Raw genomic sequence first — 72,089 nt, 5'->3', positions numbered from 1 at the left:
CTGGAAAACATACTAATGCATCCATGCCAAATGGCTAGAGATAAATTGCTCACAGAAAATGGTGTAGTCTTGTGTGCTGATTAATCTTTCTTTTGATTTATGATTATAAAATGATGATTTAAAAAGTATACTATAAAATTTTTAAAATTATTTAGTTTTATCCACTAAAACTACTGCAAGTTTTAACATACTTTTTAATTTTTATGAGATATAATTGACATAAGTTTAAATTGTACAACATGTCTATCTTGCAAGAGGATTACCAGCATAGTCTTAGTTATCACCTTTATCATGTCATATAATTAGGATTTCTTTTTTGTGGTGGGAAATTTAAGATCGACTCTCAGCACCTGGAAGTTTACAGCACATTATTGTTGTCTATAATCATTATGCTGTGCATTAGCTCTCCAAAACTTACTTATCCACTGGTTGCAAGTTTGTACCCTTAAATGACATTTCCCCAATTCCCCCAAACCCCAACCCCTGGTAACCACCATTCTACTGTCTATAGTGTTTTAGATTTTCTAGATTCCACATGTAAGTGATATTGTACAGTATTTGTCTTCCCTTTTCTAACTTACCACACTTAGCATAATGCATTTGAGGTCCATCCGGAGTGTTGCAAACACTGGATTGTCTTCTTTTCTCATGGCCAAATAATATTCCATTGTACATGTATGCATAACATCTTTTATTTTTTTTAACTTTTACTTGAAGTTTGGTTGTTATATTAGTTTCAGATGTACAACATAGTGATTCAGCAATTATATACTTTGATATGCCCACCATAAGTATACTTATCATTTGTCATTGAACAAAATTATTGATTATATTTCCTATGCTGTGCTTTTCATCCCTGTGACATTTATTCTATAACTAGAAGATTGCACCATTTAATCGTCTTCACCTCTTTGCCCATTCCTCTGTCCCCCTCTCTGCTGACAACCAACACTTTGTTCTCTGTAGTTATGATTCTGTATTTGTTTTTTAGATTCCATATATAAGTGAAATCATAGGATATTTGTCTTTGTTTCATGTATTTCACTTAGCATAGTACTCTCTAGGTCCATCCATGTTGTCTTAAATAGCAGGATTTCGTTCTTTTTATGACTAAATAATATTCCATCGTGTACATATACATCTTTATCTACTCATTTATTTGATGGACACTTAAGTGGTTTCCAAATCTTACTTGTAAATAATGCTACAGTGAACATAAGGGTGTATATCTTTTTTTTTTAAAAGTATTTCTGTTTTCTTTGGTTAAATACCTAGTATTTAATGGGATGACTGGATCATATTTATATCTATTCTTAACTTTTGAGGAAGTGCCACATTGTTTTCCAGAGTAGCTGTACAACTTTACATTCCCTTTGATAGTGCACTAGAACTCCCTTTTCTGTACATCCTCAGCATACTTGTTATTTCTTTTTGGTACTAGGCATACTGACTGTGTGAGGTGATATCTCTTGTAGTTTTGATTTGCATTTTTCTGATGATTAGTGATGTTGAGCATCTTTTTATGTGTCTGTTGACCATCTGTATGTCTTCTTTGGAAAAATATACTTTCAGGTCCTCTGCCCCTTTTTAATTGGATTATGAGGTTTTTTGACATTGAATTGTATGAGTACTTTGTATATTTTGATATTAACCTCTTACCAGATATATCATTTGTAAATATCTTCTCCCATTCAGTAGGTTGACTTTTCATTTTGTTGATGGTTTCCTTTGTTGTTAGAAACTTTTTATTTTGGTGTGCTCCCAACAGTTTATTTTTGCTTTTGTTCCCTTGCCTGAGGAGACATATCTAAAAAAATGTTACTAAGGCCAATGTCAAAAAAAAGAAAAACAAAAAAACCCAAAAAAACCTGCCTAAGTTTTCTTCTAGAATTTTTATGGTTTTATGTTTCACATTTAGGGCTTTAATCTATTTTGACTTTATCTTTGTATATGGTATAAGAAAGAGGTGGATTTTTGTTCTTTTGCATGTAGCTGTCCAGTGTTCCCACTGTAATTTATTGAAGAGACCGTCTTTTTCCCATAGTATGTTCTTGCTTCCTTTGTTGTAGATTAATTGACTATATAAGCTGGATTTATTTCTTGGCTTTCTATTCTGCTCTATTGATCTAGATCTCTATATTTGTGCCAGTGTCATACTGTTTTGATTACTATAGCTCTGTAATACAGCTTGAAATCTGGAAATGTGATACCTCCAGCTTTGTTGATCTTTCTTGAGATTGCTTTGGCTTTTGGGGTCTTTAGTGGTTCAATATAAATTTTAAGATTTTTTTTTATCAATTTATGTGAAAAATACTATTGGTATTTTAATAGGGATTGCAGTCAATCTGCAGATTGCTTTGGATAGTATGGACATTTTAACAATACTGCTTTTTTTTTTTTAAGATTTAATTTATTTGAGAGAGAGAGAGTGAGTGACCACGAGTGGGGGGAGGGGCAGAGAGAGAAATAGACTCTGTGCTGAGCAAGGAGCATGATGCATAGCTTGATCCCAGGACCCTGAGATCATGACCTGAATCAAAGTTAGATGCTTAACCAACTGAGCCACCCAGGTGCTCCAACAATACTGATTTCTCTAATCCATGAGCATGGTATATATTTAGATTTATTTGTGTTGTCTTAAATTTGTTTCAACAATGTCTTATACTTTCCAGAATACAGGTTTTTCAGTTCCTTGAATAAATCTATTCCTAGGTATTTTATTCTCTTTGAAGTGATAGTAAATGGAGTCGTTTTCCTAATTTTTATTTCTGCTAGTTCATTGTTAGTGTATAGAAGCATAACAGGTTTCTGTATATAAATTTTGTATTCTGGAGCTGTATTGAATTTATTTTAATAGTTTTTTGGTGGACTCTTCAGGATTTTCTATATATGGTATCTTGTCATCTGCAACTAGTTCAAGTTTTACTTCTTCATTACCAATTTGGATGACTTTTTTTTAAAAAATTGTCTTATTGCTATAGCTAGGACTTCCACTATTATGTTGAATATAAGTGGTGTGGGTGGACATCCTCATCTTGTTCCTGATCTTCGATGAAAACTTTGTTTCACCACTGAGTATGTTAGCTGTGGTTTTTTTTTTATATAGGACATTTATTATGTTGAGATCTGTTTCCTCTAAACCCATTTTGTTGAGAGTTTTATCATGAATGGACACTGAATTTGTCAAATGCTTTTTGGTATCTATTAATATGATTATATCATTTTTATTCATTTTGTTAATATGGCATATCACATTGATTTGTGGATATTGAACCATTCCTGCATCCCTGGAATAAATCCCACTTGATTCGGGTGAATGATCCTTTCAATGTACTGTTGAATTTGGTTTGCTAATACTTTGTTGAGGATTTTTGCATTTATGTTCAGCTGGGATGTTGGCCTGTAATATTTTTTTGTGTATAATGTCTTAGCTTTTGGTATCAGAGTAATGTTGGCCTGGTAGGATGAATTTGGAAGCATTCTTTCTTCTATTGTTTTTTAGAATAGTTTGAGAAAAAGGTAATAGCTCTTCTTTAAATGTTTGGTAGAATTAAATTATGAAACCATCTGGTCCTGACTTTGGTTTGTTGGGAGTTTTTTGAGTACCAATTCAAGTTCATTACCAGTAATCAGTCTGTTCAGATTTCTCTTCCATCAATCTTGGAAGATTATATATTTGTAGCAATTTATCCCTTTTTCCTAGTCTAATTTGTTTGCATATAATTTTGCATAGCAGTGTCTTGCAGTCCTTTGCATATCTGTTGTGTCAATTATAACTTCTTTCTCATTTCTGAATTTATTTATGTGCCCTCTCTTCTTTTCTTGATGAGTCTAGCTAAGGGTTTATCAGTTTTGTTTATCTTTTCAAATAACCAGCTTTTGGTTTCACTGATCTTTTCTATTTTTTCTCTGTTTCTTTCTGCTCTGGTACTAATTATTTTCTTCCTTCTACTCAGGTTTTGCTTCTTCCTCTTTTTCTAGTTCATTTAGGTGAATGTTTAGATTGCTTTTTGAGGTGGAGCTGTATTGTTATACAAGTGTAGTTTAAGAGCATTTCTCTCTCAGAATAGCTTTAGCTGCATCCCAAAGATTTTTGATCATTCTGTTTCCTTTTTCATTTATCTTCATTCGATTTTCTCTTTGATTTCTTCATTGACTCATCGATTGCTTAGTAGCATGTTGTTTAGTCTCTATGTGTTCATGGTTTTTTTTTTCCATTTTTTTTCTTGTAATCTCTTCTATTACACTGTATCAGAAAAAAATGCTTGAGGTGACTTCAACTGTAATTTTTTTTTAAAGATTCTGAGAGAGAGAGAGAGCAAGAGCAAGTGGAGGGAGGGAGAGGGACAAGCAGACTCTGCATTGGGCACAGAGGCTGATGAAGGGCTCGATCTTGGGACCCTGAGATCAAAACTGGAGCTGAAACCAAGAATTGGACACTTAACAAACTGAGCCACTCAGGTGCCCCTCAATCTTTTTAATTTTACTGAGACTTGTTTTGTGGCCTAACATGTAACCTGTTTTGGCCAATGTTCCATGTGAACTTTAAAGAATGTGTATTTTGCTGTATTTTCATGGAATGTTCTGTATTTATCTGTTAAGTCAGTCTGGTCTCAGGGGTTGTTCACAGCCACTCCTTCCTTGATGATTTTGTCTGCTTGATCTATCCATTGATGTAAGTGGTGCGTTAAAGTCACCTGTCACTATTGAATTATTGTAAATTGCTTCAATTATGCCTTTTAATATATACTTTATATATTTAGGTGCTCCTACATTGGGTGCATTACCTTTTGACTCCTCCACTGAATGTTTTATGTATATGATGCCACATTTTTCAACTTTCTATTTTGTGTGTTTCAGCTAATTTTTGAAGATATAATTGATTTAACTACTTTTTTCTTTTAACCTTCAAACTAGCTTTATAAGTGATTATTCTCCTATCTTTCCTTTATATTTGCTTTTACCAGTGAAACTTTGTACTCTCATAATTTCCTTCCTTTCACTTAGGGCTTTTCTGCTTAAAAAACTCCTTTTAATATTTCATGTAAGACTAGTTTAGTGGTGATAAACACCTTAAATTTTGTTTGGGCAACTCATCTCCTCTTCAATTCTGAATGATGACCTTGCTGTGTAGAATATTCTTAGTTGGGAGTTTTTTCCTTTCACAGGTTGAATATATCATGCCAGTCTCTTCTGGTCTCCAAAGTTTCTACTGAAAAATCAGCTGATAGCCTTATGGGGTTTCCCTTGTGCATAACTACTTCCTTTTCTCTTGCTCCTTTCTAAGATTCTCTATCTTTAATTCTTGACATTTTAGTTATTCTGTATCTTGATGTGGACCTCCTTGGGTTCATATTTTTGGGAGGTATCTCTGCTTCCTAAACCTGGACGTCTGTTTCCTTTCACAGATTAGGGAATTTTTCAGCTATTATTTTGTCAAATAAGCTTTCTGCCCTTTTCTATTTCTCTCTTCTCCTTTTGGGACCTGTATAAAGTGAATGTTAGTACACTAGATGTCCCATCGGTCCCTTAACCTATCCTCATTTTAAAAACTTCTTTTTTTCTAATATATATATATATATATATATATATAATGTTCAGCTTGGGTGCTTTTCATTACCTACCTTGTCTTCCAGATTATTTACCCATTTTTCATCTTCTAATCTGCTGTTGTTATCCTCTAGTGTATTTTTCATTTTAGTTATTGTATTTTTCAGCTCTGATTCATTCTTTTTAAAAATTTGTTTCTCTTTGTTGAAATTCTGATTTCATCCAATCTTTTCTCAAATCCAGTGCACATCTTTATGACCATTACTTTGAAATCTTTACCAGGTAGATTGTTGTCTCCATTTTGTTTAGCTCTTTTTCTGAAATTTTATTTTACTGTTTCATTGGAATATATTCCTTTATCTCTTCACTTTGTGTGGCTCTCTGTTTGTTTTTGTGTATTAGGTCAGATAGGTCTCTTTGTCTTGAAAGAGAGACCTCATGTAGAAAGCATCCTGTGGAGACTAGTAGTGCAAGGACTCCAGTCACCAGAACCAGGCTGTCCAGATGTTTGAACTGTATGATTTGCATGCACCGTCCTTTTGTAACTGGACTGAAGCTGTTGTAGGCATGCTGGTGGGTAGTTGTCACTTTGGGGGGATGCCAGTTCCAACCAAGGGTGCCTTCTAGGTGTGGTGGGGCTGGAGGTATTGAGGGGTGACTGTTGGGGCAGGCAGCTTGGTTTTGTTGGGTCTTCAGGGGAAAGCTGGGGCAGGGAAGTGGTGCTAACAAGGTAGATGGAGAGTGTCAGAACTGGCTCCTGTAAGCATCAGGTCAGCTAGGCTGAAGGAGGGCAAAAAATATAAAGGTGCCTGCCAGTACTTCTATTCCCACAGACAGCTCCTACATGTCTCTTCCCATCTGGCATTTCCCCTAAAATTAAAATCTCCTTCACATATAACACAGGTCCTTTTCAAATGGCTCTTTCTGTGTGGCTTGGTTTTCTATAGCTCTCCAGCTTTTCTGGAGTTAAGCTCTACTGATTTTCAAAGCCTGACATAGGATTGTTTTCCTGGTGCAAGTTGCCAGAACCAGGAGAGCCCAATGTGGGGCTTGATCTCTTCGCTCCTTTGGGAAGAACTTTATGCCTACATATCCCTCCTGCTTATGGGCTGTTGTGCCAGGAATTGGGTTCCAGACCACATCTCTGCCCCTCCTACCCTTCTTTATTTGGCTTCACCTTTATGTCTTTAATAATGGAAGATTCATTCTGCATAACTTCAGGTCATTTTCGAAATGAGCTATGACTATAGTTTCCTTGTTGTGTCTGTGGGAGGTGACTAAGGATCCTCCCTCCTACTTTGCCTTCTTCATAGAACTCTTACAATGTCTTCTTTATCCATTCATGGGTTGATGAACACACATTGTTTTCTTATATTGGCTTTTGTGAATAATGCTGCAATGAATATGTAAGTTCATGTATCTCTTAGATACTCTGTTTTCATATCTTTGGGATATTTACACACATGTGGAATCATTGGAACATATGGTAGTTGTATTTTTAATTTCTGAGAAATTTCCATACTGTTTTCCACAATGGCTGAACCAATTTACAATCCCACCAACAGAGTACAGGGGTTCCTTTTCTCCATATCCTCACCTACACTTATCTCCTAATTAATTCATAGCAGCCATTCTAGCAGTCATAAGGTGATGTCTCACGGCTTTGATTTGCATTTCCCTGAAGGTTAGTAATGTTGAGCACCTTTTCACGTAACTTTTGGCCTTTTGGATGACTTCTTCGGAAAAATAGCTATTTAGTTCCTCTGCCCATGTTTTTATTGGATTTTTTTGTTACTGAGTTGTATGACTTGATTAGATATTTTCGATATTAGTCCCTATCTGATAAATGGCTTGAAAATATTTTTATCCCATCCTATAGATTGCCCTTTCATTTTCTTGGTACTTTCTTTTGCTATGCAGAAGCTTTTCAGTTTGTTAGAGTGCCATTCGTTGATTTTTGCTTGTGTATCACATGCTTTTGGTGTCATATCTGAAAAACCATTTCCAAAACCATTGTCAAAGAGCTTCTTTCCTATGTTTTCTTCTAGAAGGTTTATAGTAGGAGCTCATATGTTGAAGTATTTAATCCACTTGGAATTAATTTTTGTGAATGGTGTGTGAGAGGGATCCAATTTCATTTTTCTGCATAGATTGCCCAACACCATTTGCTGGTTATCTTGTTCCTGTACAGTATTCTTGGCTCTCTTGTCAAATATTAGTTGACTATAAATTTGGGAGTTTATTTCTGTGATCTCTATTGTGTTCCATTGCAGCGAATCTTTTTTTTTTTTTTAATGCCAGTACCATACTATTTCAATTACAATAGCTTTGCAGTGCAACTGGAAATCAGGAATGTGCTGATTTTACCTAATGTTGTTCTTTCTCAGGATTACTTTGGTTATTTAGTTTTGTCTGTTTTGTGCTTTCATAAAAATAGTAGGTTTGTTTTTTCTACGTCTGTGAAAAGCACCAATAGAATTTTGCAAGGGATGTGTTGAATCTGTAGATGACTTTGGGTAGTTTAGCCATTTTCACAAAATCGTGATCCATAAACATTGTATATCTTTCCATGTGTTTGTGTCTTCTTATATTTCTTTTATGAATGTTTTTGTAGTTTTTGTTCTTTAGATCTTTTACTTTCTTAAATATATTCCAGGTGTGTTATTGATTTTTGTGCTATTCTGAATGAGATAGTTTATCTCTTTACAGTTTTATTAGTGTATAGAAATGCAGCTGATTTCTGCATGTTGATTTTATATCCTGCAACTCCACTGAATTTTTTGGTTAGTTTGAACAGTTTTTTGCTTGAGTCAATAAAGTTTTCTCTATATAAAAGCATATCATGTGCAAATAACTATTTTATGTCTTTGTTTCCAATTTGAATGCCTTTTACTTCTTTGGTTTGCCTAATTGCTCTAGCTAGGACTTGTAGTACTATGTTGAATAAAAGCAGTGGGAGTGGGCATCCTTATCTTTCCTCTCAGAGCAGGAACAAGACATCAGTTTTTACTGTTAAGTATAATGCTAACTGTTGGTCTGTGCTTTATTATGTTGAGATATGTTCTTTCTACACCTATTTTCCTCAGGGTTTCTATCATAAAAGTTGCTTGCTTTAATTAAAACATAATGGCAGCCCCATATTTTGTAGTTAAGAAAGATTCTAATAAGAATAATTAAAAAAAAGAGGTGCATTTTGTCAAATGCTTTTTCTGTATCACCTGAGAGAATCATAAGATTTTTCTCCATTTTTATTGAGATATAATTGATATGTACCACTCAATTATATTGAGATATAATTGATATGTATATTGAGATATAATTGATAAGCTTAGGGTGTACATCATAATGATGAACTTAAATATATAATGAAGATATTAACACAACTAGTTTAGTTAACATCCATTATATATACATAATACTATTTTCCATTATGATAACATTTAACATTTACACTATTAACAGTAAACATATATATACACACACGCATACATACATATATATCATATAGCACTGTTAACTGTAGTCATCAAATTTTATATTACATCCTCAGTTATGTAAAGTAATATTTATGTAAATCAATATTTATCTTAAAAGTGGAAGTTTGTGCCTTTTGAACACATTCATCAAATTATTCCTACTCCTGAGCCCCACAACTGACAAACACAAATCTAATCTCTTTTTCTGTTTTGTTTTTAGGTACAAATATAAGTGAGATTATATAGTGTTTTTTTGTCTGTGCCTTATTTCACTTTGCATAAGGCCCTCAAGGTCCATTCATGTTTTTATAAGTTGCACACTTTTTTTGTTTTTGTTTTGTTTTGTTTTATGCCTGGAAGATATTCCAGTGTGTGTGTGTGTGTGTGTGTGTGTGTGTGTGTGTGGTTTATAAATATTTTCTCCCATTCTGTAGGTTGTATTTTCATTTTGTTGATAGATTCTTTTGCTGTGCACAAGCCTTTTAGTTTGATGTCACTTCACTTATTTATGTAGTTGCTTGTGCTTTAGGTGTCACATCTGAAAAAATCATCGCCAAGACCCATGTCAAAGAACTTTTTCCTAGGTTTTCTTTGAGCTGTTTTATAGTTTTAGACCTTATATTTAAGTTTTTAATTCATTTTGTGAATGGTATATGATAGTATCATTCTTTAACATGTGAATATCCAGTTTCCCAGCACCATTTATTGATGAGACTGCCTTTTCTCCATGGAGTATTCTTGACTCTTTTTCATACACTAGTTGACCATATATGTTTGGGCTTATTTCTGGGCTCTTGATTCTGTTATATTGACTTATATGTCTGTTTTTATGCTCATAATATATTTTGATTATTATACCTTGATAATAGAGTTTGAAGTCAAGAAGTACAAGGGCTCTTTCTGTGTTCTTTCTGAGGATTGCTTTGGCTATTTGGGGTTGTGTTTCCATATACATTTTAGGATGTTGTTTATACTTCCGTAAAAAATGCTTTTTGAATCCGGGTAGGATTGAATTGAAAGAATAGATGAGAGTAGTATTGACATTTTAACAATATTAATTCTTAAATTCCATTAATGTGGGATGTCTTTACATTTATTTGGGTCTCCACATTTTCTTTCATAAATGTCTTAAGGTTTTCAAAGTAAAGATCTTCCTTCTTGGTTAAGTTTATTCCTAAGAAGTTTATTATTTTTGATACTATCATAAATGGGATCCTTTTCTTCATTTGAAAATATATAAAGAACTTATGTATCTAAACACAACCCCATCTCTTTATTCATTCATCTATGGGTGGACACTTGGGTCACTTCCATAACCTGGGTATTGTAAATGTTGCAGTTAATATAGGGGCCTATATCTTTTTGCATTAGTGTGTTTCTTTTCTTTGGGTAAATACTCAGTATTGGAGTTATTGAATCATATAGTATTTCTATTTGTAATTTTTTGAGGAACTACCCACTATTTTCCACAGAGGTTCACCAATTTACATTTCCACCAAGGTTCGATTTTCTCCACATCTTTGCCAACACTTGTTCTTTTTGATGCTAGCTATTCTTAGAATTGTTAAGTGATATCTCATTGTGGTTTTGATTTTCATTTCCCTGATGATTAGTGATGTTCAGCATCTTTACATGTGTCTGTATACCATCTTTATGACTTCTTTGGAAAATCTCTCTGTTCAGATTATCTGGCCATTTGTAAATCAGATTTTTTTTTTTTCTTTTGGTGTTGAGTTCTATAAGTTCTTTATATAATTTGAATTAATTCTTTATCAAATATGTCATTTTTCAATATATTTTTCCGTTCACTAGGTTGCTTTTTTATTTTCTGGAAGGCATTTTTTTTTTTTTTTGTGCAAAAGCTTTTCATTTTGGTGTAGTCCCAACAGTTTATTTTTGCTACTATTGCCCTTGACTGAGAAGACATATCTAGAAAAATTTTGCTAAGATCAATGTCATAAACATAACTGCCTATCTTCTAGGAATTTTATGGTTTCAAGTCATATTTTTAGGCTTTTAATCCATTTTGAGTTTGTGGATTGTGTGAGACAGTGGTCCAGTTTTATACCTCTGCATGTAGCTGTTCAGTGTTCGCAACAGTATTTACTGAAGAGATTGTCTGTTTCCCCACTGCATGTTCCTGCCACCTCTGTCAAAGATCAATTGGCTATATAAATGTGACTTTATTTCTGGGCTCACTATCCCATTCCAATGATCTTTCTGACTATTTTGTGCCAGTAGCACAGGGATTGTGGTACCTCCAGCAGCTTTATTGTTCTTTCTCAAGATTTCTTTGGCTATTCTAGGTCTTTTGTGGTTCCTTACAAATTTTAGGTTTGTTTGTTCTAGTTGTATGAAAAATGTTATTGGTATTTTCTTAAGTATTACATTGATATGAACCTTTAACAATATTAATTTTTCCAATCCATGAACATGGAGTGTCCTTCCATTTGTGTCATCTTCATTTGCTCTTAACAATGTTTCACAGTTTTCACAATACAGGTCTTTCACCTCCTTGGTTAAGTTTATTCCTAAGTATTTTCTTCTTTTTGGTGCCTTTGTAAATGGAATTGTTTCCTTAATTTCTCTTTCTGGTATTTCATTATTAGTGAAACACAACTGCTTTCTGTGTATTACTTTTTATCCTAAAATTTTATTGAACTCATTTATTCTAGTATCTTTGGTACAGTCTTTACAGTTTTCTACATATAGTATCATATCATCTGCAAACAACAGTTTCCCTTCCTCCTTACCAGTTTGGATGCTTTTCCTTTTTCTTGTCTGATTTCTGGCTAGGACTTCCAGTATTATGCTGAGTATTAGTGATGAGAGTAGACCTCTTGCCTTATTCCTCAACTTAGAGGAAAAGCTCTTGGGTTTTCACTGAGTATGAGGTCAGCTGTAGATTTTTCATATATGGCTTTTGTTATGTTTAGGTGTTTCCTTTTAATGCACTTTGTTGAGAGTATTTATCATGAAAAGATGTTGAATTTTGTTCAATGATTTTTCTGTATCTTTTGAGGTAATCATATGATTTGGGTCCTCATTTTCTTGATGAGGTATATCACATTGATTTGTGAATATTAAACCATCCTTGCATCTCTGGAGTAAATCCTACTTGGTCATGGTGAATGATGCTTTCAATGTGTTGTTGGATGTGGTTTGCTAATATCTTGTTAAAAATTCTGCATCTAGGGCACCTAGGTAGCTCATTTGGTTAAGCGTCTGCCTTCAGCTCAGGTCATGATCCTGGAGTCCCCGGATGGAGCCCTGCATCAGGCTCCCTGCTCAGTGGGGAGTTTTTTTTCTCCCTCTGCCCCTCACCCCAATCTTGTGCGCTCCCTCTCTCAAATAAGTAAATAAAATCTTAAAAAAATTTTTTTTTGCATCTATATTCATCAGGAATGTTGGCCTGTACTTTTCTTTCTTGGTGATGTCTGTATGTTTTTTTTTTTTTTTTTTCACATCAGGCAATAGTGGTCTTATAGAATGTGTTTGGAAGCTTTCCTTCATCTTCTAGTTTTTGGAATAGTTTGACAATAGACACTAACTCTTCTATAAATGTTTGGCAGAATTGACCTGTGAATCCATATGGGACTGGGCTTCTGTTTCTTGAGAGCTTTTTGATTACCATTTCAATTTTGTTACTAGTAATTGTTCTGTTCAGATTATCTGTTTCTTCCTGAGTCAGTTTGGAAGATTGTATGTTTCTCTTAATTTATCCATTTCTTCTACTTTGTTCACTTTGTTGGCATATAGTTTTGTAGTCATCTTTTAGAATCCTTTGTAGTTCTGTGGTGTCAGTTGTTGATTCTTTTTCTTTTCTGACTTTGTGTCTTCTTTTGTGTCTTCTTTTTTTCTCAAATAGTCTGGGCTTTGTGTTTTTATCATTAAGTATTGCCCTCCTCTATCTTTGTTACAGTCTTTTCTCTTTCTTCCATTTGTACTGAATATTTTTTTCATCCTTTCACTCAGAATTTTTATGTGTCAGACATCTTGTGGGCAATAAATAAAAGGGTTGCATTTTATCAATTATGCCACCTTTTATCTTTTGATTGGAGCCTTTAGACCATTTACATTTAAAGTAATAATTGAGGGGCTCCTGGGTGGTTAGGTAGGTTAGGCACCAACTCTAGGTTTTGGTTCAGGTCGTGATCTCCGGGGTCATGCCAGTGAGCCCTGCCTGGGGTTCTGTGCTCTGTGGGGAGTCTGCTTGAAGATTTTCTCCCTTTTCCCCCTCCCCTTACTCACTCTCTCTCAAATAAATCTTAAAAAAAAAATAGTTCATAGGTATTTATTGCCATTTGTTAGGTGTTTTCCAGTTGTTTGATAGTTCTTCTGTTTCTTTCTTGACCTCTTTGTGATTGATGACTTTCTGTAGTGCTACATGTGGTGTGTGTGTGTGTGTGTGTTAGGTTTTTAGGTGGTGGTTACTATAAGATTCATATAGAGCAGCATAAGTCTATTGCAGTCTATATTAAGTTGAAGGTCACCTAAGTTCAAACACTTTCTGAAAGAAATTTTTTCCTCCCTAGTCCTTCCCATTTTATGCAGTTGTAATAGTTTCTTTTTTTATCCTTAATTTTTTTGTGTTTAATCACGGGGTGTTTTTTTTTTTTTTCCTACTTAAAAAAGTCCCTTTAACATGTCGTGTAAGACTGGTTTACTGGTGATGAACTTCTTTAATTTTTGTCTGCCTGAGGAAACTCATCATCTCTTCTTCAGTTCTGAATAATAACCTTTTCCAAGTTGAGTATGCTCGGTATAGGCGTTTTTCTTTCAGCTTTTTGCATATATCAAGCCATTCCCTTCTGGCCTGCAAAGTTAAAAAAAAAATCAGCTAATAGCCCTTTGGTGTTAGCTTTCTAAGTAACTTTTTGCCTCTCTTTATGTTTAACTTTTGACGTTTTAAATATTAGGTGTCATGGTGTGGTCCTTAAGTTTATCTGTGTGGAGCTCTCTGTGATTCCTGAAACTAGGCTTTTCTTTCCCAGGTTAGGGAAATTTTCTGCCCCTTTCTATCTTTCTTTTTTTTTTTTTTCAAATAATTTTTATTTTGTTATATTAGTCACCATACAGTACATCCCCAGTCTCTGATGCAATGCTCCATGATTCACTATTTGCATACAACACCCAGTGCACCATGAAATATGTGCCCTCCTTACTACCCATCACCAGCCTATCCCAATCCCCCACCCCCTTCCCCTCTGAAGCCCTCAGTTGGTTTCCCAGAGTCCATAGTCTCTCATGGTTTATTCCCCCTTCTGTTTACTCCCTTCATTCTTCCCTTCCTTCTCCTACCAATCTTCCTATTTCTTATGTTCCATAAATGAGTGAAACCATATAATAATTGTCTTTCTCTGCTTGACTTATTTCACTTAGCCATAATCTCCTCCAGTCCCATCCATGTTGCTGCAAATGTTGTGTGATCATTCTTTCTGATGGCTGAGTAATATTCCATTGTATAAAACTGCAAAGGTTTGTTCACTTGATGTTGTCCAAGAGATCCTCAGGCTATCCACACTTAAAAAAAATTTTTTTTTCTTTCTGATGTTCAACAACTTGGGTGATGTTTATACCCTGACTTACAGATTGATCTGTTCTTAAGCATACCCCCACATCTGTTGATTCCCTTCAATGTATTTTTCATTTCAGTTGCTTTTCTTCAATTTTGATTGGTTACTTTTTATATTTTCTATTTCTTGATTTAACTTCTCACTGAGTTCTCCCATCCTTTGCTCCATTCTGGTGAGCATGTTTATGATCATTACCTTATACTTTCTCTAATACCTGTTGTTTATCATACTTTCATTTGGTTCTTTCTTTGAGGTTTTTCTTGTTTTCATTTGAAACATACTTTTCTTTCTTCCCAATTTGCTTATCTTCCTGTTTGTTACTATATTAGGTAGAACACATACTTTTCCTAATGTTGAAGGAACAGTTTTGTGTCTGGTTATTTCCTGTGTTGATTGTAACTGGCTGGAGCTGTGCCTCATAAGGGCTGGGGGTCCCCCTGCTTTCCATACTGCAGCTGCTTCAGTGAATGACTGGAGCCGAAGTGGGTGTGGGCCTGAAGAGTCCCAGGGCTCTTCACACAGAGGGCACCCTGGCAGTGCAGTTGAAGCTGAAGTAGGTACAGACCAGTATGTCCCACTCTTCTCAGCCCAAGAGGAATATAAGTGTGGTGACTGGAGCCAAGGTGGTCCATACAGAGGGTCTTTGGCGAGGCTGTAGCCAAAATATAGCCAAATCAGGCATGGCCCAGGAGGTCCAAGCCTAGCAAGCTATCTTGAGCTGAAGTGGTACAGGTCTGGGAATCTTCTGTGTCACCCTGGTGCAATAACTGAAGCTGCAGTGAGCAGTGACCAGGTGTACCCTTGCGTTAGCTGTCCTGGGGCCACTTTGGTTGGACAGCTGGGCGTGTGTGGTCTAGGGGCCTAGGGGTCACTGAGGTGGTAGGCCAACTAGGGTACCTGCTTGCACTGCACTCCCCTCTATGATATCAGGGTGAAGGGTAAATGTAAATCATGCTGCTCAGCAACTCCTCCATTCCAGAAAGAGTGCCAGTGGCTCTCTTGCCATTTGTCAAGGTTCTAGGGCTAGTTCCTATATTCTCGTTTTTTTTTTTTTAAACCAGGGCTTTTCCCCTGTACCCCAGGGCATCCAGGCTGAGATGGGATAGGGGCCCAGTTTTGGCTGAGGCAACACACTGTGTTACCTGAAACCCCACTCTGGGCTGCACTGTCAAGGTCAGGGGTTGGGGAGTCTAAACCACTGCACTCACCAGCCACTCTGACCCAGAGAGACTTCTAGTAGCTCTCCTGCCATTTGGTGGAGTTTAGGGCTGGATCTTATATACATGACTTGCTCTTCTAAAATGGGGCTTTTTTTTTTTTTTTTCCCGTCCTTCAGGGCAGATTAATCTCACTTTGCCTTAGTACTCTTCTTCCCACTGTAGTTCATAGTGTTGGGTGTTGGTGGTTTCCCTTTATTACTCTGTCTCTATCTCTCTTGCAGTTCTCTATGTGGTCTTTTGTTCTGAAGAAGCTGTTCAGTAAGCCTTCAGTTCTTTAGGAGGAATTTCTCTATAAATAGGTATAGATTTGGTGTGTCTGTGGAGATGAGTTCATGGTCTTCCTATGTCATTGTGTTGGACCAGAGCTATCAGGTACATTCCATCTATGCCTAGTTTGTTAAGAGTTTTATTATGAATGGTTGTTTGTCAAATGCTTTTCCTGAATCTGTTGAAATGATGTGAAGGTTTTTTTCCTTTCAGTCTATTACTGTGTGTATGACATTGTTTTGCATACGTTGAAAAATCCTTGCAATCAGGATATCCTGCAATCCAGGATAATTCTCACTTGCTCATGGTGTATGATCATTTGTTTAAAAGATTTTTTATTTATTTGAGAGAGAGAGAGAGAGCACATACAAGCAAGAAAGGAGCAGCAGAGGGAGAGGGAGAAGCAGACTCCCAGCTGAGCAGGGAGTGTGATGTGGGGTTTGATCCCAGGACTCTGGGATCATGACCTGAGCCGAAGGGAGCCGCTTAACTGACTGAGCTATCCAGGAGCCCCTGTATATGATCTTTTTATGTATTTTTCTAAATTTTTAATTTTTTAAAATTTATTTATTTTTAAATATTTATTTATTTGACAGAGAGAGCGAGAGAGGGAACACAAGCAGGGGGAATGGGAGAGGGAGAAGTAGGCTTCCTGCTGAGCAGGGAGCCTGATGTGGGGCTCGATCCCAGGACACTGGGATCATGGCCTGAGCGGAAGGCAGACGCTTAATGACTGAGCCACCCAGGCGCCCCATGATCTTTTTAATGGGCTGTTGAATTTGGTTTGCTAGTACTTTACTGAGAGGTTTTACATCTCTATTTATTAGGGATTTTAACCTTCAGTTTTATTTTTGTTACTGTGGTAAGTCTTCTGGCTTTGGTATCAGGGTAATGCTGGCCTTGTAAAATAAGCTGGAAAGTTTTCCCTTTCCTTTTTTTGGGAAGAGTTTGAGATGAATTGGTGTTAATGTCTCCTTAAATGTTTGATAAAATTCGCCAGTAAAATGATCTGGTCCTGGGTTTCTCTTTGTTGGGAGATTTCTGATTACTGATTTAATCTCCTTACTACTAATGGTTCTCTTCAGATTTTTAAATTGCTTCCCAATTCTGATTTATTAAATTGTATTGTTTCTGATATTTTTCCATTTCTTCTTGGTTGTCCAGTATGTTGGCATATAGTTGCTCATATTAGCCTCTCACTGATATTTTATAAATCTGTGGTTTCAGTTATAATGTCTCATTTTTCATATATAATTTTGTTGATTTGGGTCTTTTTTCCTTAGTCTAGTTGAAGATTTGTCAATTTTGATAGTTTGCAAAGAACCAACTCTTAGTTTTTAAAAATCCTTTTTTTTTCCTGTTCTGTCATTTATTTTTGCTCTAATCTTTATTATTTCCCTTCATCTGCTAACTTTGGACTTAGTTTCTTTTCTTAGTTCCTTTAGGTGGAAAGTTAGGATTTTTTTTTTTTTATTAATGTTGGGTTTTGTTGCTATGAATTTCCCTTTTAAATCTGCATTTGCTGCATCCTTTAAGTTTAGTTTGTTGTGTTTCCATTTTTGTTTGTCTGTAGATACTTGCATTTCTTGTTTAATTTCTTCTTTGATCCATGGGTTGTTCAGGAGAGTGTTGTTTACACTTACACTCCCATATATTCAAGATCTAACTTCATATATGTTGTTTAATTCCCATATATTCAAGAATTACACTCCCATATATTCAAGATCTAACTTCATATATGTTGTTTAATTCCCATATATTCAAGAATTTTACTACTTTCTTGTTATTGATGTCTAGTTCATATCACTGTGATCAGAGAATATACTTGGTATGATTTTAATCTTGTTGAATTTGCCGAGATTTGTTGCCTAACATATAGTGTATTCTAGAAAATGTTCCATATTTTACCCTTGAAAAGAATGTGTATTCTGCTGCTGTCTGATAAAACATTCTTTTTATGTCTATTAGATCTCTTTGATTTACAGTGCTGTTCAAATTCATTTTTTCCTTATTGATTTTTCTGTCTGGATGATCTCACCATTGTTGAGAGTGGGGTATTGAAATCTCCACCTGTTACTGTATTGCTTTTATAATTGTTCCTTTTGGCTTTCTTTTTGCCCTTTATAAGTGCTTTAATGTTAGGTGCATTAATATTTACAATTATCTTCTTGATGGATTGACCTTTTTATTATATAATGACCATTATCTCTTTATCCCTTTCTAAAGTTTATTTTTCAGACCTAAGTATGGCTAGCCACAGTGTTTTATATTTTTGTTTACTATTTGGTTGAAATCTCTTTTCCCATCCATTTGCTCTCAGCCTGCGTGTCTCTTGTAGGTAACTAGCAGGTCATAGAATTAGGGTTTTTATCCATTCCACCATTGATTACATGTCTTCTGATTAGAGAATTTAAAGCAATTTTAAATAAGGACTACGGTCATTTTGTGTGTTGTTTTCTGGCTATTTTGTAGATCCCTTGTTATTTCTTTTCTTGTTCTTGTTTTTTGTGTGTTTATTTCTGTTGGTATAAGTATACTTTGACTCTTTTACCATGACCTATTGTAGCTACCATGAGGATTACATAAAATATTATAAAATTATAGCACCCTATATTAAACAGATATCTTCAATCGAATCCTTAAGCTTTAAACACATACTTCTCATGTTTTAGTTATTGGTTATTTGGTTACAGTGTACACGTTTTGTGGAACTAACAACAAATCATTGTAGTTATGGTTGCTTTTACTATGTTGGTTAATTTTTAAATCAGAGTTGTAAGTGAAATATGAACCAGCATTACCATATTACAAAATCTAACTTCAATTTTATATTTACCACTACCAGTAAGTTTTGACCTACCTTATGTTTTTATGGTGTTACTGTGTTGATTAGCATCCTATTACTTCTATACAAAGTACTCTCTTTCACATTTTGTAAGATAGGACTGGTAGTGATGAACACCCTCAGCTTTTGTTTCTAAGGCAAGTCTTCATCTTTCCTTCATTTTGGAAGGACAACTTTGGCAGGTATAATATTCTTTGAGTATTTTAGATATATTATCCCATTCTATCCAGACCTGGAGTTTCTGTTGAGAAATCTGCTAGTAGTCTTATGGAAATTCTCTTCCATGCAATTGCTACTTTTTCTCTTGCTGCTTTCAATTTTGTTTTGTATTTGATTTTTGATATAATAATTATAATGTCTTAGTGTAGTCCTATTTGAGTTTGACTAGTTGAGGTTTTTTAAGCTTCATATGCCTGATTTCCATTTCTCTCCCCAAAAACTTGGGCGAAGTTTTTAGGTAGTGCTGTTTTTAATATATTTTCTATCCCTTTGTCTCTTTTCCTTCTGAAATTCTTATAATGCAGATATTGTTTGTGTCCCATCAATTCCACAGGCTTTCTTCACTCTTTTTCATTCTTCTTCTGGCTGTATGATTTCATATGTTCTGTCTTTTAGGTCCTTGATTCATTCTTATGTATGATCAAGTCTGCTTTTGAAGCCCGCTATTGAATTCTTCAGTTCAGTCTTTGTGTGTGTTTGTGTTTGAAGGTTTCTATGTCTTAATGAACTGATTTTGATTTTGTTCATGCATTGTTTCCCTAATATTGTTTAGTTGTCTGTATGTGTGCTCTTGTACTTTACCAAACTTCTCAGAGTATTATTCTGAATTCTTTATCTGACTGTTCATAGATCTCTCTTTCTTGAGGGTCATTTATTAGAGTTTTATTAATTTCCTTTGGTGGTATAACATTTACCTTATTTTCTTCATCCTTTATTCCTTACATTGGTATCTGCATATTTGAGTAAGTGCTCTCGTCTTCCAGACTTTTCAGGCTTGCTTTGGCAGAGACTGTTCTTTACCAGTGAGCTCAGTTTGGATTAATGGATGTGTCTTCTGGTAATGTCCTTGGGCAGGTGGGGTTTGTATAGGTTGTATTTTGAGGTGAGGCCACTGCCTGAGGTCTGAAGTAGTGGCTGGGTGGGGTGGGGGAGCTGCTGGTTGAGAATAGTTGGATAGGGTTGCTAACTTCATTTCTTGCCCAGGCAAAGTTGTAGGATGGTATCCTGAGTTCTCTAACCAGGTTTCCTAGAGGTCCAGGACTGGGTACCTGACTCAACAGTCCTAGTGAGATAGTAGGAAGGGGCCTAAGGCCTGAACAGCTTATCGTTTAGGGACCTAAATCAGGCAAGAGTGTGCACTGAATTCTCTGGCCACATGAGGCCTCAGGTTTTGCTCTGCAAATGGGGAAAACTATGGACTGTGCTCTCTGTTCAAGTACCACAGTGAGCAGTGCTGTTGAATGGGCTATACAGTTTCCTGTGTGCCTTGTTTAGGTTTCCTTGCTGGACAGGCTGAAGCTTATATTCAGCAATGGATGGGGCTAAAAACTAGTTTCTCAACTGGGAAACAACAAACGAACTAGCTCCAAGGTCACTAAGGCTCTTTGTTGTCTTCACTCAAGCTGACTTTGCCCCAAGTTCCTTGGCTGAAAAGGGCCACTGGCTTTGCTCTGCAGACTATCAGCTTTGCTTACCAGCATCTTTTTAAAAATTGCTTGGTTATAGAGCTTTCCAGATGTCCTCACCAGCGTTTCTGATTGGACAAGGCTGAGAGCCTCATTTTGCAGTAGGTAGTGTTATGGCTCCGCTTCCCTGCCTGGGCAGGATGGGAGAGCCAGCTCCAAGCACTTCTAGATTTTCCAACTCAGGCTTTCTGGTTGGGACAGGCAGGAAGCTACACTTAGCAATGAATGGGGCTATGATTTAGGCATAGGTTTTTATGTGTGTTCTATTTTTTAATATATGCATTTTAATATATGCATTTATCATAATAAACTTAATACCATAATAAACTTTTTTTTAATTTTAATGTTTTATTATATTATGTTAGTCACCATACAGTACATCCCCGGTTTCTGATGTAAAGTTCGATGATTCATTAAGTGCGTATAACACCCAGTGCACCATGCAATACATGCCCTCCTTACTACCCATCACCAGTCTATCCCATTCCCCCACCCCCCTCCCCTCTGAAGCCCTCAGTTTGTTTCTCAGAGTCCATAATAAACTTCTAATTACTTTTGCAACATCACATAGTTTTAGTACGCTGTGCTTTTACTTTTTCATTGGTTCCAATATTTTGGGATAACTCTTTTTTGACCCAGTGGTTGTTCAGGACTTTGCTGGAAAATCTACAAATATGTGAAAATTGAACAAACTTTTTCGTTGTTGTTTCTGTCTAGTTTCACAGCACTGTGGTTGAAGAAAGATTCTGGGTATGATTTCAGTGTTCTTAAATTTGCAAAGACATGTTTGTTGTCCTATCATAGGGTCTATCCTGGAGAAGATACTCAGTGTACTTCGGAAGGAATGTATATTCTTCTATTGGGTGGAATGTTCTATAAATGATTTTAGGTCCATTTACTCTAATCTATGGTACCCGTCCAATGTTTCCTTGTTGATTTTCTGTCTGGGTGATATATCCATTAGTGAAAGTATTGAACTTCCTATTATTTTATTGGTATCCATTTCTTTTTAGATATGTTGGTATTTGTTTACTATTTTTAGGTACTGTGATTTTGGTAGATAATTTTATGGTCATTCCATCTTCTCAATAAACTGACTTCATTGTTTATTACTTTTTTGGGGTTAAGGTCTATTTTGCCTTATGTAAGTATAGATATCCTCAGTTTCTTTTGGTTTGTACTTGGACAGAATATCTTTTTTCCATTTCTTCTTTATGAGTCTATGTGTCCTAAAGGTGAATGGGTCTCTTACAGGCAGCATAGAGTTGTGTCTTATTTATTTCATTTTACAAAACCCATCCAGACACTTCTGTACCTTTTGTTGGTACATTTATCCATTTATATTTTACATTTACAGTTGTTATTGCTATGTAAATATTCGCTAATTCTACATTACAGTTTTATGTTTGTATTTCTATTCTTTTACTCTCTGTTTCTGCCTAGTGTTTGTTCATTGTGAAGTGTTCATTTCCCCTAGTAGTATGGTCTGTTTACCCTTTTTGTTCCTACCCTAGATTTTTGCTCTGTGGTTACCATGAGGCTTGCAGAAGACATCTCCTAGGTAAAACAGTCCATTTAAAGCTGATAACACCTTAACTTTAATTTTTTACAGAAGTTTCACCTTTTACTCCGTACCTTATATACATTTGATGTCATTATTTACTTTTTCAAGTATTAGTTAAAAAGTAACTGTAATTACTTTAACTCTTTTTCATTGACTTTTATATTACAGAGTTTTCTAAATCTTACTATATATTTACGTTTAGCAGTGTGTTGTATACTCTTCCATGTTTTCATGTCCCTGATTAATTTATTATCCTTTCAGCTAGAACAACTCCTTTGAGCCCTTGTTATACATCTAGTGATGACCTCCCTCAGATTGTGTTTCTCTGGAAAAGTCTATTTTTTCATATTTTTTTCTGCATAGAATATACTTGGTTAGCATGTATTCCCCCCTAGAATGTGTCATTTCTTTTTCTTCTGACCTATGGAGTGTCTGTCGAGATCTCCACTGATAGCCCAATGGGGGCTCCTCTGTACACTATATTTTCCCTGGCTGCTTTTAGAATTCTTTCTCTATCCCCGATAATGTCTATGTCATTATATTGTGTTTTTGAGAAAGACTTTTTGTATTGAGGTAACAGGGTGATCTATTAGCTTTGTGAACCTCGATGTCCAAGTCTTTCATCAGATTTGTGATGTTCTCAGCTACTATTTCTTTAAACTTTGTGTCCCCTTTTCCCCTCTCCTCCTTCTGGAACTTCAGGTATTCTAATATTTGTACATTTGATGGTGCCCTATAGATCACTAGGCATTCTTCACTGTTTCATTATTTTTCTTTCTTTGTTCTTCTCTGGGTTATTTCAAAGTTCCTATTCTGATTACTAATTCTGTCTTTTATTCTCTGCTATAGGCATTCTCTATTATATTTTTCATCTTGTTTATTAAATTCTTTAGCTCCAGAATTTGTTTGCTTCTTTTTTATGATTGCTAGGTCATTGTTAAATTTCTCATTTTGTTTGTGAATTATGTATCTGCCTTTGTTGATTTGTCTGTGTTTTCTTATAGCTCGTTGAGTTTCCTCAAAACAGCTATTTTTAATTCTTTATTAGCTAAATCACAAAATAGCATGCTTTTGAATTATTACTATCTTTTGATGAGGACATATTTCCTTGATTTTTCATATTCCTTGGAGCTTTGCATTGGTATTTTTGCATTTGAAGCAGTAGACTCCTCAAATCTTTACTTGCCATCTTCTGGTAAGAAATATTCTGTATTTGTCCTGCTTATGTCTGTTACTTTTCCAACATCGTGTGGGTACATACATATTCTTCATACTTCCCATGGAAGGGTGCTCAAGGTTTCATGTGTTTCCTGGTTCTTAGAATTCACGAGCCTGGTTATTGGAAACCTGTCTTCTTTTTTTTCCAGAAGGTGGCATTATAGTTCAAGTCTGTGGTTTCTCACTTGCCCACTGACCCTTGCCTCTTCTGTAAGCTACCTGTCTCCCAGAGCTTGCTCTCAGAGCATTACTTGCAAGTACACGCAAGGAGCAAACCTCAGAGTTGGAACAGATGTGGGTTTAGCACTAGGATTCTTAGGGGTGTTGATGGATCCAGAAAGGAGATTCCGGGATGTGCTAATGTGTGGACTTCCTGCTTAGTGAAGTCAGCAGGAACTGTGTTCCTTTAATATACTTTGATACTCTTATGTGTCCCTTTCCAGGTTTCCTTCCTCTTCCCAGTCATAGAGGTTCTGTGTGAGCACTCTTAGTGCTCCTAGAGAGAAATGGGTTTCTCCAGCTTTGGTGGTACCATGGGAGTAACTGGGTACTTCATCACTGCTCTCCTTTTTCTCTGTGGGAGGGGTTGTGATCTCATTCAGTGCTACCTTGTGGTGATGGCTCTATTTGTGTATATGCATGTATTTTTCTCCAGTGGTTTGCCTGAATTCCCCTTTGAGAAAGCTGGACTTTCATTTCTCTTCTGTCTGTGGTTTTCTTCCCCGGTCAACACTCTACATTTTTTTCTCAACTCTGGCAAGTGCGTTGGGGCAGTTTTGTACCTCTGCTGGTTTCACAGCCCAACCATGGTCTGCCTGCCTATTACCAGATGCATAAAAAGGCAAGGCTGTTTCTGGTTTCCTTGGTGTGTGGTGCTAGATCCCACAAGTCTCACTTTCTTTTGTGGATAGATGTCAGATCCTTTCTTGAAAAGGGGGAATAAAAAGAAGCAGTACCTTAGGCCATGTGATACTTCACTGTGTGTGTTTATGTACATACCCCACATCTTCTATATTTATCAGTGTACATATATCTTGTCTACTCTAATGTTGCAGTGAACTTTGGGGTACATGTATCTATCTTTTTGAGTTAGTGTTTTTGTTTTGGGGGTAAATATCTAATAGTGGGCTTACTAGATCACATGGTATTTCTAGCTTTAGAGTCCTCCATATCATTTTTCATAGTGGTTGCACCACTTTGCATTTCCAACAACAGTACATGAGGATTTCCTTTTCTCCACATCCATCACTTGTAATTTGTCTTTTTGATGCTATCCATTCTTACTGGTGCAAAGTTATATCTCATTGTGGTTTTGATTTGTATTTTCCTGATGATTAGTGATGTTGATCATCTTTACATGTGCCCTTAGGCCATCCATAGGTCTTCTTTGGGAAAAAGGTGTGTTCAGGTCCTCTGCTTAATCTTTTTTTTTTTTCCTGTTGAGCCATATGAATCTTTATATATTTTCAATATTAATTTGCAAATATCTAATCCCATTTCTATGTTGCCTTTTTTGTTTTGTTTGCTGTGTGAAAGGTTTTATTTGGTGTAGTCCTAATTGTTTGTTTCCCTTGCTTGAGAAGACCTACCCATGAATATGATGCTAAGGGTGAGGTCTAAGAGATTACTGCCTATGCTTTCTTTTAGCAGTCTTATGGTCTCACATTTAAGTCTTTGTATGTTCTTTCCTCCTTTGTCATAGATTACTTGACCATATATATGTGGGTTTATTTTCTGGGTTTCCTATCCAATTCCATTGATCTATGTGTCTATCTATCTTTGTGCCAGTATCATACTGTTTTCATTACTACAAACCTGTAGTAAATTTTGAAATCCTGAAGTGTTGTATCACCAGCTTTGTTCTTTCTCAAGATTTCTTTGGCTATTCAAGGTCTTTGGTGGTTCCAGACAAATTTTAGGATTGTTTGGTCTAGTTCTGTGACAAATGCTACTTTTATTTTGATTGATAGGAATTACACTGAATCTGAATCTCTAGATTGTCTTGGAAAGTATGGAGAAAATTGTTTAATGGAAGTATCTATCATATCCATTAGAACCCAGTCTTGTAAACAAAATTGTTAAGTCACTTTTGGAGTAGTAGGAAGCATGCATATAAGTCCTTTTTCAAAAGTAATTCCTGTTGTAAACCTTTACTTACAACTTAGAGGGTGTAATATTAAACAGATCTCCGCTATTTCAGTGTTAACAAACAATGTGCTTCCTCAAATAGTCTCATTTAATTAATTCTTGCTACAAGGAAAAGAGTAAATTGCTAGCTAAAAGAACAGAAAAACTTTAAATTCAGATATTCTCATCCTATTGAAAGGGCTTGTTCAAATTCACAACTAACTTATTTTGGGGGGCATGTGTGAACTCATATACAGTTTGTGTTTTAATCCCCCCAAAATGACCTATTGATTTTCACATACTTGTAGTCCTCCAATGCCATGACTGATCTTTTTTTTTAAACTAAGAAATTCTACTTCTGTAAGTTAGAACACATTTATATAGAGTTGCTTTTTCTCTGATATTATACTTTCATTATTTGCTTATCAAAATTTCATCATTTTGTCAGGAAATTGCTATATGTAAGAATGCATGAGAAACCAGAATAAATATTTAAGACCCTTTCTCCAAATGAGGAGACTTCATTTCAGTAGTAAAGTTACAATAGGTAGCCAACACACATTTCTTAATAAATGTAATATGAAGAGTATTTTTAAAAGAATTTTACCCTAAGATGACTAACCTGTCTCACTCACACTTAGTTTACTGATAACCTTTTTGAAAGCCTATGTTCTTCCTAATATTAGCATCTTCCTTCTGACAAAAAAACCATCATTCTTACAGAGAAAGGAATGCAACTCAAAGGGCCAGATCTCCCAAGAATTAAAGTATTGTTTCACAAAGAATAGTGTGCCTATCAGTGGGGATGTAAAATACATGTAGATCCAGAGTGAAACACAAGGATGTCCATTTGTTCGCATGATTTCTATGGCTGCAATTGCAGAGTTGGGGATTTTCAATGAGAAATGTCCTGAAAAACCTAAATTGTTACCTAGATCTTTACAGAAAAGGTGCGGAATCTTTGCTTAAGTGTCACATATTTATGGTTATATACTAATTTTGCATATCTTCACATATCTAATAATCTGGTTTTAATTTGGGATGAGGCTAAAGGTCGAGGTGATGCATGGATATGACAATTATGAATACAATTAAATTCAGTAATCTGAATAAACAGTCTGCAGTGCAAATTCTATTTTGTTTAAAAGCTTGGTAGCAGGCAACAGTAAAAATAGAATAATGAGTTGAAGATAGATGTGTCTGTGGCCACAGGAAATCTGGTGGTCAAACAGTCCATCTGAGATACAGACATACAAAGATGAGTGAATAGACCCCGAAATACATGCATATAAAGACTGAAAGACACATTTAGTCATAGAATTAAACAATGAGAGACTGTGGACTCTGGGAAAGAAACTGAGGGCTTGAGGGGGGTGGGGGATTGGGATAGGCCGATGATGGGTAGCAAGGAGGGCACATATTGCATGGTCCCTGGGTGTTATATGCAAATAATGAATCATGGGATGTACTGTATGGTGAATAATATAAAATTTAAAAAAATAGACTTAATGCACCTGCCACTCAAAAATTACTGTGTAAATGTCCTTATTAAAATTTTGATATTTTAATTGCTTTATTCTCAACCCCATTCTTTATGCAATGTACCATTTTAAAGATACTGTCTGATGAAGAGCTTTCGAAGTGAAAGTAAAATATATCCAAAGTTTAAACTGTCTATAAGACTATGAGTCAGACTTAATCTTACCCCATGAAAACATTTGAAAACAGTCAGTCAGAAATGCATCAGAAGTATGGGAATATTTTGAGTTCAATAAACTTGGCCTCTAAACACTGTCATTGTCCTTTGAATAAGTAGACCTGAGGAAGGGAACTGAATCTTAATCAGCTTTCCCAGCACCTAATACAGTGCCTAGCATATGGTAGCATACACTTTTCTTGCCGTAATTTCCCCTTTTTTTGCCTAGATCTCAAAGTTTATTATAAGCAAATCAGTTAATGGCTTTTCAAAGATTTTTTGGGGTGATAGTTCATGGAATATTTAAGCTCTTTGGAAATAAGAATTATAGACCGGGATAGTAAAAACAAAAACAAACAAACTTTATAATTTGAAGTTTGGCTAATACAGTAACATCATTCTATTCCGTCCCAAGTGGTTCAGCCCTCTCTGCTCTTCCAGGTTGTTGGAACAAATGCATCCTTGACCCAAAATGAAATGTTTCGCCTACTAGTTTAAAGGCTGTTTAAAAAATAACGACTTTGCTTTTAGCAGTCAATGCTCTCCTCCGAAATACTCTGCTGATTCACAAAGCTGTCTGAGAAATTCATGATGTCGCTGCAATATCAGCCTGAATAAGGATAAAGTACCCATTTGGAGATCAGAAAATTTACTTTATTGGCTAAAGGGCTACTCCCCTTTGATATGAAGAAAGACATTAGAAAATCTATTAAGACTGAGTTATATTCTGCAGCCACCATCTTTTCTTGTTACAATTAGTATTTCATTTTAATTGTTCTGCTATATAATTTCTGATGAAAAGATACTCAGTGTGAACTCTGAACAAATTTTTTTTTCTAGACCACTTGTTCATGGAATATTTCCCAAAGCTTCCCTGGGTTATTAAAGGAAGCACAGAAATTTTTACACCGTCAAGAAAGGGCATATTTTCAGGGTTTTCCTCTTGCACCCACCTTTTTTGTTGTCCTCGTTGCTATAAAGGGAAAATGGATATATGCACCTTTTTCAGTGAAACTATATTTTGTAATGCCTAGCAAATTAGGGTGTGGCTTCTCTCATTTATGGGGCTATTCTGCGTAAGTAGTCACAGGAAGAATGGTCTTAGTTTCTTTTTATAAAATGAAGATAGTTCTTCTCTGGGAGCAAACAACTCATGTACTTATGATTTTCTTACACTTTTTTCACTTATTAGACATTTCCAGGAACTATCCTACATAGCCTCTCCCATTTCTTCATGATTTCTTCGGTGAGCATTTATTTATATGATAGGTATGGGTGTTTTTAAGCTGTGCTCATTAGAAGATGAATAAAACATTCTCGGATCCGACAAGATCAGAGTATTTGGGGAAGGACATGGAAGTAAGTACTTAATGTATGTTCAAAGAATTTTGGGAGTGATCTCTTCTCACTGATAGGACAGGCTTTGCAGAAGCTCTGAGATTTAGAAGTGAACCTGGATGGCGAGAACATTCCGTGCTGAGGGAACAGTGCTACTAGAGGCATAGTGTCATTAAAAAACGGGTGGGGGCACAAAAAGGTAGCAATGAGTAGTCCTCTGTGTCTGAAGGATAGAGGGATTGATGAGACAGAGAATATATGATGGAGCCAGGCGTTTGAAAGCTGAACGACTAGCAAAACTGTTAGATTTTTTTTTTTTTAATTCATTAAGCAATGGAAAGTCAGTGAAGATTTTTGAAGGTTAATAATGGACTGACTTTAACTTTAGGAAGGTAAGGCTTGGCTATATCAAGGACAGGGTGGCAAGTCCGCAGCAGAAAATATGGGAGAAACGCTAATTCGCTATTTCAGTAGGAGGAAAATAGATACTAGTTTTAAAATGTTTCCATCGCAAATATTTTTATTAATTCAATTCAAAATATAACTGATGCCCTGGGTGATAGGTAAGAACAACTTCATCACTCATTGCATGCCTTTAGTGATCCTGCCACCCCCTGCCCCAAATTCATATGGTGAAGCCCTAACTCCCAATGTTACTAGTTTAGAGTTTGTTTTGTTGGGTTTTTGGGGTTGTCCATATAAGAAGAGTAAGACACACCAGAGATCTTTATCTGAGCTCACAGAGCAAAGGCCATGCCATGCCACAGCAAAAAGTGGTCTACAAGCAAGGAAGAGAGGTCTCACCAGAAACCCACCCTAACGGTAGTGTGATCCTGGACTTGGAGACTCCAGCACTAGGAGAAAATAAATTTCTGCTTAAGATAAGTCTGTGGTGTCTTATTATGACAGCCAGAGAATGCTACTATAGGCCTGGAGTAAAACCTTCAAGTTCCGTTTTGCTTCTTTGTCTGTAGGAAGATGGGTCTCTAGGCTGAGGCATGAGAAACCCGGAAGCACTGATTACAGTATCACTTACCTCTTGGTCTCAGAATTGAAGGGAAAGAAGGAGTAGATTAAAATGATATTGGTTCAGATAGAAATAAGTGGTTTAGCAAGTTAATTGGATTTAGAGAGAAAGGAGAGAAACTTAGTTAAGACAACCTTAACCTTTCTTGATGATGATTCTGCCAAAAATAAACTCTTGGCTATAAAGAAACACCTACTTGTCTCTCAGGTATGTGGTTTTTCCATCATGGACCTGACCTCAGACTGCCCTGTTCCGTGCTGTGTCACTTTTCAACTGATTTCTTTTTCTTTCTTGTGATTATTCATATTATTCTCAGATGCTGTCTTTGGCTATTTCTCTTTTCCCCTCATTTTTTGGTTAGGAAAAGTGCATTGCTGGTGAGATTTCCAGTAAAATTCTTTTGCTTTATAACTGAAATATAGAAACTTACAGTTTTGTGCCCTTGAGCTCCATGTACATGAATGCCCTCTGGATATTTCCAGTTAGATATCTTAACAGCAGTATAATTCATACGTGTAACTTTGGATAGTTGACAAAGCACTTTCATGTATACGAAATTACTTCTCCTCTTATAAATACTGTAAGGCATGTGTTACTAAGTCTATTTTATATTTCAGACGCTGACTCTCAATTTTCCAAGTCATGAAATAAGTCACATAAGCAGAGAATATTCAGATGTGAAGCAGGGAGATGTTTAAGAAATTATAAAACTGGTCAAAGCACTTCTAAAATGGAACTTCTATAATTATCATTACTTCCAAATGGCCTTCCTTTCTCAAATGCCTTAATTAACAGCACTCTCATTTCTTTAATCAGGCTGTCATCAAGTCCAACACCTAGAACTCAATCAGTATTTGTAGAGAGTGCAGGGAAGGGACACCTGGATGGCTCAGTGAGTTAAGCTCCTGCCGTGGGCTCAGGTGACCACCCAGTGTCCTGGGATTGAGTTCCGCGGGGAGTCTGCTGCTCCTTCTGCACCCCTCCCCCCTTTAGTGCTCTCTCTGACAAATAAATCTTAAAGAAAAGTACAGGGAAATGACTGGTTCTTCAAGTTTATTCTCACTGTAATTCCTATATAAAGTTGTTAATGATTCAACATTCTCCATTCCCACTGCATTCACTCAGATTATTGGAAAGAACAAACAAAATGAGCATGAGGAAACACGGATTTTTGCAACTATAGTTAGAAATACCTTATTTTTCTTAAAGCCAATGGTAAATTGTCACAAGTATGTAAAGATAAATTTATCTTCATAGTTAGACGGTAAAATCCTTGCTTTTTAGTTTTATACTGTTTCCTATTTACAAACTACATAATTACTACACAGAATAGGAATAATGTGGTCTCTCTTATTATTATTGGTCTTTCAACCAATGGCATAAAATATTATAATACATTGCCTCATGGAGTCTTAAAAATTTAGGAAGTAATATTGGTGACTAGTGACAATAATAGAAGGAAGACTAAACATTTCTTAATCAAAATAAATGTTTATTCTGCTCTGGAGACTATTTCTTATTTGATCATCCTTGGAGAATATAAAATGTCAGAGCCATTATTTTTTATTAACTGGATCTGGCATGGGCATAAATAGCAAATTGAACTATCTTTTTTTTTTTTTTTTTGGTGGCAGTGGGCATTAAGGAAAATCGGCTGAAAAAATATTCAGACTTTAAAAATACATCACAGATAGGTACTTATAGCTGGGGGAAATTAAGTGTTAGTGTAACTTTTATAAATAAATACCTCAGATAATTTTGGTTAAATATAAATAACCTGGCTTGTCATACAAGGAATAGTTTGTATGTCTGGCTCATCACAATTTTAATTGTAAATCTCAGGAAATGCAGAATATGACAATTAAGTTAGGAAGTGCTCAATGGATTGCAGAGTAGTAAATTTTATTAAATTTCTTCATAAAATAACATTGACAAATAATCTAATACAGAGCTGCTTGTGTATTACTAGGTATTGCTGAAGGAACAAATAGGCAGCTCCAAATTCAGAGTTTGTTCTCGCTAATTTACATGTTGTTTTGTGATAAAATTTTACAGTATTTGGCTCTATCTACAAGTAAGCAGGATTTTAAAAGAAGCAACATATCTTCTATTTTATTTGGTACATAGTAGAAAATGAAATATAAATCCATGTATAAAGACTATTAGCTTAAATTTGAATGGAGGAATATCGATAGGAAACGTGGGAATAATTGTAAGTGAATTTTTGGGGATTTCTCTCCTTTTTTAGGTGACCTGATATTTGAGGCTCAAATACCACCTGTTCTGTAGGATATGCTAGAAGATAACTCCGGCACAGTACCTGTCTATTCAGAAGAGTCAGCAATGTCCAGCCTCACCCACACTAAAAGAGGTACAGTATCATATGTTAGATTCAATACTTCAGTTCCAATAATGTACGCATTATGCTATAGCATTTCGAAAAGTTGAACCAAAAATGAGTATGAGCTCTCTTTAAAATCACCTCTCATTACATATCCATGAAGTAGGAAAAATCACTTCGATAAAGACAGCAATCGCGCACTGGTTTTTTCTTAAACTCACCCTGTATAACACTCTGAAATATCTATCCCATCTTTGAGACTGCTGTGACACTTACTTGCCCCATAAGCCTAAAGGCTGGAAAGATTAAGTGTAAATCTAAAACACAGCTGCACATCTGCATCAGACGCCTTTTTCTTAGTACTTAAATGGGCACATATGATAATGTATATTTTCTCACAGAAAGCATACAGGCCTGTGATTCTGAAGGTTAGATCACTACCCCTAATTAGCCAAAATTAAAAACGTTTTTGAATCGTATTTTTTCCTTGAAACCACCCTAAAAGTTAAACATTTAGGTGTCATGAGAATACCTCTTGAGGATTTCTACAGTACTATAGTATGGTATGATAGTGGAACGGACTCAATGTTTATATTTCTCAAATTCACATTTTGCAGTTTTAACCTCCTCAATATGATGATGTGTGGAAATGGGGCCGAAGGGTAGAAGAACGTGCCACCCCCACATCTGCCACTTTGGCCTAAGGATTATTTTGAACCAGAGGCACTTGGAAAAGAGTGGATGCAGGGAGACACTTTCCCTGAGCTCTCTTTATCTGCCCGAGGACAGATCCTCCAAAAGGAATTTAAATGTACTGGGAGTTTAGTCAACTATGGAAGATTGACACTTATCCCAGGAAAGAAGATTAGAAGTCGACACCGTACCCTGACAAACTGTCACAATCATAGCTCCAATCATCTTTTTTAAAAACCCTCTACTCTGCCCTCGAGGACTATATCCTCCCTCTCCTGTACCCATTACTGATGATACTTGAGTGTGAATTATAAGCCATCTTGGGGAGTTACTCATTTTTCTTCTGGGTATCTTCTATATGTATACACATGAGGTAAACATGTTAATTTTTGTTTTGTCTTCCTCTTGTACATGGGCCTCATTCAAGAACTCAAAGTTGGGAGAAAACTGTTGTCCTGCCTCATAGGGTCTTTGGGAGGTACTTAGGTTTACATGAGGTCATGAAGTTGGGGATGGTGTTTATAAGTTCCCTTACACGAAGAGGCATCAAGAAGTTTGCTTCTTCCCTCTCTTTCCATTATCTGAAGATACAGCCCCAAGTCAGCTGCCTACAAGCCAGAAAGAGAGCCTGCACCTGGGAAATGAGTTGGCCAGCACCTTAATCTTGGACTTCTCAGTCTCCTGAATGGTGAGAAATACATTCCCTTTGTTTAAGCCACCTAATGCATGTTATTTAGTTATGGCAGCTTGTGCTACGACAACCACAAAGTTTACCGGTAAGCTTAATCATAGCTTTGGGTTATTCATAATCCTTCTTTGTTCCTGACACAGGGCCATACATATAATAGGTCTCATTAATTTCTCTAAATATTTGAATTTAAAAAGTTAGAAACTGGCTCACCAGCTTTCTCTTCTTCCTTCCACAAAAATAAAAATAGTACCCCAAAGGTGAAGAAAAAGAGTAAAATTAGGAATAAGAGAAGCAAAATCAGGTTATTAGAAGAAAGCAGAGAAGACTGAAAAAGGGTGTTTTATTTAGAAGCATTTATAGTATTGGCTACATTTTTTTACCTTGCATAGATATAGTTGACTTTTGTATGTATTTTTACCAATTCATCAACCACCGTATAAAAATTTTTGTGGTCTTTCTTTATGGAAGATTTTAGTCCTATAATGCACAGCAATTTATGAAGACTACTTGACCCTACAGCCTTGGTCTTTCCAATTAATTTCCCCTTGGCTGAATAGCTCTGAAGAATAATTATTTAGTTATTTCCTTGTTTCTACAAACTTTCCTCACTCCTTTAGGTTACCCCCATTGCCTCAAATTCTTTGATCTTTTATCTTGTAGGACCATTTAGTTCCTACATAACTGAAATGCAGAAGGACTAAGGATCTTCTGGTACAGAAACCACCGATGTACAAGCAGCTTCTTCTGATTTATTAATCTTGCTCTGTTAACTCACTTTTACCCTGCTCAACCATCCACCCTACATACTCGACAGCATTTGTTCTAGTATGTGGTATCCTCATACGAGCAGTAAGGCCTTTCCCAAGTGCATCTCACATTATTTAACATTTCCAGAGGGATGCAAAGTGGGATGATTTTAGATAAACCTCAATCATCCAGACAAAAAATTGATCTGAACTAATACCTCTGAATATGTAAAGTGCCTTTTCTAATTCCATTATCCACGGAAAGCTTAGGAATAGGAGATGAGAAGGCGGTAGAGCACAGTTAGAGCATCCAGCATGGTTGTCAGTAATGTGTTTAGAGTGCCAGTGGATTAGAAAGAGTCAATTAGTGTTGAGACAAGTACTGTATTAACTATGATTAGTTTCTATTTACTTGCTACGTAGCATTTTTGTAGCATAAAATCTAAGGTCTTTACAGTCCACCAGATCTGACTTTTAGGTCTGGATTTTCTCATCTGCCTTGTGGACATGAGCAAGTCATTAAGACTCTAAGCTTTTGGTTGGCTTATCAATAAATTTGGGTTGAAGATGATTATTTAGCACATGGCAGTTGTCTGGTATCTATTAGGTAATCTTTATATTACTATTTGCCAGTAAGCATATTTTTTAACATTTACACATTTTTATGTACTTTGAGCAAAATTCAGTTATTTTGCATAAATGGTGATATTTTTTTCTTATCATTGTATTTACCTTTCTTATAGGGGTGGAGGGATGGTAATTTAGATATCAGAGTATAATATTCAGGTGCTAAATTCATAATTTAGTTCCAAGGGAAAAAAGAACCTAAAGTCTTAAATCCTGGAACTTATCAGATCATTTTCTTGATGGCTACCTCTTAACTACTCCCAACTCGGTTTTTCCAACTCTAAAAGGGTATTTACCATCCTTTCAGGCAGGATATAAAGATTAATTTGTTAAGATTGCGAAGTGCTTTAAGCATGAAATGCTGTATGAGATAATAGGATAAATATTAATAATATCCTGTTAGAAGTACACAGACAGCCCTAGTAAGGTAACTAAGAAAAATAAATTGCAGTGCTTGGTATGAAATTGAAATCACTAATGGAATGAAAGTTTGGGAGCAGTGTTGGATCATGTATAATGTAATACCAGGTCATTTTCAATTGTTTTAATTGCCATGAGCAACAACTGATCTTTAGAGCTGTTCCTGACAAGCTCTTGCATAGCCCTAATGATCGTAAAATGGTGCCAAAGACCAGCATTATCCCCTATTGAACATTAAATGGTATCGACCCCTTCACTAGGCCCATCACTCAGCAGACTCCTTAAAGTCATTCATGACACAATTAACATTAATTAACTTTACAAAAACCCCTCCGAATTCTGTGCTGTTTTAAGACTTCAGACTTTGAAGAAAGTAAAGAGCAACTAACAAAAAGTTATGAATCCTCCTGTGAAAACCATCAATTAAGGTAAGTAAAAGATTCCTAAATTTTTATAACCCTCATTTATCACTTGCCACTCCTGATAATTTTATCCTGTGTAAAGGTATCTAAAGCCATTCAGTACTAAAAGCACCATTCATCTCTGTACTTCACATCCACTTTATGAGTCAGAGTGGCAGCTTCCAAATTCATGTCAGAGTAAACCTGAGTCACAAGTCATTCCTGGGCCCCTACAGAAATATGAACAAAATCTCTTTCAGGTATGCAGGAAAAGAACCTGCCCTCTTCATCTCCTTTTCCAGGGACCTCTTCTACAGGAATTGTATCTCTGCTTTAAGTTCTAAGTGATTGATTAACACAAGCCTTCTCTAGAATATCAAAAATATGTAAAAATTCATGCATACTATGAATAGATTCTACATAAACACTTTAACCATCTTGGTAAGTTTAAAATTATGTGGGTGTTTAGTCAGTAGACTTACTAAGAATGCATTTGCTTTTATTCCAACCACCTGAAAATAAATAATTGCTCAATAGTGATACAACTGGTGCTCAAATCCTTCTAAACCTGAACATATGCACTTTTCATTAAATAGGTTGCAAAGGTGAGTATCCATGGTCTCCAAAGCATCAGAGTAACATCTGGTGGGAGGTTGGCTGAAGTATATCACAGAGCACTAACCCTTAAAGAGAAAACCTTGTTGTTGCAACCGTTGCAAAAGCCTGAGAGGATAGGGGTCAGAGAGAACGGATTTATCTATCTAATGAGTACAGGTTTACTGCCAGGCAGCAGGTATCCCAAAAGTGTCCCTCTAAGGAAGACAGGGAAGGATCAGAGAAAAATCTTCAGATACAACCACAGAATAAAATGGCAACAATACACATATAGCAAAAATTACTTTGAATGTCAATAGACTACATGCTGCACTCAAAAGACAGAGTGGTTAAAAAAATGTGACCTGTCTATATGCTGCCTATAAACCTAAAAATACCTGCACATTAAAATGAGAGGATGGAAAAACACCTATCATGCAAATGGATGTCAAAAGAAAGCTGCAGTAGCAATATTTATAGCAGAGAAAATAGACGAACCCCATATATTAATAAAGGGGACAAGCTGACAAATTGTAAATATTTATGCACCTAACATAGGAGCAGCCACATACACAAACAGTGGCTTTGAATGACCTACAAGAACAGATGGATTTAACAGATATATTCACAATATCCCATCCTAGAACAGAATACACATTCTTCTCAAGTGCACAGGGAACATTCTCCAGAATAGATCACATATTAGCCAACAAAACAAATCTCAACAAATTCAAGACTGAAAACATACAATGCATATTTTCTGACCACAACACTATTAAACTAGATGTCGACCACAAGAAAAAATCTGCAAAGCCCACAAATACATGGAGGTTAAGTAACATGTTACCAAACAACAAAAGATATTTAAAAAGTACACGGAAGCAAAGAAAAATGAAAGCACAATGTTCTAAAATCTCTAGGATGCACCAAACCTGGTTCTAAAATTTAAGTTTATAGGCCTTCTTCAGGAAGCAAGAAAAATCTCAAACAACCTAACCTTCCACCTAAAGGACCTAGAAAAAGAATAACAAAACCTAAAACCAGTGGAAGGAGGGGAAAAAAAGTTTAGAGCAGAAGTAAATGATACCGAAACAAACAAAAATCAACGAAACCAGGAGTTCTTTGAAAGAAGAATTAATAAAATTGATAAACTTATAACCAGACTTAGAAATGGCACAAATCAAAAATGGCACAAATCAAATCACAAATGAGAGGAGAAATAACCAACACAACAGAAATACAAACCATTAGAGAATATTATGAAAATATATATTAACCAACTGGACAGTCTAGAAGAAATGGATAGATTCCTAGAAACTATCACAATTACAACATGAAGAAATATAGAATTTTAACAGACTTATAACCAGCAAAGAAATTGAATCAGTAAACAAAAAACTCCCGGCAAGCAGAAATCCAGGACCAGATTGGTAGAATTTCCCTGTGAACCTATTATTCTCAAACTGTTCCAGAAAATACAAAAGGAAGGAAAACTTCCGAAGTCCTTCTATGAAACCAGCATTACCCTGATACCCAAACCAGATTAAAAAAGAAAACTGCAGGCCAATATCCCTGATGAACATGGATATAAAAATTCTTAAAATACTAGCAAATGGAAGTCAACAATATATTAAAAGTCATTCATAATCAAATGGGACTTATTCCTGGGTTGCAAGAATTGTGAAATATTACATCAATAAGAGAAAGGATAAAAATGTTATCATTTCAATAGACAGAAAAAGAATCTGAGAAAATTTAACATCCATTCATGATATTGAAACATAGCTGAACATTACAAAGGCCATCTATGAAGAAACCCACAGCAAATATCTCAATGGTGAAAAACTGAGAGCTTTTCCCTTTAGATCAGGAACAAGAGGAGATTGTCCATTCTCATCACTTTTATTTAACATGGTAATGGAAGTCCTAGCCACAACAGACAATAAAAATAATCCAAATTGGTAAGGAAGAAGTAAAATTTCACTATTTGCAGACGACATGATACTATATATAGAAAATGAGCAAGACTCCACTGAGAAACTGTTAGAACTAATCAGTGAATTCAGTAAAGTTGCAGGATACAAAATGGACAGAAATCTGTTTATACACCAATAAGGAAGTAGCAGAAAGAAAAATTAAGAAAACAGTCCCATTTATAATTGAACCCAAAATAAGGTATCTGGGAATAAACCTAAGCAAAGAGGTAAAAGACCTGTCCTCTGAAAACTATAAAACACTGATGGAGAGATATTCCATGCTTATGCATTTGAAGAACAATTATCTGTACTACCCAAAGCAATCTACAGATTCAATGCAATCCCTATCAGAATACCAACAGCATTGTCCCATGGAATTAGCACAAAGAATTCTGAAACATCTATGGAATCCCCAAAGACCCCTGAACAGCCAGAGCAACCTTGAGAAAGAAAAGCAAAGGTGGGGGCATCACAGTTCCACACTTGATGTTATATTGAAAAGCTGTAGTAATCAAAAGAGCATGCTACTATCACACAATAAATACACAAATCAATAGAAAAGAAAACTCAGAAACGAACCCACAACTATATGGTCAATTAATCTTCAACAAATGGTGTTTGGGTAGCAACATGCAAAAGAATGAAACTGAACCACTGGACCACTTTTTTACATCATACACAAAAATAAATTAAAAATCATTTAAAGAACTCAGTGTGGGACCTGAAACCATAAACAACCTAGAAGAGAACACAGGCAGTAACTTCTTTAACATTGGCCATATCAACTTCTTTCTTGATAGGTCTCCTGGGGCAATGTAAAGGAAAGCAAAAATAAACTACTCAGACTACATCAAAATAAAAAGCTTCTGCACAGGGAAGGAAATAACCAACAAAACTAAAAGGCAACAGGGGCACCTGGGTGGCTCAGTCAGTTGGGTGTCTGCCTTCGGCTTGGGTCATGATCTTGGAGTCCTAGGATTGAGCCCCATGTTGGGCTCTCTGTTCAGCAGGGAGTCTGCTTCTCCCTCTGCCCCTCCCCCATGTGTGCTCTCTCTCTTCCTCTCAAATAAAAAAAAAAAACTTTCAAAAAAACCCTAAAAGGCAACATATGAAATGGGAGAAGATATTTATAAATGACCTAATAAAGGGCTAGTATCCAAAATATATGAAGAACTTCTATAACTCAACACCTCAAAAATGAATAATCCAATTTAAAAACGAGCAGAATATATGAAAAGACCTTCTGCAAAGAAAACATCCAGATGGCCAACACATGAAAAGATACTCAACATCACTCATCATCAGCAAAATGCATATCAAAACTATAATAAGCTATCACCTCACACCTGTAAGAATGGCTCAACTCAATAACAGAAGAAACAACAGGTGTTGGTGAGGATGGGGAGAAAAGGGAACCCTCTTACACCGTTGTTGGGAATGCAAACCTGTGCAGCTTCTCGGGAAGACAGTATGGAGGTTTCTCAAAAAGGTAAAAAGAGAACTACCTTATGATCCAGCAATCACATTACCCCTAGGTATTTACCCCCAACATAACAGTACACTAATTTGAAAGGATACATGCACCCCGATGTTTATAGCAGCATTACTTACTATAGCTAAGATACTAAAGCAGCCCAAGTGTCCATCGATTGAAGAATGGATAAAAAAGAAGTGGCATATGTCTACAATGGAATATTTTTCAGCCATATAAAAGAATGAAATCTTGCCCTGTTCAACAAAATGGATGAAGCTAGAGAGTATAATGCTAAGCAAAAAAAGTCAGGAAAAAGACAAATAGCATATGATTTCACGCATATGTGGAATTTAAGAACACAAGTGAGTGAAGGGAAAAAAACAGTGAGACAAAGCAAGAAATACTCTATTTATTATACAGAACAAACTAGTGGTTACCAGAGGGGAGGGTAGTGAGGGGATGGGTTAAGTAGGTGATGGGGATTAAGGAGTGCACTTCTCATGATGAGCAGGGTCCTGTAAGCAACTTTTGAATCACTGTTGTATACACATGAAACAAATACAATACTATATGTTAACTATACTGGAATTAAAATGAAAACTTAAAGCGTCCCTCTAAATGTCCCTAAATATTCCTCCTAGATTTGAAAGCTTTAAAGAAAGCAGCTTCTCATCCTGTATATCCTAGTCATAAGCTACCAAGAACTTTAGAACAATGCAATCTTGTTTTTGTAGTATTCACTATATTTCTATGGTGCTATGCTCACAGCTTTGGATTCTAGATTCTTACTTACGGGGTATCTTTCAACAGGATTATACCAAAAACAAAACAAAACAAAATGAACCAACACAAAACCTTCCTTCATTAATTTTTTGAGTCTACTTAAAAGAATTGGTATTAAATCCATGGTTATTTTATTCTTTGGAGTATACTTAAGATTAAAAACATATATATATTTCTAAGTGTCATTCATAGAAACTGCTTATCTATTTTATTCTCAAAGTAATTTTAGCCTCTCTGTTGTAGCAAAATTTGTCTATACACTCCAAATGTGGTATATGAACAGCTCCAAAAGATTATTCTAGTTGTCATAGAAAAATGTAAAAAAAAAAAACAAAAAACCCTGTTGAAATAAAAATAGAAACTAAAATCAGCATCAAATATTCAAATAAAGATTTAAGAAGCTTTAAAAATATTTCTGGTTTGGAGACTTTGTGTCAGGTTTTGAAGAGAGTGTGGTTTGTGCTGTGTTTTGTTTTCTTCCATGCATTGTTATTTTGAATATTTTCTTTGTTAATCACAGCATATCTTAACCTTCCTTAAGGAATCTAGCCAAAGCATGAAGGCAATAAATAATTGGCTTATTTGGGTTGAAGGTGGATATTTTAACCATTACCTTTAGGAATTCTCATTTTTTAACGTTTGTTTTTTTCCCCTAGATTTCCATGAAGATTTAATCAGCAAGGTAGATTTTATAATCCTTGGTCTATGATCTTAAATTTTAAGGTACTAATTGATGTTTTAATCTAACGCATATTAATGAATTCTAATATGTTGCCTGGAGCTGTGTTACGAAGTAGGAATAAATGATGACTAAGACCCATCTTCTTTTGAGAAATTCAGAACATTGAAGTACAATAATTTCAATGTGAATGAAATATCATGATTACATACTGATATGAGATCACTTAACTCAGCCCAGAGTATGCAAACAAAGCTCTCCCTTGGGGTTCTATCACAATTTCGAAGGCAAATGGTTAAGGACAAATGGCCCATTGTAATTTCTCCTGCTCCAAAAATAAGGGGATTATGAGAATACTTGAGAACTGCTTCTTCTACATAATTTCTTGTCCAGATAGTATTGATAATCTTGGCTAGCTTTAATAATTCACTAGAAAAACCTTTTCCAAAGAATTGCTTCCCTCCAAACTGAAAGATGTCTGGATGTTTAGGATGTCATGGTCTGATGTCAACCATTATCCATCTTTCTGTTATAATTTGTATGTTCCTGAGTTGGCAAGTAACCGGTTACATAAAGCTTCTCCTTGGTGGGTAGCGGGCCTCAGGTAGTTTCTGTTCTTTTATCTCATGGAGTTAGTTATAATGGAGTGAGAAGAAGCTAAGTCATACTTTCTTATACTTCAAAGTCCAGATCATAATAGTGAACATCATCTATTCACTAATCATGCTTAAGTGATTATACAGAAGATAATGAGTCACACTTTATGTTTCTGTCTGTTCCACTAGGCTCTGATTGTCTTAAACAGATAATAATGCATTACAAATTATCCCTTGGTGCAGACATTTACAAAAGGCTATGGTGATAGACTTTTTAAGGGATTATGGAGGACTGCTCTGAAGAGAGAATATTCCAAATGGGCATTTAAGGAAGGCAAAATATTGAAAATGAAGAATGGGTAGAAAATTTTAAGTATACAAAGCAGCCAATGAAAAAGCCATAACTTGGATTATAATGTACATAGGAGGTCTGAGGTGGGTGATAAACTGTTAGATTTTCTGTGATTAGGTTTTAAATGCACTTTTATGCCATCATAAAAGTATTATACATTATCTTGAGGGCATGAAGAGATTTTACAGGAGTGATATCAGGTGCCTTTTAAAAAATTTCATGGAAAGACTAAACAGGTGGGAGGAGCAGGCCACTATAAATTCTCTTGTACAGGAGTTTTACAATTTGTAAAGTTCTAATTAAGCATTAGGACTTCCCACATGGAAGGAGCTTGGAAGTTGACACTCCATCTTAATGACTAAAAAAGAACAAAATGAAAATCAACAACTCTTTTACATACTCTTCTTTGGTCCCTGAGAGAGGGAGGGGAAATAGGGCAAAGCACTGCCATCGAGGTTAGAGAGACAGACAAGTGAATACCAGCAGTGGTGGCTTACAGAACAGAGACTAATAATGAAAACCTCCCTGGGAACCAGTGCCAGTGTAGGAAAACCTGAATGGTAATTGAATTGGTGGATACTCAATGCAGACAAGTCAGAGTTACAAACTCCAGGGAACCTACCTCCAGGAGCTCAACCTGATTCGCATAGAAAATATCTGAAATAAATCCCTTCATGCTTCTAGCAGTGGGAAGGGAAAAGGAACCATTTTGAAATGTATCAGAGAAGTCTGTTCTCTTATCAAGGCCTGACCTCTGAAGAAATTAGTTAACTGAAGCCTAACCTGCTGGGGTATTTCAGACCCTAACGGGCTGGGAGAAGAAAAATATCCAACTCTAGTCAGTTCTAGCCTTCCTTGTGGGAGAAGGGAGATACCCAACTCCAGCCCACTCTAGCTATCATATCCCACCTAAGGGGGGAAACAACTGAGAAATTCTTGTAAAGTTCACAGTCCAGACACATAGGTTCATTGAAAGACTAATCATAGGACTATAAATACTTGTTCTTCCCTCACAGTCTACCACATCAGGGCCTACTTATAGCTGTTCCTTTTACCCAATACATCATATTTGGCTACTGAGAAACAATTATGAGGCATACCAAAAGGAAAAACAACAACACAGAATGATCAGTCAAGGTCTTTTAAAAAATTATGATCAATATGGTAAGGCCTCTAATGGATAAAGTAGGCAGCATGCAAAGATAGACGGGCACAAGAAGTGGAGAGCTGGAAATCCTAAAACAGAACACAAAAGAAAATGCTAGAGATTAAAAACACCATAACCAAGATTTAGAATGCCTTTGGTAGACATGTTAATAGACCAGACATAGCTAAGCAAAGATTCTCGGAGATTAAGAAATTTTTATTGGTGTATCTTCAAACTGAAAAGCAAAGATAACTGACAGTAAAGGAAAAAAAGAAAAAAGACAAATCAGAATATCCAGGAACTGTGACAGAATAAAGAAAAAGGAAACAAATTTGATACAATTGAGAATTTCTCCAAATTAATGTCAGACACTAAACTACAGCACAGAGAACAGCTAAGTGACACAGAAAAAAAAAAAAAAAAAAAAAAAAAAAGCCCAAACCTATATATCCAGCCATATCATTTTCAAACTAGAGAAAACCAAATGTAAAAAGTGCTGAAGAAGCCAGTGTCGAAAGGGGGAAGCACCTTTCCTACAGAAGAACAATCAGACTTCTCAGAAACCATGAAGGCAAAAAGAGAATGGATTAAAATATTTAAAGTGTTCAGGGAAAAAATAAAAACCTGGAATCTGTACCCTGTGCAATTATGCAATTAACCTTTGAAAGTGGAGGAGAAATACACTTTCTCAAACAAAAATTGAGGGAACTTGTTGATCTGCCTTATAAGAAATGTTAAAGGAGTTCTTTAGAGAGAAGGAAATTAATATAGGTTAGCAACTAAGAACTATATAAAGAAAATAGTATATATATATGTTTACATATGTGTGTGTATATATACATATATATATAACAACATTTAAAATAACAAAATAACAGTGGCTTAAACAAGGTAAAAAAATCATTAAAGGAATGAAAGTAAAAGAAAACCTTCCATTTTTCTAATCTTTAATTTTCTAAAAGATAATACTTTATTCAAAATAGAAACTATGTATTAGATTATATGCTAATTTATATATTATATACAAATATATATAATTGCTATGCTTATATATAAGTGAAAAGATTGACAGTAATGATAAAATAGAGAGGTGGAAGGAATTAGGATTTTTAAAATTGTAATTTACCTGTGAAATTATATAGTTATTTGAAAGTGCACTTTCATTAGTGGGAATTATATAAAATGTCTAATTAAAACCACAAAAGACAAAAATTAGCATAAGACAATGAGAACAAAGGCCAAAAGCAGCAAATAGAAAACAGAAATAGGGTAGACATTAATCTAGCTATATCAATGATCACTTTGAGCGTTAGTGGTCTAAATGTACAAATTAAAAAACAGATTGTCAGTGTGAATAAAAAGCAAAACTCAACTATATGTTGTCTAAAAGAAATCACTAAATATGAAGTACACTAAAATAAGAAAATAAAGATCAGAGTGGAAATACAGACTTATGAAGACAATAGATATTATAAGTCACTGAAACTAGAACCTGGTTCTTTGAAAAAATAAAATTAACAGGTTTTGAGCTAGACTAACAAGGAAAAAGAGAGGACTTAAATAAAACCAGAAACAAGAGACTTTACAACTGTGACTACAGAAATACAAATAATAAGAACAGTGTACAACGAATAACTATTCCTCAATAATTATGACAATCTAGAAGAAATAGATTCCTAGAAACATACAGGCTACTATCGCTGAATCATAAAGAAATAAAACATGGGAATGGACCAATTACTAGTAAGAGGATTTAATCAGTAATTAAAAATCTCCCCACAAACAAAAGTTCAGGAATAGATGGCTTCACTGGTAAGTTCTATAAAACATTCCAACAACATACCAATCCTTCTCAAACCTTTTCAAAACATGGAAGCAAACACTTCCAAATTAAATATACAAAGCCAACATAATACTGGTAACAAAGCCAGAGAAGGATACCACGAGAAAAGAACATTATAGGTCAATATCTGTGATGAAAACAGATGCAAAAATCCTCAACAAAATATTAGTAAATGGAATTCAACAATACATTAAAGGATCTGATACCATAATCAAGTGGAATTTATTCCGGGGATGCAAAGATGATTCATTATCTGCAAATCAATTAACCTGATACCACATTTCAAAAAAGAATAAAAAGCATATGATAATCTCAAAAAAACATTTAACAAAATTCAACATCCATTTATGATAAAAACTCTGAATAAAGTGGGTATAGAAGGAATGTACCTCAACATAATAAAGACCAAATATGACAAGCTCACAACTAATGTCATAATCAATGGAAAAAACTAAAAGCTTTGCCTCTAAGATCAGAAATATAAGATGAAGGTGCGCAGTTGCCATTTTTAGCCAACATAGTATTGGAAGTCATACCCAAAACAATTAGGCAAGAAAAAGAAAAGGCATCCAAATTATAAAGAAAGAGGTAAACACTCTTTGCAGATGGTATATTATATAGAGCAAACCCTAAAGACTCTATGAACACACACACTCACACCTGTTACAACTAATCAACAAATTCAGTACAGTTGAATACAAAATCAATGCATTAAAATCAGTTTTGTTTCTGTACTCTAATAATGAACTTTCTGCAAGAGAACTTAAAACCATCCAATTTTCAATTGTATCAAAAAGAACAAAACAGATAAGAATAAATTTAACCAAGGGGGTGAAAGATATCCATACTGAAAACTTTAAGACAACACAAATAATGGAAAAACATTCCATGCTAATGGATTAGAAGAATTAACATTGCTAAATGGTCCATACCACCCTGAACAATCTACAGATTCAATATAATCCTTATCAAAATTTCAATGACTTTTTTTTTTTTAACAGAAATAAAACAAACATTCCTACAATATGTATGAACCCATGGAAGACCCACAAATAGGCAAAGTAATCTTGAGGAAGAAAAACAATCAGCTGCTTCCTGATTTCAAACTATATTACAAAGCTATAGTAATCAAAGCAGTATGGTATTGCGAGCACACACATACACATCAAATGAACAGAATAGAGAGGCCAGAAATAAACCCACAGATATACATGCACTTAATTTATGATAAAGGAGAGAAGCATATACAATAGGGAAAGAACAGTCTCTTCAATAAATGGTTAGGGGGAAAACCAGACACATGCAAAAGAATAAGTGTGGATCACTATCTTGCATCATGCACAGCTATTAACTCAAAATGAATTCAAGACATTAATGTTAAGACCTGAAACCATAAAACTCCCTGAAGAAAACATAGGTGGTAAGCTACCTGACATCAGTCTTGGTGTTTTTTGTTTGTTTTTTGCAACAAAAGCAAAAATAAGCAGGTGGGACCACATAAAATGAAAAAGCTTCTGCTCAATGAAGGAAACCAGTAAAATAAAAAGGCAACCTACTGAATTGGTGAGACTAATTGCAAGCCATATATTCAATAATAGCTTATTATTCAAAATATATACAGAACTCATACAATTCAATAGCATAAGACAATCTAATTAAAAAAAATGGGCACAGAATCTGAAAAACATTTTTCAAAAGATGACACACATATAACTAATAGGAACATGAAAAAATATGGAGCATCACACTAATCACCAAGGAAATGCTGATAAATCAAAACCACAATGAGTTCTTACCTCACACCTGTTAAAATGGCAATAATCAAAGAGAAAAGAAATAACAAATGTTGGCAAGTACATGGAAGAAAGTGAACCTCTGTGTGCTGTTGCTGGGAATGTAAATTGGTGCAACCAGTATGGAAAATAGTATCAAGATTCCTCAAAAAGTTAAAAATAGAATATATGACCTAGCAATCCACTTCTGGGTATTTATCCCAAGCAATGAAAACACTAATTCAAAAAGATATATGCATCCCCATGTTCTTTGCAGTATTATGTACAGTATCCAAGACATGGAAACAACCTAAATGTCCATAAATGGATAAAGAAGATGTGGTATGTGTGTAAACACACCTGCACAATGGAATATTATTCAGTCATTAAACAAAGAAATTTTGCCATTTGCAACAACATGAATGGAACTTGAGGGCATTATGCTAAGTGAAGTCACACACACACAAATCAATACCATATGATCTCACTTATATTTTGAAACTACTACAAAGAAAAACACAAAACTCCCCAAGCTCACAGCTACAGAGAACAATTTGGTGGGTACCAGCGTGGAGTATGGGGAAGAAGGGGTGAAAAGCTGAAATGTATCAAAAGGTACAAGTTTCCAGTTATAAATGTCATATGGATTTAATGTACAACATGGTGCCTATAGTTAATTATGTATTGCCTATTTGAAAGTAACTACAATAGTTTATTTTGAAGGTTTTCATCACAAGAAAACAATTTTTCAGTATGGTGATGGATATTAAGTGGACCTATTGTGATCATTTTTCAATATATACAAACTGAATCACTATGTTGTACACCTGAAACTCATGTATCAATTATACCTCAATAAAAAAAAGAGAAACTGATATAAAAGATCTACATTTTCATTGATTCTGAAAATGTTTATTGAAAATAGTGTGGACTTTAGTTTTCCTATCACATCATATCTTTTAACAACTACTCTAAACAATTTTTCAAAGCTGTATTTCCCTTCTTGGAGGAGGCAAATATGAAAAAGTGCTGATGAACCATTCACCTAGAAAATGTAAAGGTTAAAAAAAAAATACGAAGGCTCATATAACTGGGAGACAAGGCAAATGAGCAGAAATGAAAATGAGCAACTCACAAAAAAGTTCATCAGCACTTTTTCGTATTTGCAGAGAAAATATTAACAGTGCAAAAAATTCCTTAATGTGTAATTCTTTTTCTGAGCAACAGTGTCTTACGTAGAATTTGGCTTTATTAATATCTCTAACCCATATGAATTTTGTTCACACTGATTCTTATACTCTCATCCTGGGATCTAGTCCAGTTTCCATATGGAGTTAAAATATCACTGCAGTCTCAAATCCCTTCTCTGGTGTTCATTCACAGAGCCTATGAAATGTAATTGGGTTTAGGTCTCTATTAGTCTAGATTCTTCCTGGATTTTAACTTCTGCTTTCTTAGCTGTAGGGCTTCTTCAAAAGCCAGTACGAGTTCTGAAATCATTGCTTTCTCCCTCTGTCATACATTTCCTATATGAGTTTACCTGTCTTTTCCAAAAATGTCTTAGCTTCATGAAAACAACAACAACAGTTTTGTTAGTCATCATATCTCCTGTACTAGCTAAAAATAAGTCATTTAATAAATATTTTCTGCATCAAAAAAATGAAGAAATATAGCATGTTGACTCTAATCAAAAGAAATCAGAAAGAGCTATATTAATCGCAGACACAGCAGACTTCAAGGAAAGTTATTAGAGATAAATAGTGCATTAAATAGTGATAAAAAGGTCAATTCTCAAAGAACGCATAAGAATTATTAACATGTATGCACCTAACAAAAGAGCATCAAAATACATGAAGCAGAACCTGATAGAAATGCAAGGAAAAATTGGTATTTCCACGGTCATAGTTGTGGGCTTCAATACACCTTTGTCCTAAATGGACAGATCCAGTAGACAGAAAATCAGTAAGTACAGTTTGATTCAACATCATCAATTATCTGGATAAAATTGTCACATATAGAGTAATGTATCTAATTTATCTATAAATTATCTGTAAATTAGCAGAGTACATATTCTTTATAAACTCACATAGAATATTCTTCAAGACAGACCACATTCTAGGTCATAAACATACCTTAACAATTAAAAACAAGAGAAATCATACAATGTCTGCTCTCAAACCAGAGTAGAATTAAACTAGACATCAGTAACAGAAATATTACTGGAAAATCCTAAAATATCTGGAGATTAAACAACACCCTTCTAAATAAGTCATGGGTCAAAATAAATCTCAAGAAAAACTTTACTGTATTTTGACCTAAATGAGAATATAACATTGAAATTTGTGGGATAATGTGAAAGCAATGCTTGGAGGGGAATTTATAGCATTAAATGCACATATTACAATGAAGAAGTTTAAAAATCAATCATCTAAATTTCTAACTTTGGAAACCAGAAAAAAAGAACAAAATCTAAAGGAGGCAGAAGGAGGCAGGAAAAGATTTTGACAAAATCCTATCTCCATTATGATACAATAAAAACTCTTTGTATGGTAGGAATATAGGGGACTTCTTGAACTGGATAACAGATGCCTAGAAAAAACTTACAGCTTACACAGTATATAATGGTGACAAACTCACAGCTTCATCACTAAGATCAGGTACATGAAAAGAACATCCTCTTTCAGTCCTTTGCAATATCATATAGAATGTCCTACCAAGTACAAAAAGAAAAGGAGAAAAAAAAAGATAATCAGATTGGGAAGAAAGAAACAAAGCTGTCTTTGTTTGCAGATGATATAATTATTTATGTAGGATATCCGAAAGAATCAATGGCGGGGTGGGGGTGGGGGGGCAGAAAGCTCTGGTACTAATAACCAATTATAGCAAGATTGTAGGTTAGATTAATATAAAAAGCTCTATCACTTTCATATATACAAGTAATAACAAATGGAATTTGAAATTAAAAACACAGTACCATTTTAACTAGCACCTTCCATAATGAGATAATTAGGTATATATATACAAAATATGTATAAAATTTTTATGAAGACTACTACAAGATTTGGATCAAAGATATCAAAGGCAAATTATGTAAATGGAGAGATATTCCATATTCATGGATAGGAAGCCTTGATATGATCAAGATGGCAGTACTTCCCAACTTGATCTATAGATCAATCCTAATCAAAATCCCAGTAAGTTATTTCGTGAATACTGAAAGACTGATTCTAAAGTTTATCTGGAGACACAAGTGACTCAGAATAGGCATCCCAAATTGAAGGAGAACAGAGTTGGAAGACTGACACTACACAACTTCAATACTTCCTATAAAATTACAATAATTAAGACAGTTTAATAATGGTGAAAGAATAGACTGATCAATGGAACAACAGAGAGCCCAGATATAGACCCATATAAATATAGTCATCAGATCTTTGACACAGGAACAGAATAGAATGGAGCAAAGTTAGCCTTTCCAACAAATGGTGTTTGAACAAAGCCTTTGTCAGTTGGCTACCACAAAGTGATACAGCAGCAGAGTGCGAAATCAGAACTTTTAGAAGTCTGCTTTGGTCAGGGACATCCCTGCCTGAAAGGCACTCAGGTGGTTAAGCAGGGAAGAATACTAGGTGGGAAAGTGGGCTCAGGATCCCAGGGGTCACAGAAAGAACCGGGGTGCCTGGGTGCAGCAGAATTCACAGGCTTCAGGGTGGGGAAGCCGGCTGCTATCCATGAGCCCAGGAATGGGCTTTCAGCTCCTTGTTCCCATAAACCATGAACCAAGGCGTGGTCAGGAGACTGCTCTCCAAGGAGGGCCCCAGCAAGTGGCACAATTGTGGTGATAACCCCCTTTATCCCCTGGGGGAATGGAGTAACTGGGTAATGGATATTAAGGAGGGCACATGGTATGATGAGCACTGGGTATTACGTGCAACTGATGAATCAATGAACTCACCCTCTGAAACTAATAATATACTATATGTTAATTGAATTTAAATAAAAAAATAAAATATAAAACAAGTGACAGACTGAGAAAATATTTGCAAGTGACACATCAGCTAAATGGATGTAATCCAAAATACCTAAATGACCCTTAAAACTCAATAAGAAAATTACCCAATTTAAAAATAAGCAAAGAACTCACAGATGAGAAGCATATGAAAAGATACTCCATATCATATGTCAGCAGAGAAATGCAAATTTAAACAGCAATGAAGTATGCCCAAACACCTATTACAATGGGCCAAAATCCAGAATACTGACAACACTAAGTGCTGACAAGAATGTGGAGCAACAAGAAATCTCCTTCATTGCTAGTGGGAATACAAAATTAGTTAGCCACTTTGGAAGACAGTTCGGTAGTTTCTTACAAAACAAAACATACAATACCATCTAGCAATTTTTCATTTCAGTATAGACAGTAAAGAATTAAAAACATGTCCACACAAACACTACACATGGATGTTTACAGCAGCTTTGTTTTTAATTGCCAAAAACTGGGAGCACCACGATGTCCTCGGTAAGAGAATGGATGTATAAACCGTAGTACATTCAGATAATTTAATATTACTCATTGTTAAACAGAGATGATCTAAAAGGCATGAAAAGACATGGATAAACTTTAAGTGCATATTACTAAGTGAAAACATTCAATCTGAAAAGGGTACATACTGTATGATTCCAAGTATATGACATTCCGGGAAAAGTTAAACTTTGGAGAGAAGATGATGATCAGTGGTTGCCTGGGACTGAATAGATAGAGCACAGAGGAATTTTTAGTCAGTGACAACCTCCGTATGATACTATAATAGTGAAAACATGTCATTATTCATTTGTCTAAAATCACACAATGCATAACACCAAGAGTAAACCCTGATTTAAACTATGGACTTCAATGCTTATGATATACAATATACAAGTGGGAGATTTACCTTTACTGAGTAGAAACCAATTAAAAATATAATTAAATTTGTAGAGTAAAGGAAGCCAACAACAAACTGGAAAAAGGCATCCTACTGAATGGGAGAAGATATTCGCAAATGATATAACCAAAAAGAGGTTAATATCCAGAGTATATAAAAAATTTCTACAACTCAACACCAAAAAACCCAATAATCTGATTAAAAAATGGCCAGAGGCCCTAAATAGACATGCTTCCAAAGTAGACATACAGATAGCCAGTAGGCACATGAGAACAGGCTTAACATCACTAGTTGTCAGGGAAAGACAAATCAAAGCCACAATGAGGTATCATCTTACATAAATCAAAATGGCTAGCATCAAAAAGACAAGAAACAACAAGTACTAATGAGTATGTGGAGAAAAAGAACCTTTCTGGCACTGTGGGTGGGAATGTAAATTGTTACAGTCACTGTGGAAAATAAGGAGGTTCCTTGAAAAATTAAAATAGAAATATCATATGATCCAATAATTCTAATACATCAATGTGACACGTATTAACAAGAGAAAAGATAAAGTTCATATAATCGTTTTAATAGATGCAGAAACTGCATCTGACAAAATCCAAGATCCACTGATGATAAAAACCCTCAACAAAGTAGGTTTAGAGGGAACATACCTCAACACAATAAAGGCCTTATATGAAAAACCCACAGCTAACATCATACCCAATGGGGAAAAACAGAGCTTTTCCCAAGGTCAGGAACACAACACGGATGTCTACTTTCTAGTACTGGAAGTCCCAGCCATAGAAATCAGACAACAAAAAGAAATAAAAGGGCTCCAAATTGGTAAGAAAGAAACAAAACTTGCACTATTTTCAGATGACATGAAACTATACATAGAAAATCCTATACACTCCGCCAAAATGCTACTAGAATTGATAAGTGAATTCAGTAAGATCACAAGATACAAAATCAATGCACATAAATCCATTGTATTTCTAGACACTAATAATGAAGAGAAACACCAATTAAGAGAATAACATTTACAATTATATCAAAAATAATAAAATACCTAGGAATAAACTTTAGCACAGAGGTGTAAGACCTGTACTTTGAAAGCTATAAAACAATGATAAAAGAGATTAAAGATGGGACAAACAAGTGGAAAGATATTCTATGTTCATATCATACCAAATGTTCATAAAACCCAAAGCAATCTACAGATTTAATGTAATCCCTATCAAAATACCAACAGCATTTTTCAGAGAAGTAGAACAAATAATCCTAAAATTGATATGGAACTACAAAAAATCTTGAAAAACCAAAGCACTCTTGAGAAAGGGTAACAAAACTTGAGGTATCATAATCCCGGCTAACAAGATATACTACCAAACTGTAGTAATAGAAACAGTATGATAAATAAAAATAGGCACACAGATCAGTGAAAGAGAATGGAGTGTGCAGAAATAAAACCATAATTTTATGGCAAGTTGATCTTCAACAAGGAGACAAGATTATACTATGGGAAAAAGCCAGTCTCTTCCCCAGATGATGTTGGGAAAACTGGACAGCTAGAATGGAAAGGAATGAAACCAGACCATTTTCTATTGCCAACACAAAAATAAACTCGAAATGGATTAAAGATCTAAATGTGAGACCTGACACCATAAAAATCCTAGAAGAGCTCACAGGTAGTCATTTCACTGACCCAGACATAGCATTTTTCTAGATATGTATCCTTAGGCAAGGGAAACAAAAGCAAAAATAAACTATTAGGACTACATCAAAATAAACAGCTTCTGCATAACAAAGGAAACAATGAACAAAACAACAACACAATGTACTGAATGGGAGAAGTTATTTGGAAATTACATATCCAATAAAGGGGAAGTTCAAAATATATAAAGAACATATACAATTCAATGCCCCAAGTAACAATCCAATTAAAAATGGCCAGAAGACATGAACAGACATTCTCCAAAGAAGACATACAGATGGCCAACACATAAGAAGATGATCACTGTCACTCATCATTAGGGAAATGAAAATCAAAACCACAATGAGATATACTCTCACATTTGTCAGAATGGCTAATATCCTAAACACAAGAAACAAGTGTTGGCAAGGAGGTAGAGTAAAAGGAATCCTAATGCACTACTGGTGTGAATGCAAACTGGTGTGATCACTGTGGAAAACAGTATGTACAGTCCTCAAAAAATTAAAAATAGAATTACCATATTATCCAGTATATCAGTACTGGGTATTTACCCACCAAATTGGAAAACTAATTTAAAAAGATGTATCCACCACTATGTTTATTGCAGCATTATTTACCATTGCCAAATGATGGAAGCAGCCCATGAGTCCATCGATAGATGAATGGATAAAGAAGATGTGATGTGTGTGTTGTGTGTATCTTATATACATGTATACACACACACACACACACACACACACACACACACACAAAATGCAGTATTACTCAGCCATAAAAAGGAATAAAATCTTGCTATTTGCAGCAACATGTTTAGACCTAGAGGGTATAATGCTAAGTGAAGTAAGTCAGGGAAAGACAGATACCATATGATCTCACTCAGATGTGGAATTTAAGAAACAAAACAAATGAACAAACTGACGGTTATCAGAGGGGAGGTGGGAAATTTGGTACTAAAAATATGTAAAGGATTAAAAGTACACTTACCATGATGAGCACTGAGTAATGTATAGAATTTTCAATTAGTATATTACACACCTGAAACTAATATGACACTGTATGCTAACTATATTGGGAAGTAATGAATGAATGAATGGAAGAAAAACAAAGGGGAAAAAAAAGGAAAGAAGAAAGGAAGGAAGGAAAGGAAGAAAGAGAGGAATTCTAGAATTTATTGGGACCCACAAAGGACCCGGAATAATCAAAGTGATTCTAAGAAAAAAGAACAAACCAGAAGGAATCAAACTTCCTGATTTGAAGCAATGTTATAAAGCTATAGCAATCAAATACTATAGGACTGACATAAAAATGGGAAAATAGTCCAATGGAACAGAACTGAGAGCCCAGAAATAAATGCATAAATATATATCAACTAATATTTGAAAGAGTCAGAAAAGAGTGTCTTGTTAATAAATCATTCTAGGAAAATTGGATATTGACATATGAAAGAAGGAAACTAGATGCGTCTCTTACACCAGTCACACTAACTCAAAATGGATTAAAGATTTAAATGTAATACTGGAAACCATACAACTCTTGGAAGAAAACATAGGAAGAAAGTTCTCTGACATAGTTCTTGGCAATTTTATTTTTGGATATAACACCTGCACAAGCAACAGAATGAAAACTAAATAAGTGGAACTCTATCCAACCTAAAAGCTTCTGCACAGCGAAGAGAAACCAACAAAATCAAAAGGCAACCTACAGAATGGGAAAAATATGGCAAATCATGTTTCTGGTAAGGGGCTAATATCCAAAATACATGGAGAACTGCTGCAACCCAATAGCAAAAACAAACAAAAACCAAAAATAAAAAATGAAAGAGGAAACAAACAAAAAAACCCAATCCAATTAAAAAAATTGGCAAAAGACCTTAACAGACATTTTTCCAGAGAAGATATCCAAAAGGCTAACAGGTGCATGAAAATGTGCTCAACTTCACTAATTATTAGGGAAATGCAAATCAAAACAATTAACTATCATTTTCTGCCTCACAGAGTGGCTATCATCAGAAAGGCAAGAGACAATGAATGCGATCAAGGATGTTGGGGAAAGGGAATCCTCTTGCACTGTCGGTGGGATTGTAAATCGGTACAACTGCTATAAAGAAAACTGTATGGTGGTTCCCCAGAAAACTAAAAATAAAATTGCCATCTAATCCAGTGATTTCACTTCTGGGTATACATTAAAAAACAAAACAAAAACCACTATGTCAGAAAGATATCGGCACCCCCATGTTCACTGAAGCATTATTTACCAGAGCCAAGACATGGAAAAATTATAAGTGTTCATCAATAGAGACAGGATTAATAATAATAAAAAAAAAAGTTGCAGAACATGTATACAATGGAGTATTACTCAGCCATAAAAAGAAGAAAACCTGATATTTGCAACACGTTAGACCTTGAGGGCATTATGCTCAAAAATAAGTTGAACAGAGAAAGGCAAACGACTGTGTGATCTCACTTACGTGCGGACTCAAAAAAATTTTGAAAAATAAAGTAAACCAAACTCACAGAAAGAGATCAGATTCATGGTTACTAGAGGAATTGCAGGTGGCGTTCAAAAGGTATACACTTTCAGTAATAAAAATTAGAGATGTAATGAATAATGTGATTACTATAGTTCACAGTGCTATATATTTGAAAGTTGCTATGAGAAGATCTTAAAAGTTCTTGTCACAAGAAAAAAGAGCACGTTTCTTCTTTTTTTAAATTATGTAAGGTGATCGATGTTATAACTTATTGTATTCATTTCAAAATATATTTAAGTCATTATTCTGTCTATCTTAAATTTATGTGATGTATGTCAGTTATACCTAAATAAAACTAAGAGAAAAAACAATCATAAAGACAAAGATATTTCCGACTTTATAACTAACTTCAGAATATGTAAAAATTTCATGCAAATTATTAGAGAAGAAAAGACCAGTAACTGTACAAAAATGGGCAAAGTCTAGTTGCTGGTTATTTTCTGTTTGTACCAGATCCATTCTTTGCCTTTCTTCTCCCATGTTCCCTTATGTCAGGCCTATGGGTATGTTGGCTAATCAGAGGCACTGAAGATGCACAGAAGGAAAGACCCAAGGTATTTTTCCTTTCGACTCATTTATGGCAGTGTTTTCCATGAGCAGATGTGTCGCTCTCCTCACTTCAGGTAGTCTCTACCATGTGTCAAGCTCCTGCTGTTTAGCCATGGTTTCTGTGGACTGCTAATAGACATACTTATGGCCAACCAACGTAAGTAGATATATTCAACCTCAGCAACAATCAGGGAAGTGCAAATAAAGTTTTCAAATCAGTTGTTACACATTTATATTACTAAACGTTATTTAACGTAGAATTAAATATGGTTTGCTTCATTTTCTGTGCAGGGCACTGTGTTCATCTAAAATCTCTAAGAAACAGATGTCATAAGCACATAAAGATGGTATTAGGGGAAATAACCTATGTGAGAGAAATGGAGCAGGGGCTGAATAAGGCTGAGAATGCTGTCACGCCACTAAATACATTGACTCTGAGTCATGCAAAGAAGAAAGACAGGTTGGTACTGTACTAGTTTCCTAGAGGTACCACAACAAATGATCACAAACTGGGTATGACCAATGTCGTAGAGGTTGCTGCCTATGTTCTCCCCTAGAATTTTGATGGATTCCTGTCTCACCTCGAGGTCTTTCATCCATTTGGAGTTTATTTTTGTGTATGGTGTGAGATAGTGGTCAAGTTTCATTCTTTTGCATGTAGCTGTCCAATTTTCCCAGCACCATTTATTGAAGAGACTGTCTTTTTCCCACCGGATGTTTTTTCCTGCTTTATCAAATATTAGTTGCCCAAAGAGCCCAGGGTCCATTTCTGGGTTCTCTATTCTGTTCCATTGGTCTATGTGTCTGTTTTTGTGCCAGTACCGTGCTGTCTTTGTGATCACAGCTTTGTAGTACAGCTCGAAATCCGGCATTGTGATGCCCCCAGCTTTGTTTTTCCTTTTCAACAGTTCCTTGGAGATTCGGGGCCTTTTCTGTTTCCATACAAATTTAAGGACTATTTGTTCCAGTTCTTTGAAAAATGTCCTCGGTATTTTGATCGGGATAGCATTGAAATTGTAGATTGCTCTGGGTAGCATGGACATTTTAACTATGTTAATTCTTCCGATCCATGAGTAGGGAATATCTTTCCATCTTTTTATGTCTTCCTCAATGTCTTTCAAGAGTGAAAGCAACCTTTTTCATGATACATCCCCAAAGGCAAGAGAAACAAAAGATAAAATGAACTTATGGGACTTCATCAAGATTAAAAGTTTCTGCACAGCCAAGGAAACAGTCAGAAAAACTAAGAGGCAGCCCACGGAATGGGAGAATATATTTGCAAATGACACTACAGATAAAGGACTGGTATCCAAGATCTACAAAGAACTTCTCAAACTCAATACACGAGAAACAAATAAACAAATCAAAAAATGGGCAGAAGATATGAACAGACACTTTTCCAATGATGACATACAAATGGCTAACAGACACATGAAAAAATGTTCAAAATCATTAGCCATCAAGGAAATTCAAATCAAAACCACACTGAGATACCACCTTACGCCAGTTAGAATGGCAAAAATAGACAAGGCAAGAGACAACGATTGTTGGAGAGGATGTGGAGAAAGGGGATCCCTCCTACATTGTTGGTGGGAATGCAAGTTGGTACAGCCACTCTGGAAAACAGTGTGGAGGTCCCTTAAAAAGTTAAAAATTGAGCTACCCTATGATCCAGCCATTGCACTACTGGGTGTTTACCCCAACGATACAGACGTAGTAAAGAGAAGGGCCATATGCACCCCAATGTTCATAGCAGCAATGTCCACAATAGCTAAATCATGGAAGGAGCTGAGATGCCCTTCAACAGATGACTGGATTAAGAAGTTGTGGTCCATATATACAATGGAATATTACTCAGCTATCAGAAAAAACGAGTTCTCAACATTTGCTGCAACGTGGACGGCACTGGAGGAGATAATGCTAAGTGAAATAAGTCAAGCAGAGAAAGACAACTATCATATGATTTCTCTCATCTATGGAACATAAGAACTAGGATGATCGGTAGGGGAAGAAAGGGATAAAGAAAGGGGGGGTAATCAGAAGGGGGAATGAAACGTGAGAGACTATGGACTATGAGAAACAAACTGAGGGCCTCAGAGGGGAGGGGGGTGGGGGAATGGGATAGGCTGGTGATGGGTAGTAAGGAGGGCACGTATTGCATGGTGCACTGGGTATTATACGCAACTAATGAATCATTGAGCCTTACATTGGAAACCGGGGATGTACTGTATGGTGACTAACATAATATAATAAAAAACCATTAAAAAAAAAACCTGGGTGTGAGTACATGCATAGATGGAAATGTATTGTCTCACAATTCTGGAGGCTTTAAGTCTGAAATGAAGGTTTTGGCAAGGTCATGGCTTCTCTGAAGGCTGTAGGGGAGAATCCTTCCTTGCCTCTTCCTAGGTTCTCTGGTGGTTGCTGACAATCCTTGGTATTCTTTGGTTGGTAGCTGTACCACTTTAATTTCTGGCTCTGTTTTCACATGTTCATCTTTCCTTTGTGTCTGAAAAATCCCGCTCTTCTTAAAGGGTACCACTCATTACATAAGGGTTCACTCTATTGCAGTATGACCTCATTTTAAATTGAGTACAACTGCAAAGACCCTATTTCTAAAGAAAAATCATATTCACAGGTATTAGGGATTATGACTTCGACATATGTTTTGGGGGACATGATTCTACCAATACATGTATTAGGGCTTCTGTATAGTCCGTGAGCCAAAGCCAGCAGTTGAAGTCTTGGGTGTCCCAAGCCCAGATCTGCTTTAGTATCCCTAGTGCATTCTAGTCATCGGCAGTGAGCAGTCTATGGAAAGTATGACCTCTGTGCCAACCTGTTGAAGAATTTCAAACCATGGCAGCCGGGCGCTTCATCAGTTATACTCCGCATAGATGGTCACATTCTCATAGACACATGTATCTCTCTGTAGAATTGTGAACTTTCGAATATCTACACGAGTATTTTCAGAAGTTTCTTTTAAGGTATCCGCAAACTTAATTGTTGCTTCAATTGGCAGGTGCAAGTTAATTATATGGGTACTTAATTGCTAATTTCCTATGCAAATCAATATTTGAACTTTTAATTCTCAATTGAGCATGCATCAAAATGGGATTTAACTGCTCAAAGAAACTGCAAAAAAATTTAAGTGTATTTTTGTACCTCTCTATAAGGTTGCTCTGATACCGTCAATATGGTCTCCGGTTTGAAAGTATAACACTAGTAACACCATTTGATGGGTACATCTGTTAAAAAGAGATTCTTATATCTGGAAAAATGAACCTCCAGACAGGGTTCAAAAATATGTTTACTTCTTAATAATTGTAATAATGTCCATTATATAAAATTCCCAAACTTACAAGTAGAAGGTGAATATTAGAATCACATCTAAAATTATTGTACATGTATAAATTGTTGACAGCATATGTCTCTTTACAGAAGAAAGCATGTGTATATATGGAAGTTCATAAGTATTCCTTCACTTATATATAAATGAGGGTAATAATACATTCTATTCTGGATTTGTGGTAGGCTGATTTCTAGGACAGCCTTCAAGATTTCTGTCACTGATACTCATACCTCTCAGTTATTCAATCAAATGCTAATCTATCTACTGTGAATGAATTTTATTTAGGTAATTAGGATCCCAAATCAATTGATCTTTGAGGCTTTATTTTTTTATTTTTTAAATATTTATTTATTAGAGAGAGAGAGAGAGCACACACAGAGGGAGAGGGAGAAGCAGGCTGAGCCGGGAGCCCAATGCGGGGCTGGATCCCAGGACCCTGGGATCATGACCTGAGTCAAAGGCAGATGCTTAACCAAATGAGCCACCCAGACATTCAAGCCCTTTAAATCTGAATCTAGAAGTGAGAAATCGCAAGTGAGAAGTCAAAATCCAAAGCACAAGAAGAATATGATATACCAATGTGGGCTAGAAGGTGGAGGGGATGCCCTCTAAGAGCTGAGAGCATTTCCCACTCCTTAGCTGACAGACAATAGGAAAGAGGGCACTAAGTACTACCATCACAGGGAACTGAATTCTGCTATCAACAAAAATGAGCTTGGAAGTGGCTATTTCCCTAGAGCCTCCAGCAAATACTCTGATAGCCAACTTGTGGTAACCTTGAACAGAGAATCAAGTCCTGCCATGCCACACTTCTGATATACAGAAATGTGAGCTAATAAATGGATATTTTTTAAGGTGCTAAATTTGTGGTATTTCTTACATAGCAATAGAAAGCTAAAATATGATTTTTTAATGCAGTATTTTGTATTTTTTTAAATTTAATATCTCTTTGGTATTTGTCATGACTACTCTTTTTTTTTTTTTTTAAAGTATAGTTGACACACAATGTTACAGTAGTTTCAGGTAACAATATAGTGATTCCACAACTCAATTCCTTATGCTATGCTCACCACAAGTATAGCCTCCATTTGTTACCATACGATGCTATTATGACACCATTGACTATATTTCCTATGCTGTACCTTTTATTCCCATTACTTATTAATTCCATAACTGGGGGCCTGTATCTTATACACCTCTTACCCATTTTGCCCAATCCCCCACTCCTGTCCACTCTGGCGACCCTCAGTTAGTTTGTTCTCTGTATTCGCGGGCCTGATTCTGTTTTTTTATTTGCTCATTTATTTAGGTTGCACATGTAGGAGTAATTATATACTCCTGCTTTGTTATTGTAATGGTTTCATATCACCTTTTATAAGTTTCAGTGAGGATTTTTTGCTTTGATCATTTTAGGTGAAATTATTCGGTAGAGGTAAATGCATAAACATTTTAAGGCTTTCCATTCAAATGTCCACAACTGGCCAAAAACCGTTCTTTAAGTTTACATCTCTCTCAGGAGAATTTGAAGAATCTGAACATGTTCATTTCTGTTTTTTACTGGTCAATAATGTGATACATAATTTTGTCAAACTGATAGCGGAGAAATGGTTTGGGGTTTTTTTTGGCCTGCATTTCTTATATTTCATACATTTATTTGCTCTTATTTTGTGTCTTACTGATTTATTTCAGCTGTTCATTTTTCAACTCATGTGATTAATTTATAAAATGTATTTGTAAAGCTGATTATCCCTTAGGAGTAATATTTGCCTTTGCTCTGTCACAAATGCTGGAAATATTCCAGTGCGTAATTTGCCTTTGATATTTTTTCTTTTAATCACATGAATGTTTTAAACAATTTCTAGTGAAAAACTGTATACCAACCTTTCCTATAAGGTTTTTTGCTTTTGGAGCTCTTCCTATTATAATTTAGCTTTAAAAAATTTGTATACCTAATTTTTGAAAAAGATCTTACAAAAATCTTACCTTGTATTAAGTTTCAGCATTTTAATGTACTTGCTTTCACAAACTGTAGATTAAAGTAAATATGTTCAAGAATTAAAATAACACTTATAATCTTAGTAAGATACCTATCTATCTAACCAACCTAGCTACCTACCTATCAAGAGATAGTTATAGATCTATTTCTATATCTATGTTTAGCTAATAGGAGTTTTCCTTTTTATTTTATTTTTATCTTTTTAAATTGTATTTATTAAATTGAGAGAGAGAGAGAGAGAGAGAGAGAGCACAAGTAGGAGGAGACGCAAAGGGAGAGGGAGAGGGAGATGCAAACTCCCCGCTGAGCTGGGAGCCTGACGTGGGCTCAGTCCCAAGACCTGGAGATCATGACCTGAGCCGAAGGCAGATGATTAACCAAATGAGCCACCCAGGTGCCCCAGAGTTCTCCTTTTTATAACCTTGCTATGCTTGCAGGAGTAACTTTGGGGACTGTCCTTTATGTTCTTTTAAGACAGCATTTTATCACAGAAGCAAACCAATTGACTGATAATGCTCCTTACAGGATCAAGTTATAAAAATATACACTTACTGTTAAATTAGTTTGCTATAAAAAAATGCAGTGCTTGACAATTTATCTCATGATGCCCTCTTTTGAAATAATTATTTGAATCCAGGAATACACGAAAAGGTTACTACATCACAACAGACTAGGTCTATTAAAGGAATATAAGATTTGTTTAACATATGAAAATAAATCAATGTAATTCAGTACATTTACAGAACAAAGGAGAAAAATCATATGGTAAATATGAAAAGAAAATCCTTTGATAAAGTTCAACTCCCATTCATGGTAAGAATTCTTAGCAAGCTAGGGTTAAAAGGGAATACTTTAAATCTGAAAAAAAAATGTATCTGCAAAAATCCTATAGAAAACACCATACATCATAATGAACTTTCAAAAATATCCCACCTCCCCCAAACAAGGATGCCTTCTTCTGCCAGTATTATTTGGCAACGTACTGGTGGCCATGGTTAGTACTAAGAAAGAAAAACAGTAACAAAGTATGACAGAGGGGAAGGAATAAATACAGTCATCATTATTCACAGGTGAATGTGACCGTGTAAGGAGAAAGTCCTAAAAAACCTATACACAATTAAAACTAAAAGCTAATTTAATAGATTAATACAAATCATTTTTATATTTATATTCCAGATACAAGTAGAAAGTAAAATTTTAAAATAACATTTATAACCAAAAATATTAAATAACCCCAATAAAATTTAGAAGAGTCACAAGAACTTTATAAAACATATTGAAAGAAATTAAAGATTATACAACTAAATATCAGAATATCTCATTTTCATGGAATGCCAACTCAATATTTAAAAGATGTCAATAATTTCTAAGTTGATCCATTGCTTCAATGCAATCCTGATACAAATATTAGAAGGTTTTCTTCTTGAAGTTAAGGAGAAATAAAAAGCAAAAATAGAATTAAGAAGAAAGAAAAGCAAGGGGAATTGTATGGGAATATAGGAGGACCCTGAATTCACCTCCTCCACAGACACACCAAATCTATACCTACTTATAGAGCAATTTTTCCTCACCAATAGCTCAGGGCTGAGTGAAGAGCTTCTGCACAATGGAAGACACAGATACCACATGGAGAATAGCAAGAGAGTTGGAGAAACAGTGAAAAAGGGAATTCCCATCCCTGATGCTGCAAGGTGCTGTGCGGAGGGTTAATACTGAGGTACCATCAGCAGATTCATCTGCCCTGGGGCAGAGAAAAAAGCCACAGTTTGAAAGAGCAACTAGTATATAAAATATCAAGCCCCAAACTCCACCAACGAGAAAGTGAGAAGCTGGAACTCACTCTAGGTCAACCCCTTTATATCCCCCTCCACCTTGATAGCATGGATGGGAGCAAGGACCAGGTGCCTAGCTGGCCAACCACCTCAGGGAATTCTGTACCCTAGCCCATACCAGCCCCAGCCATTCCATCAAGGTAGCCCCAGTGTGGTACACATTGGGACACCCCTGTTCAGTGCTTACTACAGCTCCAGCTGTCCCACCAAGGTGACACAGATGCACAGGAGGGGCAGGGATTGTTAGGAGATTTCTCCAGGAATGGAGGACCAGGCAGCACCATTTCTCTCTCCCATCCTCCAGCCTAGACACAGGGCCACTTGTGGAACCCACAATCCACCAACACTGGATACTTAACTTGCTAACAGTACATATAGCTCCTGTGTTCTCCTCAGGACACACCCACTCTAGCCAGGCCTTAGCTCCAGGTCCCTTCCCACAACAGACCTGAGAAAACCTTGATAATACCTGGCACCCACCCCTGCATGCTTCTGCAGCTCTGGCCTCTCAAACCCAGCCTGCCTCAGTTCCTGGTGGCTGCAGGTCCCCTCCAGTGCAGGCCAGATCCAACCTTGCTGGCACCATGTCCCCAGTCCCTGCATTGTCCTGCAGACTTGCCCCCTCCAATATGCCCTGGGCCAGAGCTGATCCAAAGCTGTACCGCAATCCTGACACTGTGCAAACAGCCCAACAGGGTCCAGCACACTCCATAGTAAATCCTGCATGTAGGAGAATGAAAATAACCACACATACTAGTCTGAATATGGCCCCAATAGTGGGCTGGGAAAAGATATCTGGTCTGAGTACAGGCCCTACCCACCAATAAAATCTCAAAGGATAACACAGGGGAAGTGTCTGGCAATTTAGTGCTACTGTACCTCTGGCAATTGCCTGGTCCAACTCAAGTCAAACCCAAAATGGCCCCAAGCTGAACCATTAATACAGGGACAAAACTCTGCCCCCAACAAGTAGATAGCCATTGCAGACAACTGGACTGAGGCAAAAGTGGCTCAGCCACAACATCAGGGTGTATACAACTCACAAAGGAGACACCCTTGAGTGCCAGGTTCTGGTGAATAGGGTACACTGCACCACAGGGCACTATGGGACCTCTTATTCATAAGACCACTACTTTCAAAAGTAGAAGATGTAGCTGACTTTCCTAACACATAGAAACAGAGAATTAGATAGAATGAGGAGACAGAGGAATATATCCCAAATGAAAGAAGACACAAACACAGCAGCAGAGCTAAACAAAATGAAGATAAGCAATATGCCTGATAGAGAACTTAAAGCAATGATTGTAAAGATACATAACGGACTTGAGAGGAGAGTGGAATACCACAGCAAGACTTTCAACTAAGGGATAGAAAGCATAAACAAATAAACAATCAGTGGTGAAGAACTCAATAACTGAAATTAAGAATACACTAGATGGAATAAATAATAAACTAGAGGAAGCAGAAGAACCTGTGGAGACAGTAGAAGACCTAGAGGACACAATAATGGAAAGCAATCAAGCTGAACAAGAAAGAGAGAGAGAAAAAGAGAAAACAGACTTAGGGAACTCAGCAAGCATAATAACATCTGCATTATGGGGATCTCAGAAGGAGAAGAGTAGAGAACAGGAGGCAGAAAATGTATTGAAAAAGTAATAGCTGAAAAATTCCTGGGTCTGGGGGAGGAAACAAACATTTAGATCCAGGAGGCATAGAAAGACACCAACAAAATCAACCTAGGGAGGTCCATACCAAGACACATAGAAATTAAGATGGCAAAAAAGTGATAAAGACTTTTAAAAGCAGCAAGAGAAAAGTAAACAGTCACATACAAGGGACACACCACAAGGTGATCAGCTGATTTTTCAGCAGAACATTTGCAGGTTGGAAAGGAGTGGTATGATATATTAAAAGTGCTGAAAGAAAAGAACCTCCAGCCAAGAATATTCACCCAACAGATAATCACTCAGAATAGAAAAACAGATAAAGAGTTTTCCAGACAGACATAAGTTAAAGGAATTCATGACCACTAAACCAGCCTTACAAGAATTGTTAAAGGGGATTCCTTTTGCAAAAAGTAAACACTGTAAGTAGGATTAAGAAAAGTAGGAAGAACAAAAGCAGTCAAATAAGTTTTCTGTTAAGAATCAGTCCAGGGAATTCATGAAATAAGAGGATGTAAAGTATGCCATCATGGGGAGAAGAGTCAAGAATGGGTTTAAATTTAAGCAACCATCAACTTAATAAAGACTGCTGTACGCATAAGATGTTATAGACAATTCTAATGTAACCACAAATCAAAGAACAGTACTGGATATGCAAAAAAATAAAGAGAAGGGAATCAAAGTGTATCACTAACGAAAGCCAACAAATCTTGAAAGAGAACAAGAGAGGAAAGGAACAGAGAAGAATTAAAAAACAAACAGTAAAACCAGTAACAAAATGGCAGTAAGTACATACCTGTCAGTAATTATTTTAAATGTAAAAGGACTAAATGCTCCAATCAAAAGCCATAGGGTTATGGAATAGAGAAAAGAACAAAACCTATCTATATGCTGCCTACAAAAAACTCATTTCAGACACATGTAGTTTTAAAGTGAAGTTATAGAAAAGCATTTATCATGCAAATGGAAACAAAGAAAGCTGGGGTAGCAATACTTTTATCTGAAAAAAACAGAGTTTAAAACAAAGACTGTAACAAGAGACAAAGAAGGACACTACACAACTATAAAGGGAACAATCCAAAAAAAGATATAAAATTGTAGATATATATGTGCCCAATGGGGGAGCACCCAAATATAAAAAACAGTTAAACATAAAAGAAATAATTAGTAGTGATACAACAAAAGTTGGAAATTTAACACCCCACTTACCTCAATGGATATATCACTCAAAGAGAAAATCAACAGGGAAAGAGTGGCTTTAAATGGCACTTTGATCAGACAGAATAGATATATTTCGAATATTTCATCCTATAACAGCAAAATACATAATCTTTTCAAATGCACATGGAACACTGTCCTGAACAGATCACCTATTAGACCACAAAACAAATCTCAACAAATTCAAAAAGGTCAAAGTCATACCATGCATCTTCTCTAACCACGTTATGAAACTAGAAATCAACCAGAACAAAAATCTGGAAAGAACACAAATACATGGAGGTTAAATGACAGGCTAAAAACAATGAATGGGTGAACTCAGAAATCAAAAAAGAAATCAAACAATACACGGAAACACGTAAAAATGAAAACAGAATGCTCCAAAATCTTTGCCATGCCACAAAGACTTTTCTAAGTGCAAAATTTATTGTAAAACAGGCCTCCAAAAGGAAACAAGAAAAATCTCAAATAAACAACCTGACCTTACATCTAGAGTTAGAAAAAGAAGAACAAAACCCAAAACCAGTAGAAGGAGGAAAATAATAAGGAGTAGAGCAGAGATAAATGAAAGTATAAAAACAATAGAACAAATGTTGGTTCCTATCAACAAAACTGATAAATTTTTAGCCAGACTCATTAAAAAAAAAAAACCAAAAACCAAATCAGAAATGAAAGAGGAGAAATAACAACTAACACCATAGAAATATAAACAATTTTAAGAGAATATGATGAAAAATTACATGCCAACAAACTGGACAATCTAGAAGAAATGGATGCATTTCTAGAAATATCTAACTTCCCAAAACTGAATCAGAAAGAAATAGAAAATTTAAACTGACTCATTACTAATAATGAAATTGATTCAGTAATAAAAAAAATGCAAAACAAATAAAAAAACAACTCCCAACAAACTGAAGCCCAGGACCAGATGGTTTCACAGTGAATTCTTCTCAACATTTAAAGAAAAGTTAATACCTATTCTCTTCAAGCTATTTAAAAAAAAACAGAAAAGAAACTTTTAAATTTATTCTATGAGGCCAGCATTACTCCCATACCAAAACCAGATAAAGACACTACAAAAAAAGAGAACTACAGGCCAGTATCTCTAATGAACATAAATGTAAAAATCCTCAAAAATATTAGCAAACCAATTCTAGCAACACAGTAAAACAAAACAAAACAAAAACACCCTTCACCGCAATCAGATGGAATTTATTCCTGGATGCAAGGGTGGTTCAATATTCACAAATCCATCAACATGGTACATCACAGCAAGAAGAAGGGTAAAAACGACAGGATCAGTTCAGTATATGCAGAAAATCATTTGAAAAGGTACAACATACATTCATGATAGAAACTCTCAACAAAGTAGGTTTAGAGGGAACATATCTAAACATAATAAAGGCCGTATATGAAAAACCCACCTCAAACATCATACTCAGTGGTGAAAAACAGAATGTTTTTCCTAAGTTCAGGAACAAGAGAAGGATGTTCACTCTTACTACTTTTATTCAACATAGTGCTGCAAGTCCTAGCCACAGTGATTGGACAAGAAAAAGAAATAAAAGGGATCGAAATTGGTAAGGAAGAAGTAAAACTTGTACTATTTGCTGACAACATGATATTATAAATAAAAAACCTTTAAGATTTCACCAAAAGCTGCTAGTACTGGTAAATGAATTCAGTAAGGTCACAGGATACAAAATTAATCTACAGAAACTCACTGCATTTCTACACATTAATATAGGAACAAAAAGAGAAATTAAGAAAACAATGTCGTTTAAAATTGCACAAAATAGTAAAATACTTAGGAATACACTTAACCACTGAGATGGAAAACCTGCACTCTGGAAACTGTAAAACATTGATAAAAGAAATTGAAGATGACACAAACAAATAGGAAGATATTCTATGTTCCTGGATTAAAAGAACAAATATTGTTAAAATGTCCATATTATCCAAAGCAATCTGTAGATTTAATGCAATCCCTATCAAAACACCAAGAGATTTCTTCACAGAAGTAGAAAAATACTAAAATTTGTATGGAACTACAAAAGACCTCAATTAGTCAACTCAATCTTGAAAAGGAACAAAATTGGAGGTAACACAATCCCAAGTAACAAGATAAACTACAAAGCTATAGTAATCAAAATGGTATGGTGCTAGCATAAAAACTGACACATAAATAATGGAACAGAATAGGGAGTCCAGAAATATACCCACAATTATGTGGTCAATTAATCTTTGACAAAGGCAGCAAGAATATGCGGAGAAAAAGACAATCTCTTTAAAAAAATGGTATTGTGAAAACTGGACAGCTAGATGCAAAAGAATAAAACTGGACCACTTCCTTATCACACACAAAAATTAACTCAAAATAGATTAAAGACCTAATCGTAAGACCAGAAACCATAAAAATCCTAGAACATGAGCAATAATTTCTTTGACTTTTTAAAGTATGTCTCCTGATGCAAGGGAAACAAGAGCAAAATAAACTATTGAGACTACATCAAAATAAAAAGCTTCTGCACAGCAAAGGAAACAATCAACAAAACTAAAAGTCATCCTACTGAATGGGAGAAGAAATTTGCAAATGATACATCCACTAAGGGGTTAGTATCCAAAATATGTAAAGAATTGATACATCTCAACCAAAAAAACTAAATAATACAATTAGCACAATGGGCAGAAGACAGGGGCAGGTATTTCTCAAAAGAAGACAGACAAATGGCCAACAGACACAAAAAATGATTCTTAACATCACTCTTTATTAGGGAAATGCACATCAAAACCACAATGAGATATCACCTCACACCTGTCAGGTGATTAAATTCCAAAACAGAAGAAATAGCAAGTGTTGGTGAGAATATGGAGAAAAAGAAACTCTGGTGCACTGTTGGTGGGAACACAAACTGGTGTAACCACTATGGAAAATAGTAGGCAGGTTCCTCCAAATTTAGAAATAGAACTATCATATCATATATCATATCAGTAATTTCACTACTGGGTATTTACCCAAAGAATACGAAACAGTAATTTGAAAAGATATATGCTCCCCTATGTTTACTGGAGCATTATTTATAACAACCAAAATATGGACCCAAGTGTCCATAAATAGATGAAGAAGATGTAGTGGATAGATACATAAATAGACAGATACACACAGGAATATTATTCAGCCATAATAAAGACATTTGTAACAACATGGATGGATCTAGAGAGTATAATGTCAAGTGAATTAAGTTAGAGAAAGATAAATACCATATGATTTCACTAATATGCAGAATTTAAGAAACAAACGAAACAAAATAGAAGAGAGACAAACCAAAAACCTAACTCCTACTATAGAGAACAAACTGATGGTTACCAGTGGGGAGGTGGGTGGGGGAATAAACTTATGGTTGCCAGAGGGGAGGGTGGTATAGGGGTGGGACAAAGAGAAAAGGAGATTGGAAGACAAAGTCTTCCAGTCATGGAATGAGTAAGTCATGGTGATGAAAGTTACAGCATAGGAAATACTGTCAATGATATTATAATAGCATTATATGGTGATAAGTAGTAGCTACCCTTGTAATGAGCATAGATGACCAAATAGATTTGTTAAATTACTACATTTTACACCTGAAATTAACATAATATCAATCGAATGTCAACTATACTTCAATTAAAAAAATATTTACTTTTCATGGAAAATAAAAAAGTAAAAAAGAAAGGTGGAAGATATGTACTGTTAACAATCAAACCTTATGAAGCTACAATAGTAAATAAAATGAAGTATGGCATAAGTTTAGACTAATAAATCAAAGAAACATAAATAGACCCATACTTAAATTATCTCTTTATTGGGAACAAAGTGATAGAAAAGCTGGGCTGTTCAATAAATGCTACTGGATCTACTGAATAGGCATATGCCAAAAAAAGAAATCCTAATTCCTACTTCACACTACAAGCCAAAACTATTTTAGATGGAAATGTAAAGTTGAAAGGTAAAACAATAAAGATTTTAGAAGAAAACATAGGATATCTGACCTTTGAATATAAAGATTTTATGAAATCAAAAACAGAATGTTTGTTTGTATATGTACATATATGTATATGTACATATACCATATACATTGTACCAATGTACCATAAAGAAAGAAATTGATAAATTGAACTATATTAAAATTTCAACTTTTGTTTATCAAGACAAAGAGTGAAACCACTACTAAGGGAGTGAAACAACATGTTACTGGGTGGGAGAAAGTATTTCCAATACATATAGTTGACAATTCATACAAAGAAAATACAAACAACTCCTATAAATCAATAAAGGTAGAAAGTTCATTAGATTTTGCCTGATCAAATTCAAAAGACTTGAACTGGAATTCCATAAAAAAGCAGTATCCAAATGACCAATACACATGAAAAAATGCTCAATTTTATTTGTCATTAGGGTGATGCATGTTAAAATCGCAATTGGAGTACATTTATTCAAAAAATAAAAAGAAATTTGGGGTTTTGTTTTTAAACTTCTCTACTGCTACTGATCCAGCAGGCAGAACTGCTACTTATAGGATTAACGGCAGTGCCTTCTAAGGAAATCTTATAAATCTTCAAGGTCAATTTATATATTATATTTATGCAAACTTATAGCACTAACTATGTCGTATTTTAAGAAAAAATCTATTTGGCAGTATGGGTGATAAATGTCAGGAATAATCTTGGTTTGTTGCCTATTGTCCCTGTTTGAATGATAAGTTATATAGTCACCCTATTGAGAATGCTGTTTTCAGTATTAGCCTGTAATTTCAAGTTCTTGGATTTCGGAGGCCATGCAAATGTTTGCCATGATGTAATGTGTTCTGTTGTTTTGAATGAATCAACATCATGCTCCATAAAAACCAAAGCTATCACAATTAGATACAGCTATAAATGTACCACAATCGTTAAAATGTAAAATCCAGGAAAATACCCATAATTGTTGATGAGACAAGATAGTCATACATTCCTAAAAGAAATTTAAATTGGTGCATACACTTGGAAAACTAATAATGTTTATAAAACCAAGCACACATAAGCCCTATGATCCAGTAATTCTGATCCTAGCCTTAGAACCAACAGAACAACATTATTTACTGTAGTCACAACCTGGAAACAATTCATATGTTTATCAACAGTCTAATGAGTACACTGTGATATATGTATATGATGGAATACTATGTAGCAAATAAGTCTCGCTAAGATAATGTTTAGTGAAAAAAGTCACAGACGAAAGAGTGCCCTAGGATATAAATCTATTTATGTAAGGTGGAAAAAAAGAAAGGCAAATTAATAAACGGTGTTAAAAGTCAAGATACAGATAACCACTTCCGGGGGCGGTAACAACTGGGAGAGGGCAGGAGGAATCTTCTTAGGTGGTGATAATATTCTATTTTCTAAGGTAGGTTCAGGTTTTCACATGTGTTCACTTGGTGAAAATTCGCTGAAATAAACACTTCTAATGTATGTACCTTTTTTTATGTCGGTTATTTTTCAATAACAAAAGAACTTAAAAATTTCAGTTCTCAAGTAAATATGTCCAAGAAATAAAGTATCACCATAATATGCTGCATGCTTCAGCT

This window comes from Ursus arctos, unplaced genomic scaffold (genome assembly GCF_023065955.2).
Source record: "Ursus arctos isolate Adak ecotype North America unplaced genomic scaffold, UrsArc2.0 scaffold_3, whole genome shotgun sequence".
Classification (NCBI taxonomy): domain Eukaryota; kingdom Metazoa; phylum Chordata; class Mammalia; order Carnivora; family Ursidae; genus Ursus; species Ursus arctos.
The sequence above is the reverse complement of the archived record's forward strand: the minus strand, read 5'-3'. Positions refer to the sequence as shown.